At 45.4% G+C, this 63,255-nt stretch overlaps 2 protein-coding genes across 4 annotated transcripts; both read left to right on the top strand.

The window, feature by feature from the left end:
• Positions 1-13,275: 13,275 nt before the first annotated feature.
• LOC135366759 (mucin-2-like) lies at positions 13,276-28,385 on the top strand. 3 transcript variants are annotated; one of them, XM_064599658.1, is made up of 3 exons: positions 13,276-13,704; positions 24,241-24,360; positions 26,932-28,385. In XM_064599658.1, exons 2-3 carry the CDS (start codon positions 24,285-24,287, stop codon positions 28,233-28,235), a joined length of 1,380 nt encoding a protein of 459 aa, XP_064455728.1. In that variant the 5' UTR covers positions 13,276-13,704; positions 24,241-24,284; the 3' UTR covers positions 28,236-28,385. The 3 variants fall into 3 exon arrangements, with proteins under 3 accessions (XP_064455728.1, XP_064455720.1, XP_064455736.1); XM_064599650.1 differs by lacking the exon at positions 13,276-13,704 and adding an exon at positions 24,136-24,185; XM_064599666.1 differs by lacking the exons at positions 13,276-13,704; positions 24,241-24,360 and adding an exon at positions 24,419-24,507.
• A 17,087-nt stretch (positions 28,386-45,472) lies between these two features.
• Positions 45,473-48,552, top strand: LOC135379200 (uncharacterized protein K02A2.6-like). The gene is made up of 3 exons (XM_064612447.1): positions 45,473-47,447; positions 47,554-48,335; positions 48,448-48,552. Exons 1-3 carry the CDS (start codon positions 45,473-45,475, stop codon positions 48,550-48,552), a joined length of 2,862 nt encoding a protein of 953 aa, XP_064468517.1.
• Positions 48,553-63,255: the final 14,703 nt, after the last annotated feature.

Here is a 63,255-nt window from a genome sequence, read left to right as displayed (position 1 = left end):
GTCTGCTCGGCGTGTACCAGACTATCATTCACCACGCATCAGCCTGTGTCAGGGGCGGATCCAGACGCTCGGTTTGGGGGGGGTTTCTTTGTTGGAGCGCGTAGTGGAGGAGGGGGAGAGGGAAATTCAATGTATAAACTGACGTTTTTTTTTGGGGGGGGCGATTGGGGGGAGCAATTTGACGAGTTGCTTCTACTTACAGCCGTCTGCTCGCTCTACCACAGGAGGTATATAAATGATATCTATACCATTTGATAGAGAATGAGTTAGCGGTTCTAATGAATCTACCTTCAAGGGAATGCGTGTACCCGCTCAATAAAAGTTCGAAATCGTACATTTTTTGCCGGAAGCGCTGTGTTCGGGAATTTTTTCGTAGCGCCCCTTTAAAGTAGGAGTCACGGACTTTTTCCGCGTGCTGTCTTGAACCCGTAGTTTTTATCAGCCAAATTTGAAGGATGTGGTAAAACAAGAAGCGCGTTGCTATGAGGTCAAAGTTGGGAAAAAATTCGAACCAACATTCGCCGCCGCAACCTTCCGCCTGTCCATATCGAAAACTGTTCATCGGATGGAGCCCGAAATTGTTGCATTTGTCATCAATCGAGATGCTATCTAACATATATTTTTTTTTTCATGGAAATTAAAAATGTCAATTTCCCACCCTTGTCGATTTAAAATGGAACTACCCAAGAGTGGACAGAAGGCGACCTCACTGTGTCACCTCTAGCGTACGCACGCCCCGTGCGGGCAACGGGCATGCCGAGCGTGCTCCCTCTTAGAGGTTGAGGACGCGCAGCCATTTCGGATCGTTGGGATCGTTGAATGTGGATGTTGTATTTCACGCGCGACCAGCCGCCGTACGATTAGCTGGAAGCTAACACCGGTCGCGTCTTGGAGGGCATGAGTACTTCCCACAGAGCTATAGACAGTCTCGAGCATTGCCCGAGCCCAGAGCTGCGTCGGCCTGCAGTGTGATAGCATTAGATTCCTCCTCACGAAAAAAACTTGTCCTCCGTCATTTAATTCCCCGTTGGCTCAGACGGCTCTCCTCGCCGGCGCGTAGCCGACAGCTGGCCACTCCGCCGCGCGGAATTGCGCAATACCAGTGGAAGAGGAGCGCAAAGGGAAGCCCAACGAAAATACATGTAATGGATGAATGATGGGAGTTGAGTTGAAGGCATCCAGAAAGAAAATAGTAAAATTTTATCGAAAATCAGCCGCACTTTCTGTTGCATTGCCAACACGTAATTCGTTAAGTGCCCTTAAATTTTTGTGTTACACCAAAATAGAAAAAGTGATACTGATAAAAATGTATTGAATCGTAGATGATTGGCTCACTCTGGGAGGGGCGGTGCACAACCCCCATCTCCATCATCACGTATCGTGTTGGTGTTGACTCGGGCTTCACGGGGCATGAACAGTGTGGAGTTGGTAGGTATGGTACACCTTCCCAAAAGTGGATTTTGTGTCAGGAACCTCCTCGTCATTTAGCACCGTGCGAACACGCCTGAGTGAAGGAATTCCTATCGTGGGCCTAGGCTCAGCTACGCCCAAAAACACATGCCTGCATCGATTTCTACCATCAGTACTCAAAAGACCACAGGTCGTTGGTTACTATACCCTGAGGGTCACAATTAAATGGATCGTTAATAAATCGTGGGACATGTTACGAATACTTATACTAAACATGTAGCCCATGGGTCTATTTTAATGCTGACGTTTCGAGGCTTTGTAAAAATTTTCCTCGCGCAGTACAGGCCATTGTAATCAAGGAAGAAAAAAAAAAAGGGTATGCGAGGAAGAGTGGCACATCTTGCCATGATTGTCCGTGGGAGTAGGAAAGGCTTGCCTTCCCGAAATCATGAAACGATAGGATGTGATATATTCATTGTTCGTTTTCACTTTGTTTTTTTCGTGAATGGGTGTACCCATATGCGTTCAATATGATGGCGAAGACCAATAATTCGCGACATGATTTGGCAAGCTTGAAACGGGTCGTGCTGGAAGACTCACCTAGAGGTCTACGGGAAAGGTGCCCTCCAATCGACAGAATAACGTTAACTGTGTTCAAAGAACTGCACCTGGTGTTCCCTCGGTGCAGTGAGGGGAAGTGATTGGAACAAAATGGCTACTCCTGTCGCTCTGGGGAGAGGACGTCGCTAGTGCGTGTGCAAATTTCAGACAAGGTCACATCAATTCGCGTAGAATGCGAAACGGCGCTTCGCTCAATTTCAAATCCATGCATCTTGTGAGGGAGCTTGGCGAAATCCACGCGCAAATCCGCTGAAAAAGGGGCGATTCAATCCAAATCCAAAGCATTCGTGGAAAATGCGATTGAATCCAAATCCAAATCATACCTGGAATATGCGATTGAATCCAAATCCAAATCCTGCCCATATTTTTTGCGCAAATCAAATCGCAAATCAAATCCGCCAGCCCTCCGGTGGATTTAAATCCGGATTTAAATCAAATCCGTGGATTCAAATCCGCAACACTGGTCAGTAGCATGAATAATAAGAAGTGCATAATTAGCCATGGCGTGTGTGCATTCGCGTACTTCGTTTGTGTTTTATTCCATTCCCCTTTTCCTGACAGAACCGCAGTAATAACCAAGGGCAGTAATACCAGGCGAGAACAGAGAAAAATAAATAATCTCAGGTTTAATGACACATATCAGTTAGACATACATACAGTTGTACTAACAGGTTTTGACGAAGGGTCCGTGATACCCAACCAATAAACAGTAAGTTTTGCTTAATGTCCATTCCTCGCCTAGACCTAAACGTACACGTAGTGATTAGCCGTTTGTATTTCCTCAATGGGTGGTCATGATGGGTCCGGTGCAAAACAAAAAACAAAAACAAAAAAACATTGCATTGTTGGTGCACAGCTGATTCGCTAACACTCACGCTATCATGGCCGGTCTTGCCATGGCGAAACCTTTTTTTCGCGGGGCCAGCTACACGGGATGCATAGCACTCATTTGCCCACACGTGTTTATCTTGGTCTACAGCTTCGAGATGTGAACGTCGCTTCCTGTTTAATCGAAAGAGTGTATGAACTCTGCATTACAATACACGGGCACACGGCACGGATACAAGAATGCACCGGCAAACGAGCCTACTGCTACACATGCGCAGTGGAGCAGGATACGGAAATGTACTCAGTTGGTAGATTTCGTATATGTGTACCGGTGGGGCAGCAGATAGCTTTTCCTATACTTAAATTACGAATAAAGTGTTAGTATATACGAGACCTATGCGCGCGTCGTAAATATTTTTTGTTTACGACCGTACCTGTGCTGCCAACACCCATGATCGCTCGAGTCACGCAGATGACAGTGTTGCCGGGGCAAATTTGTTTTTTTCCCTGCCTCTACTACCTGCCTAAATCTACCTTGCGGCAAGTCCTGGCAGAAGCTGGCCAACTCCCGGTGGAGGTTCTCCGTGAGCGTGAAACGGCTCGACACTTTATACGTTTGCATACGCACATTCTCCGTCACCCACTCCTCAGGGAAATTCGATACCGTCGTGAAAGTGATTTCCCTCACGCAGCGCAGAGGCCACGCCAGGATCCCACTGGCTTCATAGCTAAGGAGGTCACACCGTCGGACGCCCACTGGTCGCTGCTTGTGCACCCAACTTCGTACGTCTTCCGTACCGCCAGGAACGAAGAGATCAGGTCCCCCCCCCCCCCCCCCCCGATGTCCTTCGAGCCCATTTTTGTGCTGTGGTAGTGTGCTCTGGTAAGTTTTCTACCTCTGCCGCAGCATACACCGATGACGCATCTCGAAATGGCAAGTCCGCCTTGGCATCCCTGATCCCATCCGAAGGCGTAGTGGAAGAACGTCGCCTTTCGCATCAAACCTCATCCGCAGCTGCGGAACTCTATGCCATACTTTTCTTTCTGCAGCACATCATTGATTTTACCCGACAGGCATGGGTCGCGTTCACTGAGTCAGCATCTGCGCTGCAAGCAATTGAAAATTCTGGCATCCGAGGCTCATCCGCACCTTTAATGATGAATGTGTGAACGGCTTACAACGTTGTCTACGAAGCAGGGCACAGGCTAGTTCTCCAAAGGGTTCCAGCCCATTGCGGTGTCGAATGGAATAAACAGGCTGACAGCGCCGCAGAAGCGGCTCTCTCGTCTCGGAGACGGACGCGTATTGCGCTGCTGGGAGGAGATCGTCGTTCCGTACTTCGACGCCTCGTGACTCCCCTGGCCACTCGCCAATGGACCGCTGGCATTCACCCCCCAGTCATGCTGTGCAGGATTGATCCAGTGCTCGCTTTTCGCATGCCTCGACATACCTCGCAATAAAGTTGTTGTTGAAGCACGACACACACAAACAGTATACATGAAAGGAAAAGCAAGCAAAAAGACCACGACAGTGGCCGCGGTGCGTACAGCAGACGATCAGCCTGCTCCTGCACTCGCTTTGGAAGCGACCGCGTAGCGCTAGTGCTGAACCTACACTTGCACTGTCTAAGTCGGCGGCACGCGCGCTTGCACCACATCGGCACTCCTCAGAGCTAGTGCTGAAGGTTCAGGCCAAATCGGGGAGACCTACTGATATGATAGACTGCGGGTTCGCCAATTGTGGAGCCGCCCTCTCCCGGGAACGGGGCTACTTTGCGAGTGATGACGCCCGTTATCTCACATAAGCTAATGCGCTGCCATCAATCACTCGATGAAAGATGAAAGTCACTGAAAAGGTTAGCCAGCTGTAGGGATCGAACCCACATCTTCTGGATTACCGGTCCAGGGCTCTACCAATTGAGCTAAGCTAACACGCCTTTCCAGCGACTTTCGGGGTGCGTCATCTGAAGGGACGGCAAACCCGCCACTCACTGTCACTCACCCTCCTTTCACTCTTACATTTTTTGCTCACTCATACACACATTCATACGACGGAAATCGACGCAAGCGGCACCTGTTGAACAAGAGAGAAACTGATGTTCTGAGGCTGGAACAACATAGAAGGGACAGATACAAACAAAGCCTCAAATTGCCTAAGAAATCAACGATGAAAGATGAAAGTCACTGAAAAGGTTAGCCAGCTGTAGGGATCGAACCCACATCTTCTAGATTACCGTCTTCTGGAGGTCGTATGAATGTGTGTATGAGTGAGCAAAAAATGTAAGAGTGAAAGGAGGGTGAGTGAGAGTGAGTCGCTGGTTTGTCGTCCCTTCAGATGACGCACCCCGAAAGTCGCTGGAGGGGCGCGTTAGCTTAGCTCAATTGGTAGAGCCCTCGAGCGGTAATCCAGAAGATGTGGGTTCGATCCCTACAGCTGGCTAACCTTTTCAGTGACTTTCATCTTTCATCGTTGATTTCTTAGGCAATTTGAGGCTTTGTTTGTATCTGTCCCTTCTATGTTGTTCCAGCCTCAGAACATCAGTTTCTCTCCTGATCAATCACTCACCATGTTGATTAAGATGCTACTGTATTAACGTCTGTGTTTATTCATTAAATCACTAATTAACTTGGATGATACCATCCTTACAAGAATAACAATAATAATAATAATGTGGAGCAACACGTTGCGCAAGTACAGGTATACAAAATGGTGAAGGAATGGTGAAAACATAACGAGAGCAATGCAGTCATGTCCTATTTATCCGGACTGCATTACGGGAACGAACATGCTACCATTCGTTTGTCTCTCGGTTATCCGGAATTCGTTATTCGTATCCAAACAGCAAGTACGGGGACCAATGTTCCAGAATCTACGACGTCATTCTGATTCGTTTATCCGGAAAACGGTCACATATCACCGGGACCTTCTGTACTGTTTTCCTCCCATTTCCCCAAATTTTTCGGGCACTCAAGGCGTACTATATACCGAAGAGGGCTTGTGCATAAATATATCCAATGTGTCCAACAGGGTGTCGAACCGCAAACAATACGGGTTCGGTTTGGGTACGGGTTCGCGTTACTTTGATTTCGTTCCGGTTCAGTTCCGGTTCGGCCATGCCAAAAATCGAACTGGTTCGCAAACTGGTTCTCAACCTCGAACCGGTTCACGAACCGGTTCAACGCTTCTATTTTATATGTTCCATAAAACTGCTTTTATGAGGAAATGCGTGGCTAATAGCGTACCGCTGTTGTCTGCATTGACGTTTTTAGCGGTCAGGTACTCCCTTTAGCGAGAGAAAGGAGAAAATGATGAAGCGTCGCAGACCTGCTACTTTCTGTTCCTAAAATCTCTTTTTTCACACGCACAGTGCCAGCAAGATACACTTAAAGGAAGCCTAATCAGATGGACAGCGTTACATAGACGACGGTACTTGCGCGCTGACTGCATCTGACTGAATCGATCTGAAACCGTACTGAAGCATGTCGAAAATAAGCCTGCCAGCCTTATTCTGTCCGAGCTCATAGCAGTGCACTAGTTAATCCACAACACAAAGGCAAAGGCAACAGGCGACACAACTGCACTACCAATAAGCAGAACTGCATTTACTTTTCAAACCACGACCACTCAAACAGGCACTGTTCTGCGTACGCTACTTCTCCACTTCTCATGTTTCTAACTTGTGTAATTTTTGCTGCTCACGTGTAAAGGGAAATGGTGGGAGCTTACTTAATCACATATTCGTCCTATAGAGCTACATAACTGGCCTACTCCATTCCTGTTTCATTCGTCCGCTTGGCGCCTCGTCTCTGAAGAGTAGACGCCGCAGCGCGTGCGTGGGGCGCTAGACACGGCGCTCACAAGGACAACTGCGCTTCAGCGTGCTAAAAAGACGCTGAGACTCACTATATGTCCTCATTCGTCTGCTAGGTGATAATTTCCGAAATTCATGATGTGGATGATGTGGACGTGTGATGATGATACCAATATGTCTTCGTTCTGGGATTGAGAGGAACTCTTATGCTGACTTCTTTTATGTCCGAACCGTTTTGTTGCGAACCGGTTACCGCTATTATTTTTTACGGTTCCGCTCCGGTTCGGGTTCAACAGTGTCATGAAAATTTCGGTTCGGGTTCGGGTACGGTTCCGGCAAAATTAACGGTTCGGGTTCGGGTTCGGTTCGACACCCTGGTGTCCAAGAAGGAAAACCACAAAACGTTTGCTTGAGGTGGAATTTTAGAGCAATAGGGCGACGCAGCTGGTACCGCGGCGGTGAGCAAACTTCTGTCACACGCGAAAGTAATGCCTACTAATTTCAAACAGCCCACTTTGCATGACTTCGGCAGGCAACGTATTCCAGGGGCGATCTTGTCCTTGTTTGCTTTCTTCTGGTGCAAATGTCTCTGAAATTTTTGGTGTTACCCTGGAAGTTTGCTTGATTCGCTTATCCAGAATTTCGTTATCCGAACGAAGGGGCACAAGTCCTAGGGCGTTCGGAAAAGCGAAACATGACTGTACATCCTCATCTACCGTGAGGAGTATGGCCTGGATGATCTCGGTGATAGCTGGTGTGGTGAGGTATAAATATGTTAGTTGAACCATGATTTATAGCCCCTTTTATACCCCTGTGCGAGGTTAGAGGCTATAAGTAGACACTTTGTACCTTTTCTGTGCCCTGCAAAGCTATAGATTTGGCGCAGAAATTATACAAAAGGTACAAAAGAGAGCCGATAATTGCACCTTATTTATACTTTTTTTTTCTTTCTAACAATGAACCGTATACGATACCATTACCACGTGCTCGAGTCGAGTAAGGGCACACAAATAAAAGAAGAAAAACGGGAGAAGTTCACACAAGTAAGGTGTCAAACTCTATTAGAAGCAGGCTTGCTATTTGTGTGCATGCATTCGCTTTTTCTAGCATTCTGCGGAACACACGACTAAAGAACACAGGTTTAAGAACATAAAGCTATTGCAGTGTAAACAACTGATTAGTTCATTAGTTGAATGCAACTTGGAAATATAGAGCAGGCGTGAATGTTCCCAAATAATCGAAATAATCTCGGAAATAATTGTATTGTCCGTGAATCACAGCCAAATCAACAGATGGTTTTGCTCTGTGGGTTAGTGCAGTATCGAAATGCTCCAACATTTTTGGACAATATCTGAACAAGAGACCTGTTGATAACAGAAGGGCGTAACAAAGGCCAAATAAAGTTGCGCGTATACGAGATACGGTTTTATACACAGCGTACACGCACTGCTCGGTCCAGAGTAGACTTACAGGCAGCTTCGCCTTGCTGAGCCAGTGCTGAGCAGGTGGAGAGACACCTAGCGGCGCTTAGCGGAAATAAAGGGAAAGAAGGTTTGGCCTAGCTTACTTGTGCCACAGGGGTGTCCGCTTTTACCCGGCAACGATCTTGCCATCAGCGGTGGTCAAGAGCGCGGCGCTTGTAGTGATTCTTGCGATTATGCAAGCTGCATGGTAACTGATATCACTGAGAGGCTACGTTGTTGCCCCCTTCGCACCAATCCTGGGACAATCTTATGCGCCTGAATTAATCATACTGAGCGCTGTATAAAGGACTTCAGGAAACACCACTGTATAGAGCATTTATTCAATTCAGAATAAACGAGGAAGCAAGCGAGGACTGTTGATTATTATAAACAATGATAGCCAATCTGACGTATTGGGTTTCAAAACAATAATTTAATCGTAACTTCTTGTGCCGTGGAACATCTACCGTTCCGTTCCGTTCCCTAGAGTTTTCCGATGCTCAAGAGAACCCCGGTCCCTCAATAGGCGTTGAGTATTGAAATAATTGGAAGAATATTATGGGACCATGGTAGAACCTTGTGAGCGAAAAGCTATTTGAATATGTACTGACATACTTTTAAGATAGTACCAGCATGGGACATTAACTAGCACAACAATCCATTCAGAAAAGAAACAGAAGCGGCTTGTAGATGGGTTCTGATCGGTGACAGCTCCTGATCGCAGTCCCGTGACAGTCGAGGCACGGCGTCATCTACTGGTGTGTCGCTACATCACTCTACTCGCAGACGTGGGGCGATGATTGGCGTCGACTGCGTCGTCACTGTAAGGAGGAGAATGAGAAGGGGCCGTGGATGAGGGATAGCTGGGTATCCACTCCTACTCGTCGTGATGGATGCAGAAGCAGGGCAGCATGGACGAGTTCGAGTCTAGCAGATGGATTTCAGGGACGCTGAAGCGGAGTGCGGTACAAGCCGAATGGGCGATAATTCCACTATCCGCATGCTAGTGGAGGGCTCGAAGCGTTGTCTCCAGCAAAGCGCCGCAGAGAACCATGGCCAATCAGCTGTATATTAGGATTGGAGCTGACTGTGGACTCGCTACGATTCCTCAGTGAAACTGTAGTCCTGGTGCCCCTCCTCCGCCACCCGGTGATCCCATTGCACTTTGCCGAAGATAAGCGACGAGGAAGATCGCATTGGAGGCTAGCACACCAGCTGCATGGCTGTGTGGGTAAAAGCATACTCTCGTTGGTTGGTAGGCAATGTCGTGCTGAAGACTGGAAGGTGGATTGTTACCATCGGCTGTGGTGTCTAAGGTTTTATCTGAGAAGGCTTCCGATGATCAATTCAGGCGCACAAGGTTGTCCCTAGATCAGTACCAACGAGGTAACAACGTAGGCAACAACGTCGGGGCAACTGCGTAGCCCATAGCACATGAGCTTGCATAATCGGTAGAATCACAAGAAGCGCCGCGTTGATAACCTCAGCTGAAAGTAACTTCATTCCCCGCTAACGACGGATTCGACCTCTGTAGTGCGATTGAGACGCGATTGAGATTGTCCAAACCTTCTCTCCTTTTATTTCCACTAAACGCCGCTATGGTGTCTCTCCTCCTGCTCCGCGAATCGAAGCTGAGTTTAAATAAGCTCAGGAGCGAGTAATACCTTACATAAACAAAGAAGAAAACGATGAGCCTTGTAAATTTCCTTGTACTTCACGTATACGAAGCGGTCGACTTTGTTGAAACTGGTGCCTTACAATGCACTAAGGAAAATTAACCGGTGTACCTATACTTACCGCACATGTAAGGTACGCTATAAGGCACAGACTTTAGAGTCTGTGTTCTTTATGTAATGGACAACATCTATCGAACTACCACAGCCGTATTCATGCTTCTGAAGGGGGCTTCTGTCACGCTTATTTTGGAAGCAATGGTCAATGCAAGTCTCATCATTGAACCATGAATCGGTTTTGTAGTGTGATTTGTACGTAAATGTACAACAATGTCTGACCTGTGTTGACACCAATGCCGAGACCGCCATCAGCGCTGCCGCCAGGTATGCCGCCGCCGACCACGACTGTGTCGTCCACAACAGGGTAGACAGGTACGTAGATGTACTGGACGCCTCCAAAACCTCCGTTCCCCATACCAGCAAGGGCTTGATTGTAGAGCATGCTTGTCAGCCCAGACATAAGGCCGCCATACATTGAACTTGAACCTCCACCGAACCCGCCTCCAATGCCCCCGTAGCCTCCGTAGCCTCCTCTGTAACCGCCATAGCCTCTCCTGTAGCCACGTCTATACCCGTAGCCGAAGGTTCGCTTCGATATGTGGTGCTCGTTTGTCAGAACTACCAGAAAAAAAAAAACAAGTTACATTCGTGTCGTTTCTGCAATACAATTACGTATTGAAAAGTGAGTCATTTGAAATATTATACAGCGGAGGGCTGCTCGTGCTTTCCCGATAGGTTTATCGTGATGTCACTGGTAAGCTTCCATGTTGGGACATATACAGGCACATTACGTGCATACTCACAATATGTCATAACATTAGTAACTGCGTTGTGGCCATTATTTATCAAAGCGATAACTTTATAGGGCTCACCAACATCGAGAGCCGTGCAGGTTCGTCCGCAACACTTGTCGAGGGATAAGAAGGATAGTGGAATGACATCGAAAACGAGTGCGGACGCGTGGAGATCAAGCTTCAAACTTGACTTTGTAAAGCTAACACATTTTAAGCGCATTTGACTGAATGCACAGGGTGACAATTATTAATGCGATAGCGTTACTGGGCCAGCTCCTCGGAAATTCCTGTGGTCTGAAACGAAAACTCGGACGATATAGATGGCGCCACGGGAACCGTGAGTGCAGAAGCGTTTATTCAACGTGACTTATCCCCTCCAAACGCGGGCATTGGAATGCTACGTTCCATAACATCTTGCAAGCGAGACTGCCAAAGCGGGAGAGCGATGTCTTGCCTCGTCATGGCATCGGAGTGCCTACAAGAACTGACGGTCGTTTTTGGTCTTCCCATGTTGGTGGCCGTTGTCTACGCGTTGCAGAAAGTCCTGCGAGGCCTGCCGCCATCCCCACAGCATTCATGCGATTAATCCATGTCATGAAAATCAATGCCTCTCGAAATACACGGCAAACAATTACAGTAATAAATGCATCATTCAGTCGTGGGGCCTGCCACCGGCAATGCCACGAAAAATGTTATCCTCTAACTGGGGCCAGTGGATCTTACTTCGTCACGCCAAACCCCACAACGCGTTATCCTCCCCATATCTGCAAACCATTACGCGCAATTTCAAATTATCCCACGTGTTCTTAGCAGTTAAACGATTGCAGTCACTTTACTCCTCAGCAGGGAGACAGCTGATTTTTATTTGGAATGTAGTTCCATATGAGGACTGGTGGGTTTTATAACAAAAAATAAATAAATAGCGGAGAAAGAGATGTTTTTACCTGGAACAGGTAATGAAGGAAATGAAACAAAAATGAGCGTCGTATATTAGCAAAACATGTACTAGTTAACTAGTATAGCGAATTGGTTCTAGACTGTCTGCCTAGTCTACTGAGGAGGCGACGGCGCGTTCTGCGCGAACAGTCTGGTGCCTGCACTACTGAGAGCGTGGGGGGGGGGGAAGGAGGTCGGGTTCGCTCCCCCAACTTCCAAATTATGTACGAACCTAACCTGGACTAAACGCAGAGGTAAGCTAACCTAATCTAATGTGCCTAAAAAAAAAAACAATTCTATACCTTTTCCAGGATGGCGACCTCCGAATCAGTTGTGCTTGTCAAGGCCGTTTTCTGCTGCTGCAGAAATGCTTGATATGGTGTATTACAAACGCGCACAAAAAGTCTCTTTTTATTCGGTGTGTGACTTCCTTTGACTTGTTTGCAATATTTACCCTTTAAACGCTGTCACTTTTCTTTTTCTTCTTTTTTTACAACTAGAGGTCCCGAAACTGTTTACTTTACTTAATTACTTTACTTTGCTTGTTTACTTTACTTGTTTCTTTGTCCCGTGACCACCAACCGATATTTCGCGATTGATTGTCTCTCTCCTATATTTAGCTGCTTGTCACGATCTCACAACAGCTAGATGGCGCTGTCTGATATGTTGTGTGCTTATATATGTGTGGGAGCCAGAGTTCAAGGTAACTTGTTACTGTAACTAAGTTCCTTTCTTTTTTGGTAACTTGTAACTTAATTCGACACTTGTGCGCTGTGGTAACTTTCATAGGAACTTGTTTCTTTTTCAGGTAACTTTGCCAAAGTAACTTAAGCTAAGTTACAAGTTACTTTTAATTCGCTTTTCACTCAAGTCCACATATTTTCTTCCCTTCTCTCCGGTTCTTTCATGACATTTTACACCATAAAACGTGATATTCAATCAATGACAGTATCCTATTCATGAAGTAACAACCGCAGCCATTGAAATGAAGCTGAACCATCGTGCGCCCACAGGGAGTAAGATCTAAAAGCGTTCCAATTGCTGGACATAATGAAAACGATCTAAGCGTGTTGCACTCCTCCGCAGGCGACTCAAGGTCCAACTTAACTGCTGGCGCTCGCTGCACCTGTGTAGTGCTATTTTGCGTTCGAAGTAACTTGGAAGTAAATCGTTTTTTTTTTTTTTTTCAAGTAACTCCGTAACTGGGTGTTACATTTCAGGCTGAAAACTTCGTTATTAACTTAGTTACATTTTTCACACGGTAACTTAACTCGTAACGAGTTCTTTTTGACGGGTAACTTCTCGATCTATGGTGGGAGCTATATGCTCGACAAGATCTAAAGGGTGCTGACTAGCTGGAGCATAACTGCGAAGAGGACGATACCCGAGACACCTGTCTCGCGTATCGTCCTCTTCGCACCTATATGCTCATTTGACTGGCCAGACCGAAGCTTTTCGTAAAACTGCTTAATGAGAGAAAAAAAGAAATTGTATTTGCGCTTCGTCGTGGTGATGCGTCCACTACATGTCCTCCCGTCTCAAATTCGGGAGCGGTTCTTGTAGGGCCGTGGGTGGTTCTGTGCACGCGTTTGTGGTGCTGGTGAGGTGCTGTGGGTGCGTGTTGTCATCAAATAGTGTTATCGTTGATACATGTCCTAGGGTACGGTCCTGTTTGTTTGTTTGTAAGGGCAAAAAAGAGGAGAAACTGAACACGAGAGGGGGCACGAGCTGCAGCGCGAACGCAAATCGCAAAGTTCATTTGAAATCGGTGGTGCTGGTGGCGTGCTGTTTCCGAGCGATCTGCCTGCCTGCCTGCCTGGCGGCATGTTGCTCGGAGGGGAGGGGGACGTGCGTCCTGGGCTGCCTTCACAGGGAACAGTGCCGACATTCATCTCACAGTGTCTGAGGAAAACCCAGGGCGGCCTACCAAAACGGTTTTCACACGTCCCGTCTCGTGACGTGTGGAGCGCGAGAGCTTTACAAATAACGACAACGTTTGCTATTTGAGAGTTCCAATATCGGGGCCCTGAACTTTCTGCGTGCGGGGACAAGTTCACAGGAGGTATAAGCGACGAAGTTCGACGAGCAGGGGTCGGCAAGTTTTGACGTAAGTGGGCTTTAGTTTGTCGATGATTGTGTCTTGATGGTGGTGTCTTCCTTGAGGTGTTTCATTGCGGTGAAGTGTTTGGCGAATTTCTTAGGGCTGGGACGGGCTCCGCTGTAGGGTGACTGCAGGGACTTGCGAATTTCGTCGGATCGCACCAGTGGCGCCACTAGGGGGACGCGAGGGGTGCCGCCAGCTCCGGTTGCCGTCACAGAAGGGTGACTTGCCGCACCAGGACGGCGACTTCTTCGCATTCCCTTCCGCGCAGTGACGTCACAAAATAACGTGAGGATCGCTTTGCGAGCACGTAATTTTATTTCTGCGCTTTGTATATTATTGTTATTTATCATGTATTGCCTAGCCTAGAACGGGACCCATAAATGGGAGGGATGCAAAGTGCTCTTTCACCAGTTCACGTGCACCATAGTGTAGAGCACTGAACGAGCCTGCATTTACCGCGCAGAACGGCCCGTACTCGACACGGAGGCTCTCCCTACCCGAGCCCGACCCCGCTGCCGAAAACTCGGCCCGGCCTGTATCCGACGCCACGTAGGCTTACCCGACCCGACCCGAGCACGACCCGGCCGAAAGCCCAGCCGAGGCCGCATTCGCACCTGCATAGGCGGACGTGTAAGGCGGTACGTCCAACAGGTTCTATCTACACAGTACACAGCACACAACAACAACAGGTAAATTGATGGTGATGAATGGGGAAATTCGCCATATGAGGCGAAGCCCACAGCAAACAGCGCAACCTGGAACTCGGAAGCGCAGCCTTTAATGCGGTTTGTTCTTTTAGCAACAAGCGGGCATCGAATCTAGCGCGCCTGTCTACGGTGCACACCGCAGCGAGGGCGAGATCCTCAACATGGCGAAGTCGAGAATAACTCGACGCCTATATTATAGCGTTTTAGCAGAAAGACGGAGGGAGCACATCAGGTGCATGGTTGCTTTGTTTCCAAAAGGAATGTTGAGGATTAAATAATGCGAAGGAATATGGTTCACAAAAGCTGGGCCCGACTGAGGCCCGAGAACTCTCGGAATGAACCCGAGCGCCCAGTCAAAACCACTTTGAGGCCAGGACTGGGCTCGGGTTTTTGGGCTGCCCGACCCTTTGCAGTGCTGTATCCTAGTCACGCCACTGGTGCGGACGAAAACCAGAGATGCACTTGACAAGTACCTGGGGATAATGAATTGTGGTGATGATTGTTGTCGCAGGGAATCAGACGTCAAGGAAAACTTGGCCATTGCCAGACAACATAGTAGTACTGGGGTATTGGAGGTGGTAGACCTGGTGGTGAAGTAAGAAGCCCACCGTGTAGATGGAGCGGTGTGCCATACTCTACATCTGCAGAATAGCACCTCAAGTTGGTCTGGAGGGCTGAGCGGATGCGAATGATTTGGGACGCGCCATGAGGGACGTGGGGGTATCTGCTCGTGGATGGATGAGGCAGACACAATAGATTTAGCTTTCCCGATCATTTGACTTTGTTTATAATGCCAGTAATAGGACCAGTCAGACAAGCGAGGACGGTGCCGTAGGGGTTAGTGTGGACTTCCTCTGATGAGCTGGCCACTGATGTGACGTCAACGTAAGCAAAGGCGAATAAATTCGACAAAGCACAGAGCCAAAGAACATCTGCAATGTCTGCGCTGCCATGCGCAATACAAATGGCACCGGAGTGAATTCGAATTTCCATAGGGTGGCGTGAGTCGGCTTCTGGAGCCACATGAATCTATGATACGCTTTTGTAAGATAAATTTTGCTGAAGAAGGTAGCGTGTTGTGCATAGGCTGCCTGTAGGCTACATACTGCTTTACTCGCACGTTGACTGCCGTGCGTTGTGCACAGGATGCCTGTTGACAACATATATTAAACGCACGGTTTCTAAACTTATTTAATTATAGTGAAGGATTAAAGAGATGCTAACAATAGCTCTTTCATATAGCTAACAATAGCTTTCATGGCATTATTTCACATAAATATTTCACACAGGCACTATATGACACATATTTGTTCCATACTCTGAAGAAAATGAAAATAAAATTTTGAAGTACATGTTGATCTCAATCATTGTAAGATGTTCAACTGTTTGTATTTTCTGTGTGTAAGCGCCCTGGGGTAGCCAGTTCGGCTTCGTCGTAACCCACATACCCTTTTTTTTGTTCTTTATCACATGACCATTGCCCATAAAGAAATCAGGAGATGCCCCAAAATTTTCACAAAAATGTAGTGTCTAGACACTTAATTTTTTGTGTGTTTGCAAATGATCAATTAACAAGTGAAACGTATATAAAACCAATGAGTTCTGTACGAAGCAATGAGAATGCTGGTTAATTCGCGGAATGCCGTGAAAGTGCAGCTGATCACGATGGTGATGAGGTGGGACGCTAGGGATGCCCCCCGCAGGGTGCATGTGCGAAGCAACAAGAAAGTAGTTGCTCAAGGAGAGATGGTTTGTAGAGATGGTTGTGTATTTTTTCCTTTTTTTTTTTGCGGATGGCTGTAGAGACATTCTAATGTTGGTCGTCCAGACCGATAACAAACCCCTTATCCGTCCGGAAAATTCCATGGTACGACTCTGCGTATCATGGTTGAAGAGATTTACGAGGACCCGGTAGCTGCTTCAAAACGTGTGGACAACTATAAATATGAGTAATGGTACATGATGGAAGATGGAACCTGGTTTCATCCAGACGCGAGCGTGCGTGGGGCGCAAGGTTTGGAGCGCATGTGGAGCAGCATCAGTGGGAGCATGTGCGACCATCGATTGGGATTAGGAAGGGGTCAGCAATTTGTAGGGCAGTTATATGAGCGACCAACACAACGAAAGAAACGATAAGAATGATGGTTTATTCGCCGCACGCAGCTAAGGTGCTGCGGATGACGATGGTGATGAGATGGGACGCTACACGAACGATAATGCGCGATCGCCAACAAGGGCTTCTGCCAAAAGATTTCGAGCGCGGAAGAAATTAAAGTGGTTTCGTGAACTGATTGATGGATTAAAATATAAAATTCCTCGTTGACCGCCTAACCACACGACTACAATACCTCGAACTCTGTTGTTATATTTATATTTCATTTTTTGGGGGTGGTGGGGGGATACAGACCTTGAATATATTGAGCGAGATAAAAGACGACGCCTACTTACCGTCCGCGCACAAAAGTCCGAAAAGCAGCGACCATTCCAGCGTTTTGCCCATTACCGTTGCCTGTCGGGCGATGAGTGCTTCAACGCCCACAAAACAATGCCTCTGTTGCGTGACTGCACGCGACTGCACGACGCGTGACCAGCACTGTATACTCACGGACACCTGCATGCTTCGGCCTCGATGCCAATGCATACTAAATGGTCTTCATAGACAGGTTCCTTACTTGATTACAATACACACCAAATAGTAGACATGTGTCCCCGACCTGTGTGTGTGTGACAGAGGAAGATCTATTTTAATTCGAAGCAATAGGGAGACACCTGTTTTAGACCAAGGTACGTCTATAAAGGAAACTGCCAGGTTGTGAAATATTTTGCAATAACTCTGCCGTCATTTGGTTAATTCCTGGGTACAAAGACGATCCAACTCGGTGGTTTAGAATGCCAAATTACGTTAATTTTGTTGCATTCCCTCAATTTTCCACGGGTAAGGTCTAGGAACGACCGAATCTGCAGTTCCACTAAAACGAGAGAAGAGCGATATTTCGTACGTTCTCGTCCAGTTTCTTGATGCTATTTCATAATTGCTGGACAACGAAAGCACAAATAAATAAATAAATAAATAAATAAATAAATGGATGGACGGACGGACGGACGGACTTATTGGAAGGATTGGATTTATTCTTCCGACCCTTCAATATTCATTGATTTATTATCCCTCATTTCCCATTTTTTCATGAGAAGAGTCAAGTGGTTCAACAGTGATGCCAGAGGATCTGATCGGTGGACCTAGAATGCGCTAAGAAAGTCTTATTCCGTATAAATATTCGGTATTAAAGTATTATTACTCGGTCAATATATAGGGTTCCGGGTCGCTAAGATTTTTGCGTAATACCGCACCTTCTGCTGCACATCTGAAATTGAATTTTCCCATGTAATAATGTAAACCAATAATTTGAGCACCTCGTTTTCTGCGTTGGTGTTACTGGCTCGTTGTCCCAGCTGCATGCCATTACACGTATCTTCCTACGAAGCAATGACTCGACCCCACATCTTCTGGATTAGCGGTCCAGGGCTCTACCAATTGAGCTAAGCTAACAAACTTCCACAGCGACTTCCAAGGGCACGGAGAACGGTCCTTCAAGAACGTACAGCTGCAGGGTGCCCTATAGATCACTTCATTGTACAGAGCCGAAATGAGTCGTTCATCGAGGCGCACTTGTGGCCGGAGCCCCTGGTAACAACAGCCCCATATCATCGAAGTTCCAACGGACTAGCTGAGCGGCTCGTCTAGTTATTCAAAAGTACTCTACGCGAAACATTGTTAGAACCGCTTCGTGGTGCATTAGCGGTTTATTTGTTATAACACACCTTACGCCATGACCGGAGAATTACCATCTGTTTCTGTTATCATGTTCGGAACGCGTCTTTGAAGTAGACCTGACCTGATGAACCCTTCTCTACAAAACTGGGTTGCAAATGAACGATTTAAGAAGGCTTGGAAACTCTGTGCTCAAACAGCGTCACTTGAAAACGAAGACAGAATATTTGTTCGTAATTTTCGTGCGGGATCGTCGTGGCTCCCTGCAGGCTTGTACAAGATACTCACAAAAGTATTTAAGGTACTGTGTACCGGGCAAAAAGGTAACTGTGTAGAGTATCAAGTATAAAGTAAAGTAAAGTACGAACTTATTAGAGGTTTTTAGAGAGGTTTTATAGAGCTTTATTAAATCGCGGGAAGAATTGCTTATCAAAATTCCTATCCGATAGCCCTGCGCGTTTTTCATAGTTTTTTAATGCGTGAGCATTAGGAGTGTCAAAATGTAAAAAGTTATATGTATGTGTAGTGTGTCCGTGTGTGAGATGGTGAAGCCTCACAGAGACAGAGGTATAAGTGGACATGCAAAGGGGATATAAGAGGGTAAATCTAAATGGAGGTAAATGATTTGAAACTGAAGTAGACGAAGGTAATTAAGAGTACGAGGTAAGAGCAATTGAAGGTAATTAGAGGTAATTAAAGGCAAACAAAACAAGAAATTTGGGTTTAAAGATAATGAATGTAAGATATATGTAATTAAGAGAAATATTAAATGAAATTAAAGAATACTGAAGGTAACCGCAGGTTATACCGGAATTAAATGTCATTAAAGGTAATTAACGTCAATTAAAGGGAATTGAGAGTAATTAGGACAAGTAAACATAACGGTAATTAAGGAAATTCAAGATTACCTCATTTCATTTTCATTTCATTTATTTCCATTTAGTTTTCCATGTAACCTGCGGTTACCTAAGGTAATTAAGGGGTAATTACAGGGTAATTGAAAGTAATTGAGACTAATTAAAGGTTAAATGGACTTACATATAGTAATTGAAAGTGTCAAACCGGAAAGCATTGACTGAAGGTGGACAACCGGAAGTCGGGTTTAGTCTGGAAGTGGACAACCGGTAGTTAGGTTTAAACCGGAAGTGGATACCCGGAAGTCAAGTATGGACCAGAAAAGGCGGTTGATGCTAGCGCATTTCTCTCGCAATTCCCACTAATCTCCAGTGAATTATTTTAAAAAAATACATTACCCCTAGAAAAGAGGCGCTTTACATTTGTTGTACGGAACCGGCAGAATTTGCTGTCGTTTTTCTCCACACCGTTGCTTTAACATTAGAAAGAGTTACACAGCGCCGATTTTCATAAAAACGCACGTTTTTTTTTCTCGATATGGCTCCGTATCTGGACGACGAAAAAAAAAATGTTTGGCCGGTTAGAATGTTTCTATGGTGCATATACGAGGGATGTTCAAGTCAAACCGAGACTTTCTGTCTCCTGAGTGTGCATATGGCTCGGGCTACTTCTTTTTCGTCATTTTCACACGCGACAGGCCTCCGCGTTCTCCACGTGGTGGTCCAAAGTTTGTGCAAAACAGAAGACACGTGCTGGACAAGATGACCGACAACGAGGTGAGCGCGCACATCGAACAGCGAATTGTCATGAAGTTTCTCGTGAATGAAGGCGTAAAGTCATCTGAAATTCACAGAAGACTTCAGGCTCAGTATGGCCACGATACACTTAGCCGCAGCAAAGCATTTGAGTGGCATAGCATTTCACTCCTGAGTCTAAACGCGCATCAAAACAGTGGAAGCATCCGGGCTCGCCAGCTCCCAAGAAGTTTCGAAGCACCCCGTCTGCGGGTAAGGTCATGGCCACGGTTTTCTGGGACAATGCTGGCATTGTTCATGTTGATTTTCTGCCCTGTGGTACCACCATCAGTAGTGCATATTACTGCCAGGTTCTCAGGGATGTGCATAAGGCGCTGAAGCAAAAGCTGCCGGGCCTCATCACCAAAGGAGTCCTCCTCCTACAGGACAATGCACGCCCGCATACCGCGCATTTCACGACACGCACTTTACGAGAACTTGGCTGGGAGTTGCAGCCACATCCCCCTTTCACTCCGCTGCGTGGCCGCCACTTCAGCTGCGACCACGAGGTCAAGAATGCGGTCCGATCATGGCTGCTGCGCACCGGTAATGATTTCTACGCTGCTGGCAAACAATCCCTCGTGAAACGCTGGGATAAGTGCATTAGTGCAGCTGGGGATTACGTTGAAAAATAAAACTAATTTCTCGCCTGTAATTTCATTTTACTTTTGCGAAAAATGAAAAGTCCCGGTTTGACTTGAACGCCTCTCGTAAATGCATGTTTTGCACGCTATAACATATTCCGCGTGAAAATGCACACATGGTGCATATTTTGCCACATTTCCAGGTGAGGAGGTGCGAGAGCTTTCTTCGTTTTCTTTTCCATTAAAGTTTTGCTGACTTCGGCAAGGGTTTGGTAAGTCTTTCATGACAATCTCGGTCAGAATAGAATGACTTTCGATGTTGCGATGGGGTGTGGTGTTTAGCCCCCACCCTGGCTGCCCCACTGCGTGGAATACTACCCGCGAATGTTGGAGATCTTTTCTTAGAGTGGTGCTCAAGGCTTACTCATTGGCATATGACATCGGAGTGCATTCGCTGCGTACGTATGATATATGGGTCGTTCTTCGCCTTCCCCGCCACCGTTACCACCACCACTACCACCACTTACGTTCTTTACCGTTACGAAGACGGGCGGCGTTCGGATTTCAAACTGCACTGCGGTGTAGTGCCGAAAGCAAAGCCTTCAGCTGCATGATTTATACATGTGGCGCAAGCCTTCTTTGTTGTATGCTGCAGAGCGAAGTCGGCTTCATTTTACCGTGTGATTCCTAATATAATGCCCAAATTTTGCCAAATATGAATTAGCATACCAAAAATGGTGAAAAACAGCACATATATTTGCAGTTTTACTGCATATTTCGGGAGTTTTTAGCGCATATTAATTTTATCCGCGCTCTAATATTTTACGTGTCATCCCTCGCTAAGGCTTTCGTCAGGGGTATTCTATTCTATCTGACAGGAGTCACAATAATTTTCCCGCATACCCTTCATGACAACACACAGTCTCTTGCATGCTACCAAACCGAAGGCGCTGCCCGCTACCCTTTCCCAGGAGTGACGTGTATGTAATGAAAATATCAGACACGAAACGTGTACAACACAAAGCGCATTGCAAAGACAAAATGAAAAGCCTTCGTTCGACCTCCGTGTCGCACACTACTCTGCTCAAGTTAAGGCCAGTTCCCACATATAGCGATTTGCTACACAGTGCTAGAAACTAGCGCTACATTTTCCTCCTCGCAGTGCTACGAACCGCTATCAAGCAGCGCTTGTCGAAGCAGAGCCCCCGTCAACTTTTCTAGCGCTATTTTGAGTGCTGAGTCTACGTTAACCAATCGGGAGCTTCTTCTAGCGGTGACGTCGCGGAAGTTGGGGGTTTGTTTTGCTTCCGGCCGCTCGAAGCAGCAAGGTGCGAAGGCGACGACGACGACGACGTGGAAATGGCCACGAGTTCCATCTACCAATGCATGGCAATCATAGCATCAAAATTGTCACCCGCCATGGAGCTGGGGGATATCCGACCCGGACAGTAAGCAATCACGGTAGTACCGGTGCATCACGTCGCAACGGGATTTCCCGTGACCCGAGCAGGATAGCGTTATGTGCTCGGTTGTATGCGAGAATGGAAGCAGAAAAACATCGGTAGGTTTCGAGCGCTATTTTCTAGCGCTATAGAGCGCAGCGCCGTATGTGGGAACTGGCCTTTACTGTACAAGCCTGGTTCTCTGGGACTATCCTGTCACTCACTGGCCCAGTGTCTGACAGGAATTTAAGTACAACCAGTGGCGGCCCAAAACGTCAGTTTATACGTTGTATGTCCGTCTGTCCCCTCCCCACTACGCGCTTCAACAAAGGAACCCCCCCCCCCCGTCAAACCGAGGGTTTGGATCCGCTCATGAGTACAACTTCCCGATTTGGCGTCGCCACAAGAATCATCTGTGTTTTAAGCAGGAACAAAGAGGGCTGTTAGCAAACTCTGTAGGCAGTGAGGAACAAGGCATGCCGGCTTCATCATTACTCAACGAGGCACACGACGCGGTTTCCTCGACGCAGAGCTCTACAGGACGACGATATCATTCAAGAGAACGTCGCCCCTTTGATCGTATGGACAAAGTGTGTAACAATTGACAAATGTGAATTCGGGAATTTTTCGTATCATATGTTGTCAGAGGTATAACGCTTTGGTTAGGGGGAGCGCGATTGTGATAGCGCTGTGGCGCTACGCCACCTCGATAAACGTGATTAGAGATGACGCCTGAGAATGAACTACAAAATGGGATGCCCCATGCGTGATGCTTCTCACTGTTCTGTCGACTACGATACGCATCACACTGTGGAGTGGACTTCCTTCATGTACTTAGTCGGCGCTAATAAACATACTGATAAAGACCCCTCTACTCCAGACTATTTCCTTCAACGGACCGACGTACACTACAGCTGTAGTGTACGCTGCAAGCTTTTGACATCTAGATGTCAAAAGCTTGCAGCTGTTCCTTGAGTAGCAGTTAGGGTCAAGACGGGTAAGGGACGAATCCCAGTGGGATTAGGGTCGAAATTGGAACATCATGTTTGTATTATATTTGAGAATACTGGAAAGCGCCATGCCATCGCAATATTTCTCCAATCGTGGCTGCATGAGATGACAATACATTTTCTCCTTTCCAAATATTCAATGAACGTTAGCATGCTCCTACCTCTCGTTGTGGTAGCAGCTGATGGCAGTTAGTATGCTTCCAGCTTTCCGGTTATACTGCACGCATACTGTACGGCAGTCAATACTGGTAAGCTATATGCAGTTCCAATATTCCCTTTAGGTAGCCCATAATGAGAGAGTATTGAGGTAGTGGTGGTGGTGGCGGCGGTGGTGCTCCTGAAAGAGCTCGCCGTTGTCGGCCTCACAGAGGTCTGTGGGCAACGTGACGACTAACCTTCTGGGGGAATTTGTGTCCTGGGCCGACTTCTAAGGGAACTGCCGACATATTGAGAATGATGGGGTAACGTGCCCAGTAATTAGCCAATCGGAAAATGTTCTTAATAATTAGTCCCAATATTAGTCTCCAATATGCCCAATATTTAGTCTCAGAACGTGAATGTTGGGCTCGTATACCCAACAAATAGCCAACGCAGGAATAATTTTGGCAATGCTGGTCCAATATTGGACCAATTGTTGGTCCAATTTTTGCCAATATTGAGCTAATATTGAGCCAAGATGGTGTGCCACTTGAGTGAGATCAGGCGAATATTTTCAAGGCAGCGCTCAATTAGCGGTAGAATGAATCTACGATGAGAAATAATGCGTCGTTGGAGTTCATTCTTTTTCAAAGTTACACCAGCTGCTATATATACATAGAAGTTTAGAATGTTGTGACACGCCCATTGCACGAGGCGCGACCTCTCATACACACAATGCTTATGTGCGTCGTGTGTCTTGATGACGAATAGCAGCAAGAAGACAAGTGCATCGGTAGAAGTAGACATGACAACTGCAGACTCTCAACTGCGGTTCACAATAAACAGTTGCTGTGACAGAGAAAATTTCCTTTGTTGTTCCGTGTCTCCGGTTCAAGCCCTCAGTATGCACCAGCTTGCCTGCGCTATTTCACTTCTGTCCCTAATTACCGTTGTAGTAGGTTATGTATTTTGTAAGTAAATGGGGTAAATCTGAATCGCTCTTTCGCTTTCTCGCACAGAGTGGTTCTATTCAAATTTGATGCGGTTACTTGTACTCGTAGTACGTGACGTATAGTTCGCAGATAAATGTCGTCGATTGTATAGTTTTCTCTTTTCAGTGAATTTCATGACGTGGTGAACAGCGAATATGCATAGTGGTGCTCTGCGGTCACCTTCATCATGACTGTAAGCATAGCAGTTGGCCTAACCTCTGCATTCATACCGAAACACGTTTGAACAGATGCTATTTCCAAACAACCACGTGCCTACGTTCAAAATGGATAGATGCCAGCTGTTCCTGCACAAGCAGACGCCATCTACGTAGCGTCGACCCACTCGGCTGAACCAACGGAACGAGAAGGTAAACAGTCTCCTGCATCCTCCCAACTATAGCCTTCGCCTGCCGTTGACACAGGTTCCTTCACACGAGTGCCCTGAATCCACAAAGTGCTCAGCCGCGTCGCACACCGGTGTAACCTGCGCGCTTCTTCCTATGCAGCTAGGCCAGGTTTGTTTGCTTAGTGTTTGGATGAATTTTTTTTCGCATCCAGTAATGGCAGGAAGAAACGCCATAAATACGCTATAACGCATTAATATGGCATCTGCTAAGGATACCCTCGTGATTGCATTTTTGATTGTGATTCCCGGTGCAGTTTATTGCTGGCCTCACAGTAAGGTTTGCTCTTACGGATTCATGATGAAACTTCCTCTGATACCCTTCATGTGGATATATCAGATGGGGTAGATTTTGAATAATATGTAACAGTGCATAGTCTCGCTGCATAGATATCAGATATCAAATGGCTGGCGAATTTCCGTGCAGGGCGGTGTAGTGTGTGATGTAGGTTCAGTGTAACAACGAACGAAGAGCGAACGGATCAACCAATGAAACGCGACGTACATTGCACTGAAGCGACCAGTGGAACATGCACAGTATAGCGTACCCAGGAAAGTATTTCAAAAGGTTTCGGTATAGGGGTTTTACGGAAACTTTGCATCGAGAAGAGCGCCGTTTTCCGTTTCCCAAATGCACTTCCAACGGTACGATGTCGGGGATGATGGTTTGAACACCCGTACCACCTGCATACATTTTAATGTCTTTCCGAACTTAAACAAATCACTGGTTACATAATCAATGAATTTCTTCATCAATGACTGGGCGCTATGTGACCTAAGTAGCCCTTGTGAAAAAAAAAAAAAAAAAAACTTGAACTACATACACATGCATACCCGTACTACTCTTCCTCTTGGTACGCCAATGAACATGCCCGCTCAAGCCAGTGTAAGCTTTTGTGCACCACAGATATCAACTGAATTCCGCAATAGCTTCCCAGCTTCTTCATTATTCGCTAGTGATGTGATAGTCGTGTATGTAACTGCAAATAGTCCTTTATGAACGGCCAGCAGCGGGATCAACACCGCAATAAAGTTTACAACTGCGACATGTTAACCAGTTTGAAAGTGGTCAAACGCCGCCGTGCCAGTACTGGCACGGCGACGTTTGAGCACTTTCAAACATACGCTACACATTGCCAAAGAGCTCCGGCTGACTTTTTTCCTTGCGTGTTAACCAGGTTTTCTTTATTGTCCATATGATGTAATCGGCCAGTTTAAAATGGTTCTTTACAAGAATATTTTGACCGAAATTAAATATAATGAAAATAGAATCAAGAATCTAGTGTGCACGTTCCACGAAGTATTTAGCAAAATTTGTGGCATAATTTTTGGTGTCTGACTTTCCTTCTCGGGGTAGCTCCCGTTCCATCAAAGGCAATCCGAGAGAGACAAAGGTAAACATTCTCTGTAATAGGGAAATGTGAGGGTTGTACCAGAAGGCACCCATTGGATGACAAAGCGATAGAGAAGTGCATTCGACTGTGTGAGCGGTGTCGTCTTAACGAATATTTACATTTGCCATAAATCAAGATATCAGTACTATGGAGAATCACAGTTTGATCATAGAACGTTTTGAAACTTCATGATAGGCAAGCCTGAGCGATGGGCAAGACACGTAAACAACACATCCTATCATGGAGTTTATCCACCACCTAGCATGTATCTACGCAATTCTATCTATTACGTTCTGCTCTATCGTTTTGCGCTGTTCTGACGCCTGTGCCTCGTTTTTCATTTCTCCATTTGTTCGGCTTTTCGCATGTATGCCGAAACGGCGGCTTGGTTTCGTTTGGGGTCCACTTCACATGTGTTGAAAGGCCCTTTGCGAAATGCGTTTACTGCTCCAAGGACGTGAAAACAAGTGATAATACAAATGATAGCGGTATTCGTCTTCATAAGCGTCGGCCTATTCTTTTCGCCCAGTGTGCAATCTCTCGGCAGTCCGGACACGGCGTTGAAATGTGGCTGTCTCTTAGCCGAGCAGATTGTCTGAGCTGTGCTGAAACGAGAAGACAAGGACCTTGAAGTGAATAGCTATCACCAGTGTTCCCAGCTATACCAGCATTTCCTGTTTCTACCAAAACATTCGCCACTTATCGGTGCATGGCAGGGTTGCCCTGCCATGGGGCCGCGCAGGGTTCCCCTGCTCGCCAAAGCCTACGTTTCCGAAATTCGCTCTGTGTGTGTGTAGGGGGATTTAATTTGACCCCACTTGCAACGTTCATGCCTTCGTAGTCCCCTGATTTATTTATTTATTTTTTTTGGAAAGAGGTCCCCTGTACTTGTCTTCTGCTCAGCTTATTTCATACATGATCATGGTAAACATATGGTGACATGGCCAGGACATAACAATGTTTTTGACAGCCAACTCACAGCACGGAAACGAGCAGAATCTGCATTACAAAGTTCATAAAATAAGCTTAGCTTAAAGCAAACGCCACGTTTCCTTTTTCCTGGTGTTATTTTGCTTTTGTTTGCAACAGGACGTTCTACCCACTGAGCTCATATATAGAATGACAACGGAACTTTCTTACAGAGTCACTCCGTCACAGTGGATTTCCTCTCGAAGAACTTGAATCATATAGCCACAGAGCAAGTTCACGCGATCCGCCTCATCGACAAATTCAATCAATATCTCGCTCTGCTAGACATCATATCATTTCGGCTCAGCAAAGAATGAGACGCTCCTTATTGGTCAACTATACCAGTAAACCGCAGCAACTGAGAAGCCGCCGTGTCCTGCCCCAGGTCCAGATCGAGGTAAAACCACAATACCGGATTCCGCCTATCGTCCAGACTACAATCACAACCTATGTTGCTTCAAATTATTCCAACGACGTACGCAAACAAGTCCTGCTCCCATGGCGCAATATCATGGGATCTGGTTCACATGATGCCGACATCGGTCCCGTGGAGTTACCAGGTGTCCGGGTGGTCGAGATACGCTTTAACGTCACACCTGCTTGGAAAGGCGTTCGATACTCGTATACATTAGCCATACGAAATTCATCGGCATACAAGAGAGTCATGAAGTTACTACCCAGACAGTGGCAGAAAAATACTGAGACCGTAACACCGCGCGTACAGAAAGAATTTGAAGTAGCGAGCCCTTTGCCTAGCAGTCGACCTCTGGGGCCTACTCCGAACCTTGTTCATCGCATTAGCCGATCCTCGAGTGATACTTCAAAACTACCACAAAGCACTACACCATTTACAGTTCAAAGTGGACAAGACAAGCCTGAAGGCACGGTTCAGCAACATGGAACTACGCCAATGCTTTCAACTAATGATCAACGTAAGACTACTTCGTCAGAGCAGGGGCCGACCACGGAAACCACTAAAGTCTCGGCGGAAACAACTAGTGCAACAAAATCGGAGTCATATCTACCTTTCACTACCCAGACTTCTTCGGACATTACAATGGGTAACCAGCCTGACGAAAAGGCTACACTTCCAGAGACAACGGGTACAGCTACAAACGAAGCCACGGGTGGTTCCCCAGTAACGTATGCACCACCAGAACAAGGCGGCGTTCACGAAACTCCGATAACAACGGTACGGTCAGTCACAGAGGGATCAGCAACTACAAATGAAGTTACACAACAAACTGTCTTGGGAATAGGGCAAACGGAGGTGGTCAGCACCACGGAGCTAGCTGTACTGGAGCACACATCTAGGGGTCAAGACGGTGCCAGTGTTACGACTTCAATTGATCGGCATGCCGAGGATGGAAGTACGGGGGCCACCTCCTCTGCTGCTCCCACGAAGAAACAAGATTCTATTACGACGTCTACAGCACGCCCCGCTTATGACGAATATACGGTGTCCTCTGACAAATAGCGCGTGCTTACCTTGAAGTTCCACATGTCACTTGCGAGTTGCAACACCGTAAAGACGACTGCATGAGTCCTCATCCAACAGTCTTTCGGAACCCCTTCCACTACCCTTCATAATACACAACGTGCAGGTAAATAAATGATGTAAAACATATTTGGTCGTTAGTGGAATTTTTTCGCATGTGTCATCAAGTACAGGATTGGGTGGCAATGAGTTGGATGCTTCATTGCGGTAGGAGGATATTGCCTACATTGCATTGTGTGAATGATATAATGAAGTACCGCAAAGTGAGGAGTGAAGTGCCACATTGTAAGGAAAGGTAAGCAGGTGTTTTAGGAAAGTACTTTGGTGAGTTTAAAGGAGGTAAGAACTCCAATATGCATGTATTTAGTTACGGGTTTAATAGATCTAATGTTGTTCTTCTATGCTTCGTAATTCTCTTTACAATTCTTCTCCTTCATAACGTGTGCAGCGTTAATAAAAGCGCACTGTTTTTCGGATACGGGCGAGTAGACACACCGCCATCCACATACCTCTATCTATTGTTACGTCATCTGAAGTATTGTAGCACCCAATCAGACGCCAACGCGGAGGTACACATGACGTTCTGCTTTGCCCTCTTAAAAATGGACTTCACCACATGGCACGCTCCTAGCCAACCATCATCCTGAATGACAACGTTCTTGTCCCGGATTTGTTGGAAACGGGAAGCGGAGCCTATTTTGTAGCCATAATGCGGTACATAATCGCTCCACATAATAGGCTCCGCCTCCCGTTATCAACAAAGCAGGAGCGAGAACGTTGTCATTGAGGATGATGGTTGGCCAGCAGCGTGCTATGAAGTGAAGATACGGACCTATCAGATTCATCTATACAAAAGGTGTCACAGCCAGCAAGTTAAAATCGCCGTTTGGAGCCGACACAGTCGGCGGGCTAGCTTGGTGGAGTTCATAGCCCCTTTAATGAGTCTGGTAAGTTTGTAGCAGCATGCCCCATAGCCACAAGCACGGAGCTGAGTGTTTGATGCTCGCATGCGGGAATGTTAGAGCGAGCGGGCCTGCTTGATAACAAAGGCAACCCGTGTTTTTCGTGTTTTCTTCTGATCCTACCGAAAGCACAGGTTCGTTGGCATGCCAAGCAGGTTTCTCTACTTAAGCAAAGTACGAGAGGCGGCCTCTAAGTTATCGTCATGACGTAGAAGGAGGTTGTCGATGTGAATGAATTAATGCTATTTTTCAACGCAGTCCCCGTTAGCGTCCACACACTTCGCCGAATGTGAGCCGGTCTAGCGCAATGGATCCCCGCGAAGAATAAATCGAACGTTTGGACCTTCCAAAAACGGGTCACGGTATGAATGACGTCGTCATCAGTGGGAAGATGAATACCAGAGAGTTTCTTTCCCAACTTGGAAACAGATCGAAGGCCTACGTGGCGTGATCTGCCGAATGTGGCGGATGGCAGCCGTCACGGTGAGTTGCTCGCGCCCTGAATATCTGAAAACCGTGACCTCCCTTGCTCTTGAATATACTGAGATTTCTTCGGCGGTGAGGAGGGGTGGGTCACAGCAGGTGCTTCAGTGAGGTGTTTGGACTGCGCTTTGCTCTCGAATTGGTAGTGGTCAACCAACGCTCCTTACACATCCACAGATCTAGCACGGAAGAATTTGGGATGTACTCTCAACAACTGGTGATTGTCCTCGACGTGGTGGTCTATTGTGTGCGTTTATGAACAGGTGCGAGTAATCTTGGACCTTCGGTAGAGAGATACCTTGTGCATGTCACGGTATCCGATCAAGATGCATTGTGCTGTGCCGTTAACCACGTATTTTACTTAAAAACCACATCTATGCTAAATCCTCCTACCAACTTCTTCAACCTATATATGCTTGGGGAACATACGGAATTACTACTAACTTCTTACTTTTCGCTTCATGTGTCCGTTCCATTTTTCCTTGTTTAAGATCTTTTATCAGCCTTTTTCCTATATCGTTGATTAGGACCCTTGGATACCCTGCGATTTCCAGTGTTTTTCGTGGTTTTTCACAACTGGAACTCATTTTATCCTGGCACGACCTATTTATTGCATGACTGAGCAGATCCCAAACTAAATCACTTAGTTTTTTTACCGTTTTTGAAATACTCGAATGGTATAGTGTTTTCTCATTCCTTTGCATAAATTCCGAGCACGTTTCACCATCATTTTTCGTGATACAGATATCAAGTATGACGATGGAAAGAAGATGTAGGGTAGAGAGAAAAGCAAATATAGGCAGCTAAAATTGAGTAATAAGGTCTTGGTTTTTACGGTTCAGTGTTGAGTCTTGTGTTGTCCTTTCAGGTGTTGCTCTGCACTGGGATTTTTTATAGCGATTTTAATGCTTTCTTGTTCGGTTGCTTTCGCAGGACCACCAGGACGGGGGTCGTCTTGAGGCTGTTCCCTCCTCGCTTCAATTTTGCAGCCCACTTATTCACCGTGCTGTTAAACGGGACATCCTTCCACATTGTCGCCACCATGCCCTAGTGGACGCCTGCTATAGCTAAGGCCTTCCGCGACAATTACTCAATGACAGCAGATAGCTTCTCTTTCTCCATTTTAGCTCGATTGCGATGATCGCCACCTACCGGTGGTCGCCACAGGAAAACGGCCTAGCGCACATTTCTGGTGGTGTCAGTCTTGAAGAATGCATGCGCCCTATGATAAGGAGTACTGTGTGCGTCTTCCACTCCTTCAGTGTTTTTTGTGTCGTAACTCCAGAAGAACCAAACAAGAACCAGCACCAACAAACCTATATCGCTGCATTAGTAAGCTATGATAAGGATTTGCATTTCTGCGTGCACTCCTGTGTCGCGCCAAGAACATACTTGACTCCCACTTATGAGGGCACAACTGCTATGAGCCTTCGTGGTTGTTGTTCTTGCTCTACATGCTTATCCACAAAGCCGATGTTGATTGGATTGGACAGTTGGCAGCAGGGTAAGAGACTGTGGAGTAGCAGAGAGTGAGAAAGACGTACTCCTCGATGTAACTTCCAAAGAGTCTGGGCTTTCAGAACTAGAGCCTTTGGGGTGATACAAGCCTCGATATTGGGTGGTCGCTCGGTGGGTGGCAGCAGGCAGCTGAGGTATTGGCTTTTCTCGACCTTAGGAGACGGGTATCCATTAGCATTCCCACAAGAGGTGCTCTGGTATTACCCAGTGCGCCTATGTTATATCGGCGTTTCACTGTATATTGGGTGCATAACTCAGTATAAGCATGAACAACGTACAATATAAATCATAGAGCCGTGCTCGTCCCACAGATAGTGGCATCAATTTCCCGCTCAAGTAGACGTCACGAGGGGAAGAAATACCCTAGGGCTTTACCTAAGAATGGAAGTGAAATAAGGGTGTTAGGATTCAGCACCTGGGTCGATACCTCGAAGAATATCTTCTCCTGGAGACGCTTGGACATCTTGCTCTCATGCGGCTCCACTGCAGCGAGCAAGGCTCACCAATGTCATCCGCCCTCTATGCCCGCCCTTCATTTGTTCGTTGGTTTCTCTTGAAATTATCCTGCCCATGGACGGTGCCGGCTGTACTATCTGGGGTTTTTCCTGGGTTTTCCTCAGACGCTTTCAGACATATGTCGGCACAGTTCCCCTAGAAGTCGGCCCAGGACGCACATTCCCCAGGGCGTCAGTCGTGACGTTGCCCACCTATGTGAGGCCGAGAACGGCGAGCCCTTTCACCATCACCACCTCCTCCCACCCTGCCCATGGACAACGAAGAGGAAGACAAAGGTTGAGTAGATTACACACGCCCAATGGGTCTGATCTCAGACTATTCGATGCCACAGATCGTGTTCGTTATTGTTTCGGAGGGTTTTGTTATCGTGCATGCCAGAGCGTTCCTGATGGAAGCTGATCTGAGGCTGGAACGCAGAAAAAAAGGACAACACAACACACAAGCCTCAAGTGGCTGAGACAATGAAAGACGGAAGTCGTTCAAAAGGTTAGCCAACTGTAGGACTCGAATCTACCAGAGGCAGTCCAGAAGATGTGGGTTCGAGTCCTACAGCTGGCTAGTCTTTTGAGTGACTACATGTCAGACAGTTGTTCTGCTTTTCTCCACGCAGAGAGGGCTCCGTAGGTTGTCCCTGTCATGTTGTGATATAGATCATTTACTCTTAGTGTCGGGAAACCATGTGTACTGGTATAAAAGTAGGCACACCAGCCAATAAACGTATTCACCATGGCAGCTCTTAGTCTGCATCATCTTCTCCAACACAAAAGTCCCCTAGTTTATTTATTTATTTATTTCAAAATAACTCCAAGTGTCCCTTGGGGACATTACATTGGGGAGTGGATTTCCCGCCACTCGTTAGCTTGTAACGACCGTAACGACGATGAAGCGATTAAGCCCCCAGGGCCCTTACCAATTGAACAAAGCTATCACGCCTCTCTAGTGACTTCAAAGGGTGCAGATGTACCCTAGGAATAGGTTTATGGGCAGGAGAACATTAGTCACTGTTATTATACAGGCATAGCTCTCTGTCCAGTAATACAGAAGATGGGGGTTCAAGTCCTACTACTGGCTAACCTTTCCAGTGACTGCCTTCTTTCATCATTCATTCCTTAGGCACTTGATGCTTTGTATGTATTTGTCTTTTCTATGTGTTCCAGTCTCGGAACACCAACTGCCATGTTCAAAAGAACTGGAATATGCCTCTGCAATCTGGGACCCATCCCAACATCTCTTAATCGCCAATGTAGAATTTGTACAGAACCGCACGGTTTGTGGCTCGTGATTTTCATCCTTTTTCCAGCGTCTCAGCCATTAAAGCCAAACTCTTTCTTACTCCTTTGATTACTAGATGAAAGGTATCAGGCCTGGCATTCTTTCATAAGTTATATTACGGTCACACTCCTCCCCACCCCACTTACTGTCAATCCCCTCACAAGTTACTTCCAAGACTTGATGACCCGCACAAAGTACTTGCTCCACCTACACAATCAAAAAAATTCCTCTACTCTCCGCACCAGCTGATGGTGTCAAACTGGAATGGCCTTCCTGCCCACATAGCATCAGGACAAAATTATCGTCATTTATTTCCAAGTGCTATGATCGTTTTCAGATCGAATGAATTTCTTTGTGGTGAGTGAACGAATTTTGTGTACATCATATTGGTATTTGTCTTTTTTGGATAAAAAAACCTCCCCCTTTATGTAAATCCCTTCACAAGGGTCTTTAAAGTAAACAAATGAAATGAAGAACTTCGTGATACTTTCATAGTTGGAGCATTTTTAATGCATGTTTTGAAACAGTGGCTGCTAAAAAGGTGTCAGACACCATTACAAAGGCTGCCGTCTGTATCAGGTAAATCATGATTTTTCCCAGAAGCCCAATAATGTATGACGCTGCATCACATATGCTATTTTGGAGCAATCTCTGCAGACATATTATGAAGATATTATCTGAATGCCACAATAAACTATATGAACCACATTTCATGTTACATCATCTTTGACTACAACATGCCTATTTGAGCAGCCCCAGATACAAAGCTTGGTTCCTCAAGGTCTACATCCTACTCGAACTGGATGTGCACTTTGCACACAAAAGGAAGATTGAGAATGAAAAAAAAAATGGCTAGGAAGCAAGCGAACTGGGGTTTTACATCATGAATGGAAGATTGGGGTTTTCGATAGTCAACTTGTGTAGTGAGCACTTCTGGAGGACTGAGAGCTGGAACCGGAGGTCACACACAGGGTAACCTGCATAACAGTCTGATTTACTTCCACATAACGGTCATTAAAATACTTGAGGTGCTTAAACAATACTATTTGGGTCCTATCAGACAGTACGAGTTCGAACAACACTTACGACATATTGACTGAATGGGTGGACAAAAGGATGCGTCAGAACAGGATTGGATTTGTGTGTGTGGTGGAATTGAGAGCCCAATGTAATTCTTACCAGGCGGAGCAGGCTGATGAGATGGTGCTTTGTGTCAGGGGTCAGCACAGCGGTTTATCCAGAATCCCAAGCATGGAGGAGTGTTGAAAAAAAGTTCGGGGGGAGGGGGGTCATTATTATGGTTACATCATTACCGACATGTGTCTACAGCTGAAATTGCAAGGGCACCCCCTGTAGGGGTTACTTTCACCTAGTATCTTGGGTATTTAAAGCATGTAGTAGTTACTATGGGAAAGGCTTTGCGTATCCGGTTCACCGTGCAGACTGGTATAACGATTCTTTTTCTTTTTTCAAGTTTGTGCAGCACCCACTTCACGAACTGTTGGTATGTAGTGTATCTATTTCCTGTATGAGACACGCAAGCTTTGAACAAAGCTAAAGCTAGTAGGACGCAGAGTATTAATTCAGCTGCATTCTTTCTGAATAAGTGACGAACAATAACGAAAAGTTCAGAAAAACTATTTTTGTATTGGAACCAACCAGCATGATTGTGCATGAGACACGTACGCTTCTTACTTGTGAATATGAGCGCTAGGTTCGTGCTGCCCTCGAAGTTCTAAATATGCTACTTTAAGAGCAGCTCCTTGCAACATAAGCACTCGACTTCTTTCGGCATTATTATGCATGAACCACTCCGGCCCCTTTACACGGCGCCGTCAAACATGAAATTTACACAAACTGTTCATGCGCTTCATCGTGATGGATGCTGAAAGCTCATCTAACAGTCTGTCGTTGGAACTTCCTCTTCATGTTGAAGTCGATTCCCGGCTCAACATTTCAAAAGCAAGGCCTTCAAACTCTGCTGCACGTAGCTGGTGCCTCTCAGCTGCTGAAAGGTAGCTGAAAAGCTGACTTATCGACTGCGCTGTGCTTCCGCGTCCATATTGAAAAAGCACCCAGCAATACGGAAGTTGTGGAAACCACCCGAACTTCCGGTGTGGACTTTCCACCAATAAACGTTGCGGGCGTTTGACGTCATACACATGGGAAAACCACTGCATAATAGCTAGAGTTTTGCGCTGATCGCACGAGTTGAGGGCAGAAATCGAAACCGCTTTTCGGCTCCTTGTTTGGAATAGTTGGCGGCTCCGCAGAGACGAAACGTTTCAGTTGTAACTTGGAGGCACCATGTAGGTTCGTTATCCATACAAACAAAGACACTGACCCGGTTCTGGTCAGAGTCCCTTTAAGAGGTGCTGTACCGAAGGAAAACAAATAGAAAGGTAACCAAATAATAATTTACGAAATTCTTGAGCTTGTGTTACTGTAGCGATATTGCTCGGAAGGTCATTCCATTCTACCATTCCATTCTAATGATTTTGAGAAAAAAAAACAACAACATTAGAATCACATAAAAAGCGGTCGACTTTATTTGGGTGATCAAGGCGGGGAAAGATGGCAGTGGATCGGCGAATCGGACACTGTTGTGAGGGAATGTTATGCAATAATTTATGAAAGAGATGACTATGCAGTGACTGATGTATAAAGGGGGAAAATCATTACAGATGAACCGTGCTGCTCTGTTTTGAATGGATTCTATGTTACTTATTAGGTACCTGTGGTGAGGATCCCATATTGATGATGGATATTCTAGTTCAGGACGAACTAATGTTAAGTACGTGAGACGTTTTAAGTTAGGTGGGGCCGATTTAAGATTACTTCGGATGAAGGCTAGGCTGTGATTACCATCTGAGATTATTTTATCAATGTGGTTATTCCATGTTAAATCCGCCGAAAGATGTACGCCGAAGTACTTGTAAGTACTAGAGGGCGTTATGAGGGTGTTGTTAAGGGTATACTGGAAGTGATGCGAGGTTTTACGGCGTTGGAAACGTACAAGTGAGCATTTGCTTAGGTTCAGTGGTATCTGCCAAGTGTCGCACCAGGGTTGGATTGAGGATAAGTCGTTCGGTAATGTTATTTCATCATCAGAGGAACACATTTTACGGTATAGCACGCAGTCATCGGCGAAGAGGCGGATTTGCGAACATAAGTTATCGGGAAGATCATTGATGTATACGGAAAACGGAAGACGGCCTAGTACAGATCCTTGGGGTATGCCGCAGCTAACGGGAGTGGATGATGAATCGTGACCATTGCAACTGACGAAGAGAAGACGTTGCGAGAGAAAATTACGTAGCCAGTGAATTATATTGCTGTCGAGATTCAGATCAGAAAGCTTAAGAAGGAGTGTGTCGAGTGGTACCCTATCGAAAGCTTTGTAAAAGTCAAGAAAAAGCGCATCGGTACGACATCCACTGTCTGAGTTAGATGTTATGTTATGTATGAAGCCTGCTAGTTGGGTTTCGCAAGACAGGTGCTTGCGAAAGCCGTGCTGATAGGGGAAGAAGTTGCTGCTCTCAAGGAAGTTAATTATGCGTCAGTAAAGTATGTGCTCGGGAATCTTACATGGAATGCTAGTTAAGGATATAGGACGATAGTTACTTGGGGATGACCGGTCACCGGACTTGTGGATAGGAATGACCTTTGCTAGCTTCCAGTCCGGAGGCAGGGTCCCTCCGTTTAATGATTGAGTATATATGCAGGACAAAATGATGCTCGAGATGTTCTTGGTACCAGAGAGGATTTTAGCATTAATGGAGTCTGCCCCACCGCTCGTGGAGAGTTTTAAAGAGTCAATGACCTTAGTGATTCCGCTGGGCGTGATGGTTATGCTGGTCATAGGAGCATAGTTCTTTGGCGACATGCTGGGATGGATAGCTGAGCAACGTGTGGAGAAAACTGACGAGAAAAAGTTAGCAAAAGCGGAGGCACAATGCTCGGGTGGAATGAAAGTACCTGATTCGTTTTTAAGGCTAATTGAGCTTTCCTTGGGAGGTTTCAAACAATTCCAAAATTTCCTGGGGTTGTTTACTAGTAAAGAAGGTAAATCAGTGTTAAAGTATTTATGCTTTGCGAACTTTAATTCTGATGTATATTCACGGTTGGCTTCAGAGTACTTAGACCAAGCTTGAGTAGTTTTACTTAGTCTAGCCGATCTAAACAGGCGGTTTTTCTTGTTTAGCAGTTTGCCGAGACGTTTTGTGAACCAAGGTGCATGAGAGAAACACTTAATGCGGACTTTGAGCACGTATAACTCCTCGAGGTGACGAAGTGCATCCCTGAACAAAGCCCAGTTTTCCCCAACTGAGCGAGATGTGTACTGATTAAGAAAACAGGTGTTATATAGAGAAGTCAGGCCATTGTTTATAGCGGAAAAGTTGGCTCTGTTATAGGCACTAATTAGTTTAGTGCTGTGTTTACGTGACAGGGGGCAATAAGAAGACGTACTAAATAAAATTGCCTTGTGGTCGCTAAGGCCATCGAATGCTGATAACTGAGATGTATCATCAGGGTGTGATCCCAAGGTCCAAAAGGTATTCAGTGTTTGATGCAACTCCGCGACCGGTCCGACCGGGTCGGCTCCCGACCATGGTCCGGCATACGGTTTGCAACACGGGGATGTCAATGGTCCGTTATCGGCAGCCTGTATCGTACCCCAAAGATTTCCCGAGGTGCAGCCAATGCACACTTCCGGGTACCTCCTACCCCACAAACAAGAGTTAATTTGCGCGATTTTTAAAAACAAAATCAATATGTCATTGTAGAAAACTCTTTATTGCATCATAGTCACAATATACATGGGTTCTTTAATGCATCACTTCACCAGCAATAAAAAAAAAGAGTGTTACATTGAAAGTATCTAACCACCAGTCCCGCATATGTACTATTTACTTCACAAATATTCACTTAACACAGGTTCTATGGAACAGAGGTAGAAGTTGGAACTCGTTGCCAGTGAAGTTAGACTGTTGAAAGATGGAAGTCACTGAGAAGGTTAGGCAGAACATAATTGTAGGCCGGTTCTACGTTAGCTCAGACAGGGAGGTCCCATGGACCTTCTGAATTTTCATGATTTTTTTATATATATTTAGACGGTCATCGCAGATGATGATCAACATTGGTAAAATTAATCATTCGAATACTTTCCGTGCAAAAAATCGAGAAATCCAGCCCTGAATTCGATTGTTGCAATTTTGCCGTCTTTGCACGTGTATACATCCTGAGTTTTAAAAGATATCGTAGTGCAATTTTTTTGTGCTTTAGTATACCTACCTGCCAGCACTCCGAGCGCAAATTTAGGCGCACAGGTGCAACACTGTATCGTATAAAAAGCGGCGAACATGCTCTGTCGCGCAGTTTTGTTCAAACTTCGACGCTTCTTGCTCTGACTGTAGATATCTCCGACACGTTCGTACGCAGTGGGGCCGCGTTTTAACGCGCTAATCAGCAGTATACGCCTTTGGAGAAGAAGTTTTTTGCGTTAGATGAAAGCCCTAACATCGGGCCATATCCTGGCAAAATATATACGAAATCAAGTGGGACCTTTTTGAGAAATACACGCGCAAAATCCATGTTTATTTCGAAATATGCCCAAACATTTGCCTATTTCAGCAAATGCCGCTAGGAAGTATATGCAGGATAGATATATCAGATGAAAGAGCATTAAAAGGTGAGTGAGCTGATACCAAGTATTGCGATCAGGGATAGCTAGAGATATCAGGCGTCGAAATTAGGACAAAAGTGCGCGAGAGGGCATGTTCGCCATTTTTTATAGCACACAGCGTTGCACCTGCGCGCTAAAATTGGCTCTCTGACATCGGGCCTGTAGCATAAAGCAGCAATAGCATAAAGCATAAATAAATAAAGCAGCATCAAAAAATTGCACAACAATATCTCTTAACACTCGGGAGGTATACGCGTGCAAACGCGGCAAAACTGAAACATCCGAATTCAGGGCCGGATTTTCTCGATTTTTTTGCACGGAAGCTATTCGGCATTCATAATATACGATGAGCTTATAAATATAAAAAATACTGAAGACCCAGGAGGTCGAAGGGACCTCCCTGCCTGAACTGACGTGAAACCGGCCCGTAACTAAATTTCAAACGCAGTTACACATGTAATAAAACGTAATGAAAATTGACGTGATGTTCCTAAGCTACTTTAGAAATGTAACAGGTTACCTTCAAGTTATTTTCTACTTAATGTATATACTTTTCAGCTCCTGACCTGTCTATATGGTTAATTCAGACCTTGCTGTCACAATGGGCGATTCAAGACAAAAATGCACAGTACAAAAATGATATCAATATCTGCTACGACAAAACAAGCCTACATTTATAGGCTTCTTTAGGGAGGGATTTGATGATTTTGATCTCGTAATAAGGCACATGAAAAAGGAGCACAAAGCAAGTTTATATGCTCTACGAGTTGTCCCCTACATACATATCCCAGAACCGTGCCAAGTTTTAATCCTGCTACTCAATGTCCTCTATCATTATCAATACACTGCTTATCGTTAAGATGCGCGATACCTGAGCTTCCTAATGCTCGGCTAAAAAATAATTTGTAACATTGACCGTGTAACAACAGGAGTTACTCGCGCCGTGCACGTGCCATCTTTCATCTCAAGTCATGGGGGGAGGACTCAGCCTGCGATGTTTGTAGACCAGATTCGAACAAAAGGAACTTGGAACTTTCTTCAAGTTACTTTGACGAACTTAACCCCCCACCCCCGAAACAAAAGAAAAAGGGAAAGGAACAAGCTCCTCAAGAAGTTACTGGAGCTCAAAAGCAAAGAGCTATGCAAAAAGTTTCTAGAAAATAGCTAAGCCGAGTAGCCTAGTTACAATATCGAGTTACTGGTAACGAGTTACGCCCAACAACATAGAACACATGAACAACTTGAGAATTCGTACTACATGTGTCATGATCGTTCTATACCTTCTTTAAGAAAATAGAAGAAATATTTGCGCACCTTTGCTAATACGAGGGCAACATACACACAATTTGGGAACCACAATCTAAGAAAAAAGGTGTGAGGAGGTGGTAACTTCCTTAGTTACCTTCTATGCCAACATAGCGTCTGATAAGGGGTGTAAAAAGGTGGTAAAAGAAATTACCATCCATCCAAATTACAACAAAAGGGTGTACGCCCCCCTCGCTCACCAAATCAGAAGCGGCAACCCTATTATTCGTGTCAGAGAGTGAGGTAGCAGGTAAAACTTTGCAACCTTTTAGACACAACATATGCGACAACTATTACCTCCTAAAAGGTCTAATTGCTCCACCCTTTTTTCTGAGAGTGCAGTATGGCACATGTAGGGTGACTCGTACCCTTGTCTTTAGGAGAAATATTAATGTATCAAGAAGATGCCTTTTCTTATGGCTTTCTTGCTAAGAAGGCCTCTTATTATGGATATCTGAAGTCCTTTTAAAAGAAAAACAACACAGCATACCAGATTGTATTCCTTTCAAGCAAGCATCACAGCGCGGTAGGTTCATAGTGTTGTAACCGAAGTGCGGGGTGGATTCTGAAAGTGGAATCGCTTGAGGTCAGGGTTTTACTGAGAAAAGTACACCACACCACACACACAAGTGTGCACCACAAGATGCACACGTTATTGAATACAGACCAAATAGCTAAACTTACAGTTTTCAGCATGACATGACAAGATCCGCTAGAAAAATCTTGACCATCATCACTGGCTCTGAGGCAGAGATCTGGTGTTGGGCACTTCGGTGATACCTTCATCAAGGCATTGATTTTTTTTAAGCACGCTCTGGTAGTGGTCCAGCATGACGTTCTGAATGAAAGATCAGGATAGCTTTCATTCACTCACAGTTTCAAACAAATTGACATAGCATGCGTCGATCACATTACGCAAACGGATTAAAGCGGAATAATTTATTCACTTCGGAGGTTCTTTTTTTTCTTTTCTTTTTATTTAGAATGGTTACAAAAAACGAACCTTAAGCAGAAGTCCTCCAGCATTCCAGTTTTGTACGCACGCAGGAGATGGAAAGCACTGCTGCAGCACGCAGTCGTCCTGAGAAATGGTTATATTTCATTTAATGTCAAATACACAATACATACGATTCCACACTTTACTGAACCATATTTTCACCAAAACGGAGTCCATTATCCTAAAAGCAACGCATAAACCACAATGGATCACTGAACTCGAAACTATGCGATGCTGCGCTGCTAAGTTTCGAGAGAAGCCTTCTAGAACGGTGTGACTCATGTTGAAATGCATCTATGAGTAACGTTTATCAATGCGAGGAATACCACAAAAAGAAATAGCACTTACCACTCGATGAATTGCTTAAAAATGTTGGAATTCTTCGAAAGTTTTGGGAGCACGGCCGGATACATTCGTTTCTCGCAGCGAGAGCGACGGGGACTCCGAGAGTGCAAACACGGCTGGATGATCGAGGAACATCATTGGCCAGATTCGAAACTGTCGGTTACGTGATTGCATCACTCGGCGCCTGACAGTCTGCGAAGAGAAATCCGTTGCTGCACCCCGGTCATGTAACTGATTATCGTGAAGTGATCAGATCAGCATCGGGGAGCGATCCTATATTTTGGTCACATGAACAAGGTCAGTCCAGACCTGGAAATGGTCAGAGCAGTATCGGGGAGCGATCCTATATTATTGTTTACATGACCAAAAGGAGACCAGAGCGGGAAATGATCAGGGCACCGTCGGGGGACCACCTTATCTTCTCTAATGTTCTACCTCCTCAGTTCCCACATTGCTGGAAACCAGTCGGGCACTATCGCCCGTTCAGGAGCCGAAGCCCACATTGCGTTCCCATTCTTTTCCCGAGGGTTTGTGCTGCCTGGGTAATATATGTATGTATACATGTGTAAAATGAGTAACTAAAATGTCAAGAAAAGGATGACTATGGTTATTCTGCTTCTCTATCGTAAAATCGTTATTTCGCTTTTTACACATGTACCAGTCGATCTTGCTATTGACGTGGCAAAATGTCGCCTATCTTCTGACGATGCGCTACCCGATCGTACCACTCTGTCTGTGACTGAGATCACCTCTTTACTTTCGTTTTGTTTGACAGAAACATACTTCAAGGTTGACAACCAGGTGTACAAACGGGATCACTCTGCTTTACACTTTGCAAAATAAACTTCGAGAATAAACTCCTCGAAATAAATCGCGAAAAAATCCACCGTGTAAAGATAAAGCCGTAAAAATCAACTTTTGCGATGCAAACGCTTCAGATTCAAACTTTCAAAATAAATCGTCTCTGATTCGTCGACAGGCACGACAGCCTCAGAGCAGCGAAGGCTTTTGGCTCCCGCGTCTCAAAATAGTTCCCCGCAGGGTGAGGCTCTTTGCGGTGGGCTGGGAACGAGAGTGCCGAGTCTGGACGAATCGTTTACTGTATTCTCCGCCGGCTATCAGGATTCTGTTGCAACTGCAGTTTATGCTTTGTTCTGCTACTCGCCTGTCAAATTTGAGTATGTCGAACTCTGAATTCGTGTCGTGTCACCAAATGAGTTCCCGGTGTTGGTTCCAGCTATGGTGGTCACCTGCTACATTATGAACATTGTCGCGCACATCGCCACTCTCCTGCAGGGCTCCGTTGGTTGTGAAATCGTAGAGTTGAAAAGTGACGATCGACGAAAAAGCCTGATTCCGATACCGTGTGGATGTGTTGTGTTTGTCCGTCTGTATGTGTTTGTGTGTGTTCCAGCCTCAGAACCGTAGAATCGTGAAATCGGAACCTGCTTGTGGTTTTCCTTGTGAGCCTACGTTCTAATAAATGCAGGGAACGGGTATTGGACAGACTCTCGAAATGCATTTCTGGAAATAAGCTGGATATAAATGTGAAGAAATTGTGTGTTTGTTTGCAAGAAAAAACTATTTTCTCTCGGATGAATAACTTGAGTCAGCAGAGGTGCCTTAATTTTTTTTCTAACCCGCATACGGTAATTTCAAAGTGTAACGAAATAAGATTCTAATTTCAGGAACATCCCCATTGATTCGCGCACCTTCCTAGACAACGATTTGCCATGCAAACGCTGCAAGAGATGTATCTAGACATAATACTTCAAGCACTTTGTTTTGACTGGTCTTTGAATGCCCTGGAACCTAAGAATGACATTTTCAAGGTATTAAAAACCATGAAATTTTCTCACCGAAATTTTTGCGTCTTTTTTATTTGCGTGGATATACGGTGCAAATTCTGGTTATCAGATGTCGGAACTGAAGAAAACCAAGCGCAATAAGTAACTGAAACCAGAAGTGTGAGAAATGAATGGCACCCTCTGTTGTATTTCTTTGCCTTCCTTTCTCTCCTATGATCTTCACATTCAGAAATCCACAAGTACGTTTATTAGCAGGTCACTCTTTATGCTAAGCACCCACGGCAAGAAGAGGTCTAAAATTTACGGTACCAGCTACTTCATTGTATGGTACCCTTGCATCTATTTTTACAGCGTATAAATATTGTGCTGAAATATGAAATCGCTATAAAACTTGCATCCTGCTGCTTGCAGCTCTGCAGCGTTGTTTCTTCCTCACGTTCAAGTGAAAAGGCAAAAAGAATGCTCCGAGACTTACTCTCACACAACCATTATTTCGGGGCCATGTCCTCGCACTAAATGGTCACGAGCATGCTTTTGAAAACTATAGCGGCACATAGGGAAACCGATGTTGCATTTGCACTGACCTTCTATTTCCAATAATTAGACGAGACGTAATTAGTAGATCCACTTCGGATGTGGAACATGTTGTCATCCCTTATAACTGCAAAAATATGATTTCTCCAAGAATAAAAAAATCAGTCCATGGACACGCTATATGCACCGCACCTAATAGAAATTACCAGTGGTTGCTGAAAATGTACTGGTATTTGTATTTTACATGATATATAGCCCACATTTTCTTTTTGACCAGCTATGCCAGTGTGAGAGCTCCTACGCAGGACTAGCTAATTCCTCTTCTTTGTCCTCCATGCAGTCACATATATGTTACACTACAAGGAAGCTAGCTGGTACCACAGTACCAAACAGGTGAATTAACATGAACACAATCACATAGCAGAGTGAATAACAACCACCATTATTGACTTAGTCTGCTTGGTCGATGGCAACTGGAGGTGGCATATTTCTTTCCTCAGATTTTTTTTTATTGGTTTGTTCCAGCTAAAAACAGAAGCCATACACTGAGCAGCAGGGCATAATAAAACCCTCCATAAGCATCACTTTGCCTCTTTGGCTTTGGCAAGCATGGCTTTGCCTCCACAAGCATGACTTTGACATAATTGCTTTGTGCCGTGATAAAGGGTACTATGACTGTGTTCGCAGTACCATTTAAAACGTTGGCACCTATAGGGCTAGATTGCAGCCCCCTATTGCGTGCAGATATTCTGATGCCTGCAGAGCTGTAAGCTCTTTCCTTCCGGGTGAAATAAAGCTTGAAGACTGCATACGTTGTGGCTCACTGCCAAAGAGATACGGTTGGAAGAAATTACTGGACATACAGCACAGTGGGGCATGTTCCACCCCGGCCACAAGGAGGTGCTATTACTTTAAGCCACCTTCTGTTAATGCAGCAAAAACACCTATTTCCACTGAAAGAAAGACTTTGGGCTTTTTTTCTGTTGTGGTTGAATGGCACACGAGGTCATAATAAATTGTTTCCAAAAGCTGTTACGTCGCATTCTGACATGATCTGAGCCAATATGGTCAGCTGATGCTATAAGATCTACAGAAAACACATGCCAGCAGATTCTGAACATGCTATAGGAGAAGGTATACCCTTGTAATGATGACATTTGTTCACTTTCCGGATGACTTCAGGTATGTGAAAACAATCATAAATGCTGACAAGGCTGTTATGAAGCAGCGACTGCAACTAATCTGTAGAACTGGGCAGAACAGTTGAATGCAAAATTTGTTCAAAGTGTGCCATAGCGTCATACAGATGGGATATGAATGAGCTGACGAAACATTTTTCTTGCGTAAGAACAAATACACCTGTAGGTTCTCAAAATGAAAAAGCAGAGTGTCGATTTTTTTAGACTAAAATGGTTTTATTGCCAAAATCCACGAGAATCACCGTCATCACATTAAGAGGTTTCAACTGTACACCAAGTAATAAGAAACATGTGCTTACTTTTTCTGCAATCAAGATGTGAATTACATCGTTCAGTTGCAGGCTTCAATGAAAAATCACTGCTTGTGATGCCACTGCTGAGTGAGTATGTCACTGCTAGTTGTGGTGGCGCGGCTACCAAGAAGAAGATGCGCGAGAGCACGATATTCTACTCTGGCGTGTGCCAGTTATTCTTTGAGTTCTTGGGCTGTTGAAGCCATGTCCGTTTCCTGTTCAGTCTTCTATTAAAGAGGTTTGTTGAACCCACCCTACGGTTATCTCAACTGGCGACGAGCGAAGGACTTCTCAGAAGATGCAGGGGGATGAGTCTCGAGTTATTTCAACCGGAGCAGGTTCGGACGATGGTGTTCGGCGGTTTCGCAGCCCTGGAACGTTTGATCCTGACAAGGAAGATTGGAACCTCTATGAGATCAGGTTTCTAGCGGCTATACGTGTGGCAAGAGTCACGGACGATGCGGACAAGAGTGGACTTCTAATTTCGTCGCTGAGTCCGGCAGTCTTCAAGCGGCTCTATAACCTGCTGCAACCGAGGAACATCATGGAGGTACCTTTCAAGGATCTTACTGCAACGTTATCTGACCATTTCACTCCGAAACGGTTCAAGGAGTTTGAGAGATACAAGCTTTTCTCAAATCGTCAAGAGGACGGTGAGTCAGTGAAGGATTTCGTTGAGCGGTTGTCGGCAATCATTTCCCGCTGTGAATATGAAGGAGAGTCTGACGTCCGAGCATGTTCCCTGATGACAGCGTTCATCGTAGGCCTCCGGGATCAGCGCATCCGCGCGCGACTTGTTCTGGAAAAGACCTTGACAATGGACACAGCGATCCGGCTCGCTGAAAGTTTTCTGGCCGCGGAGGAAGAGTCGAAGCAGTTGCATGCAGAACCCTCTGTGCACAAGGTGACAGTCAAGCCGGAGAGCAAGGAACGATGTTTCCGGTGTGGAAATTCAAACCACTCGCAAGAAACGTGCAGATTCCGCAACGAGGACTGTCACGCCTGTGGCAAAACCGGACACATCTCGAAAATGTGTCGTTCATCCGCTTCACAGGGAACGCGGAAGAAAGGTAAACATTTTCGGAAGGTGAAGCTTGTGACCGACGTGTTTCTTGCGGACGACCAAGACGGGAAGTTCATTGCTTGTAGTATCAAAGACAAGGACGTCATCCTGCAGGTCGATACGGGATCGCGGGCAACACTTCTGGATGAAAGGACGTTCAAGAGGTTGGGTGAGCCAGAGCTATACCAATCTCCGTACCGTCTTCGTGCTTTCAACAAGGACGAGATACCACTTCGTGGAGCAGCAGATCTCGATGTTTCCATAGGTGGAAGGGTAGAAAAGCTTCAGGCACTCTTTACCCGGATGGAACATACCAATCTGCTTGGAAGGGATTGGATACGTGAGCTTGGCATCGACCTCAACACATTATTCGTGGGCAAGATATTGACAGCTCCGAAGTTGGAAGGCGTCTTAGGAACGTACCCGGATCTTTTTCGAAGCCAACTAGGAAGGTGCACCAAGGCTTTAGTCCACCTTCATCTCAAGAAAGACGCTGAGCCGAAATTCTTCAAGCCCCGGCCGATCCCTTTTGCGTCTCGGGAAGCGGTTGAAGCTGACCTGCAACGGCAAGTACAGAATGGGGTGCTGGAACCTATCGAGGTGTCGGAATGGGCCACTCCCATTGTAGTGGTGCCCAAGCCAAATGGAGCCGTACGAGTCTGCGGAGACTTCAGCGTCACTGTGAATCCGCAGATCGAAATCGCACAGTACCCGTTACCTAGACCTGAAGAACTTCTGGCGACATTAAATGGCGGTGAAAAGTTCACGAAATTAGACTTGTCCGAAGCATACCTACAGATGGAGCTGGACGAAGAAGCTAAGAAAATCTTGGTGATCAATACTCACAAGGGCCTTTTTCAATTCAATCGAATGCCCTTCGGCATCGCATCTGCCCCAGCCGTTTTCCAGCGTACCATGGAACAGGTGATCGCAGGGATTCCTTCTGTAGCCTGTTATCTCGACGACATCATCGTGACTGGCCGAAACGACAAAGAGCATCTGGAAACCTTAGAGCAAGTTTTGTCACGTCTCCGCGAGTTCGGCTTCACTCTCAAGAGGGAGAAATGTGCCTTCCTGCAGCGGCAGGTTGAGTATTTGGGACACGTGGTTACTGCGGAAGGTTTCCGACCATCACCCAAAAAAAGTATCAGCGATTCTGAACATGCCACCGCCAACACAAGTTTCAGAACTGCGCTCATTTTTGGGGCTGGTACAGCACTACGGAAAGTATCTGCCGTCCTTGTCCGATATTTGTGCTCCACTCAACAGCCTACTCAAGAAGTCGACATCTTGGCAATGGTCTGCGTCTTGCGTAGATGCGTTTGAAACAATCAAGAGGAAGCTCGCCTCCGCTGAAGTACTCACCCATTATGACCCACGGAAGGACATATTTCTGGCGGTGGATGCTTCTTCGAAAGGTATTGGGGCCGTCATCTATCATCGCATCAACGGCGAAGACCGACCGATTGCGCACGCTTCGAAGACACTGACACCAGCCCAGACAAAATATGCTCAAATAGAACGGGAAGCCCTTGCTATTATTTTTGGCGTCCGAAAATTTCATCAGTATTTGTGGGGACGGAAGTTTACACTCTTCACCGACCACAAGCCGTTAACTGTAATTTTTGGACCCTCAAAGGGCATTCCCGCGACAACGGCGAGTCGTCTGCAACGGTGGGCCATCATTCTAATGAGCTACGCGTTCGACATACAGTTTAAATCGACGACGAACATCGCAAATGCAGATGGCCTGTCTAGGTTGCCCGAAGGCGCCGATCTGGAGTTCGATCAGCAAATGGAAGAAGGTATTTTCAACGTTGTGGACGAGGAGATTAATGCGGTGCAGGATTTTCGCATGCACACTCTTCCAGTCAGAGCTAAGCAGATTGCTGAGGCGACTCTTCAGGATCGATACTTGAAGCAAGTAAAAGAGTACATTGCAAGTGGCTGGCCCGAACGCGTAGAACAGGAGTTGGTTCCGTACTGGCAACGACGAGCTGAACTTACAACACACCGTGAGTGCGTTCTTTGGGGCCTACGCACCGTTATACCTCAAAAGTATCGCGCAGCCCTTCTGGATACGCTCCACGAGTGTCATGTAGGACAAAATAAAATGAAGATGTTGGCTCGCTCATATCTGTGGTGGCCAGGGCTGGACAAAGACATTGAATCCAGAGTGAGAGGTTGCGATCAATGTGCGTCCGTTGCAGAGCAAGAGGTTCCTGTGCCACTTCACCAATGGGAGCCGCCGGATAAGCCGTGGTATCGTCTGCACGCAGATTTTGCAGAGCTTCATGGGAAGCATTATCTCATAGTCATCGACAGCTTTAGCAAGTGGCCAGACGTGAGGACTATGACAACAACGACTGCAGACAAAACGATAGACACGCTCAGAGACATCTTCACTCAAAATGGGCTCCCTGAGGTTTTCGTGACGGACAACGGACCTCCGTTCACAAGTCAACAGTTTCGGAAATTTCTCGAAGACCAGGGAATTCACCATGTGCTAACGCCCCCTTACCATCCCAAATCAAACGGATTGGCAGAGAATTTTGTGCGGACATTTAAGACTGCTCTGCGCCGTTCAAGCGGAGGGGGAAGGGAAAGCATAGGGGAATTCCTCTTCAAGTACCGAGTCACTCCCCATGTGACCACAGGGCGTCCACCCTGTGAGCTTCTCAATGGCAGACACTACCGCTCTGTTTTGGATCTTGTGCGACCACCTGGACCAATCCCTTTGGTGATGTTTTCAGGTGCCAGGGAACGTCAAAAGAGATGTCATGACAGGCGAGCGCGCGACAGGTCGTTTGGAAGCAACGCGAAGGTGTGGATGCTGGACCCTCATCAGAAAGGTCATTGGAAATGTGGCACCGTTGTGGACAAAGAAGGATCAGTCATTTTCAAGGTTCGGGATCTTTCTGGGAAGGTACAACGGGTACACAAAGACCATCTCAAGGCAAGAGAGTCTTCCGATACCTGGGATACTGAATCACTTCCCAAACCCCCGACAGAACATGAGCCACCGGAAGAACCAACATTTCCTCTACCCTTCCCGGAAGTTGAGGACACTTGCAGTGAGGACGGCCACCACCGTACGACGCAAGATGCCCAGCCGTCTCAAGTGGCAGGAGCTGCTCCTTCAGGAGAAAAGTCTCCTCCTTTGAGTACAACCACACGTAGGTATCCGGTCAGGAGGCGTCGGCCGGTAGATCGTTTCCAACCGACTTAAAGGGGGAGGTATTGTGGTGGCGCGGCTACCAAGAAGAAGATGCGCGAGAGCACGATATTCTACTCTGGCGTGTGCCAGTTATTCTTTGAGTTCTTGGGCTGTTGAAGCCATGTCCGTTTCCTGTTCAGTCTTCTATTAAAGAGGTTTGTTGAACCCACCCTACGGTTATCTCACTAGTGACGCAACATGTGATTCCAGTGTCTTTCACCCCACCCCATGCTATTTCATGAGGAGTTAGCATCAGAATCAATGAGCTTGCATGATGCACTTATGAAGGGTAACTTCATGTGTGCCGGTAAACCTACTGCAGTGCTAATTTAACATGTAGTTTGTGGCTGTGGAGCACACTCATATGAGTATGCCATGTGAACTAGGGGAGCATTTTCTGCCATAAACATTAGATGAGCGAGGACCCCAAAAAATGTAAGCACTGTTTACGTGCATTTGACAACCTACATTTTTATTACTGAGAGGCTCTCTTCGTAGCAGGAAAGGGTGCTGGCAATGTGGCACATGTTCATAAGATGTAGAATCAGAGACACAGAAAAAAATTGACAGCATATCATGATCTGAATCATGTCGTGTTTCTGTCACCTGTTCTGCATTTGTTAATATTTTTGTGTAGTTGCTGGATTTTAGCCCAACAGCAGGGGTCAGCAATTAGAGAACATCCAGAACATGCAAGGCATACATTTCCTCATTCTCCGCATTCCTCATTCAAATAACGTTGAAGAAGTAACCATGTGAAGAAACAATACAACAGTGGAGCTGGCTCCAGTACGCTACAATATGTCACACGTAACAATATACAGTATGCCTCAGTGTTCCCCAAACGATGTGTCAGGACCCCCATTGAAGCCGCAATAGCCCAAACGGGGCCCAAGAGAAAGCAGATGAAGTGAGCGCAACATGCCACAAAACCAAGGAAACTATCTCGCTACGACTGCATTATATTGAAGTTGTTTTACAAAAATGCAAGTTCAGTTCAGAACACAATCAGTCGGGAAACAAGCTAACTCGCAGTGATGCTTTCAACCAAGTGTGTCGCAGTATTCCTCACTGTATCATGGCGAGACCCTGGACCTACATCAGACGCTGCTTGCGCGCACTAGTATAACATTCATACTACTGTATATGTATCAGGGCAGAGTTTAAGCTTCATGAGCGCGAGAGAGTGCCTGAGACAGTGATCTCAGTTGTCTCGCGACGTAAACTCCCAATTATTAACACACATGCACAGACGGGGAAAGACACCGGCTGTCACACAGACAGCTATCCCGAAAGCTATGCCAATCTTTGTCGATGCACCCATGAATCCACAGGAAGACTGCCGACGCTCTCCCACTCGTATTAAGTACGTGTAGCTTGAACTACAAACAGTTTGGTGCACACTCCACAAAACGAGAACAGCTGATTGCTGATTTCAAGGACGGTTCAACAGAGGAGCAATTTTAGGGGAGTTCGAACGTGGCGCCAGTCGTCGGTGCAACAATTTCCAGAGCGAACCGACCTCGATCAGCTCAGATAACGCTTTTTTATTCTTTTTCGTTTTAGTATTATTTATTATTATTTTTGTTTCATTTCCAATTCTAATTCCAATTCCAGCTCAACCCCTCAGCGCGCTGACACTAGTGCAACGTAGAGTCAATAAATCTCGCTTCCCTAAGGAGAAGAGTATTTGAAGTATATTCATGTTTTGTGATTCCTTTTTCCTCTCCCTACGTTCCAGAAACATACGGTTTCCGAGCCAAGACAATATTGTTGCGAGCGCAGTTGACATAGAGAAGTATATCCAGATCCCGTGCCGTGAAGACCATCACCCCAAACGTGGTTGCCACGGTTTCGGTTTTGGCCCATGTGCATGTTAAAATTCAGGGATGGATATTTTAATACACGTGTTTCAAAATATTTTAACGTGGTGTGGATTTTAACTAGGACAGTCTCCCATATCGGTATCTGGCTTTTGTTCAAGACGTCCTTATTAGAGTTAATTAATGAATTTAATTGATTAGTCATCCTTAGTAATTATAGCCATTCTTGGAAAAGATACGCGCCCGTAGAACTCCCTGTGAAAATGACGTGCTCTCGTGGCTTTTTGATAAAAATTTGTCCAAGCTGAAACACGCACACACACACGCACACACAAAAAAAAAACGAGAACGTGCCACAAAGGCATACTTCGTGGTCGTAGCCATTTCTAATAGATTTCCTGAGATCGCGGGTTCGAACCCGGCCGAGGACGCCAGCAATTTGGTGGCAGGGTACAAGTTGCTTAGACACGCCGTCTTCCGCGAGGGACGTTAAATATGGGGTGCCGTGTGATGAGCTTTCATCGCACGTTAAAGAACCCTCAGGTGGGCAAAAGCGATCCACAGACCGACCGCTGTGGCGTCGCTCATGATCTCAGTTGTCTCGCGACGTAAACCCCCAATTATAAAAATAATATAATATATAAATGTATAATCTAATAGATTTTTTAAAATAAAACAACTAGAACTACGTGTACATTAGTTTCGCACTTACGCATATACGAGTGGAGGAAAACCTTATCTGCAAGGTATTTTGGCGTTCTAATTTCCATAATTCACTAAGATGTAATTTTTTTTATGAAGCTGTTTTTCTTTCTTTCGAGACACAGAAAGAGCAGAATTGCTGGCAATCTCCCGTCATGTTCGTTTTAGATAATGAGATATGAATCCTTCATATCTGCATGCTTCAAATTATTATCCACAGAGGTGACATTTGTTTGTAGTGCGCCCGGACGTTTCAGGTCTTCCATTACGGAGATACCTCGCTCGCACTATTCTACTTCCCTTATCCGTTAGGGCGTCGGAAGTCCTTCACGGCAAGGAGGAGCGAGCCCTAACCTAACCTGAAGGAGAGCACTGCGGGACATGGAGTTAGGGATTGAGAAGTGTGGCATATACAAAGAGGTCCTCAGGGGGGAAATTTGGGGGGGGGGAGGAGAGCCACCGTGAAAACTCGAGGAGCGGTGGACTGTTGGACTGTTCCCCCCCCCCCCCCCCAAACTGTTCAAGGTACAGGTGAGTGATTCCATCTCAACTCAGGCAGGGTGGTCCGGACACCATCACCGATTTCCCTTGAAAAAAATAGATGTTGTACCGCAACACGCATACACACAGGAGCAACAAATATTTTGGTACTATGTGTTGTGGTCCGCCAGAAAAAAAAAAAAAAATCCCAAAGAAATTGACTCGCCGACGGAGCTTTCTGATGGAACGACTTTGACATTTTATTCCTCGCCATCGGACGGTCCCAAACTATAGATTTTTTGCACAATATGTCAGGTACGTCGACGACTTTCCGCGTGCGCAAACAGCACTGGTCAAGTCTATTTTGATCTTTAATTTAAAATCGCCGAAGTTGCAACAAAATTGACATTTTGCTCATATTCGTCTTTAGGCTGTACTCCTGCCATACATACCATCGAGATATACGAGGTACCGCTGTGTAGGTCGAAGCATAGTCTTTAAATTGACGTCAAATTTACATGTCTGTACCTCGCCCACTTTCGTCAAGGCGGTGTAGAGTACAGCTATGTTTTCAAAAATTTGTTGTTTTTTTTTTACTCTCGTTCCTGAAAAACCCCAGCTGCGATTTTCTTCATATTTTGTATTAATATAGCCCAGGGTATGACCTATATGTGTTCGCAAAATGGAAGGTTCCATCTCAGCACAACTCGGGATAGCCCGCAACAAACGTAAAGTGCGGAGCAAAAGATGTACACCGCGACCGGGAGAACTACGCCAGAGAGTTAACAGGATTATTGGCATCTGATACTTTGAATGACGGAGCTCAGGAAGCAGACCTACCGCAAATCCCATCCTACCCAGGCAGCACACGACATCGGGCCGATGTCTGTAGCAAGTTGGTCATGTCGGCCCGATATATTTCTGACACTGCCAACTTGTGACCGATATACAACAGAAGTTGGCAATGTCGGCTCAATGTTGACAAAAAGAAAACGACATGGTGCCGACAATGCCAACTTCCAGCAGATATCCTGCTGAAGTTGGCAATGTCGGCTCGATGTTGATCGAAATCAGCGACATGTAGCCGACAATGCCAACTTGCAAGAGATATCATGCTGAAGTTGGCAATGTCGGCTACATGTCGCTGATTTCGATCAACATCCAGCCGACATTGCCAACTTCAGCGAGATATCTGCTGGAAGTTGGCAATGTCGGCTCGATGTTGATCGAAATCAGCGACATGTAGCCGACAATGCCAACTTGCAAGAGATATCATGCTGAAGTTGGCAATGTCGGCTACATGTCGCTGATTTCGATCAACATCGAGCCGACATTGCCAACTTCAGCGAGATATCTGCTGGAAGTTGGCAATGTCGGCTCGATGTTGATTGAAACCAGCGACATGTAGCCAACAACGCCAACTTGCAACAGATATCACGCTGAAGTTGGCAATGTCAGCTCGATGTTGATTGAAACCAGCGACATGCAGCCGACAATGCCAACTTTCAACAAATATCATGCTGAAGTTGGCAATGTCGGTGTTCTGTTGTGTCAGTTCGTTATCTGTTTGCGGGCAAAACTTGCAACGAAATATGTTTTCACAAATGCCTGGTGCTCTTCACAGAAGTGGCAATTAAATATAAAATAAATAGCACATTATACTGACTGAAAATGAAAAAAACATGCCCTTAATTTTGCATGGCACGCCCTTAATTTTGCATGGCACACCACGTAAACGTAGGAGGACATTCGCAAATTAGTGTCCTGCATCCTTCGCAGCTTGGCAAAAATCCCTGGTGAATTAGCAGAGACGTAAGGAGTAGCATTGATGAGCATGACCACGTCACTCGGGGTTCCAAAGAGAGTAATTTATCTATTTGCAGGGAAAAGTTGCAACGAAATATGTTTTCACAAATGTCTGGTGCTCTTCACAGAAGTGGCAATTAAATATAAAATAAATAGCACATTATACTGACTGAAAATGAGAAAACATGCCCTTAATTTTGCATGGCACACCACGTAAACGTAGGAGGACATTCGCAAATTAGTGTCCTGCATCCTTCGCAGCTTGGCAAAAATCCCTGGTGAATTTGCAGAGACGTAAGGAGTAGCATTGATAAGCATGACCACGTCACTCGGGGTTCCAAAGAGAGTAATTTATCTATTTGCGGGCAAAAGTTGCAACGAAATATGTTTTCACAAATGCCTGGTGCTCTTCACAGAAGTGGCAATTAAATATAAAATAAATAGCACATTATACTGACTGAAAATGAGAAAACATGCCCTTAATTTTGCATGGCACACCACGTAAACGTAGGAGGACATTCGCAAATTAGTGTCCTGCATCCTTCGCAGCTTGGCAAAAATCCCTGGTGAATTTGCAGAGACGTAAGGAGTAGCATTGATAAGCATGACCACGTCACTCGGGGTTCCAAAGAGAGTAATTTATCTATTTGCGGGCAAAAGTTGCAACGAAATATGTTTTCACAAATGCCTGGTGCTCTTCACAGAAGTGGCAATTAAATATAAAATAAATAGCACATTATACTGACTGAAAATGAAAAAAACATGCCCTTAATTTTGCATGGCACACCACGTAAACGTAGGAGGACATTCGCAAATTAGTGTCCTGCATCCTTCGCAGCTTGGCAAAAATCCCTGGTGAATTAGCAGAGACGTAAGGAGTAGCATTGATGAGCATGACCACGTCACTCGGGGTTCCAAAGAGAGTAATTTATCTATTTGCAGGGAAAAGTTGCAACGAAATATGTTTTCACAAATGTCTGGTGCTCTTCACAGAAGTGGCAATTAAATATAAAATAAATAGCACATTATACTGACTGAAAATGAGAAAACATGCCCTTAATTTTGCATGGCACACCACGTAAACGTAGGAGGACATTCGCAAATTAGTGTCCTGCATCCTTCGCAGCTTGGCAAAAATCCCTGGTGAATTTGCAGAGACGTAAGGAGTAGCATTGATAAGCATGACCACGTCACTCGGGGTTCCAAAGAGAGTAATTTATCTATTTGCGGGCAAAAGTTGCAACGAAATATGTTTTCACAAATGTCTCGTGCCGTAGGACGTAGGCCAGGCATGGTAAACATCTTTGTTGTCATGAGTAACGTCTGAACTTTATGTATGATGTCACAGTTGTCATTGGCACAACTGGTATTGCTATCTGGCGTCGCATATCACTGCATCCAGCTTTACACTCATGTGTGCCCCCTTGAACTGGATACCCTCGGTCATGAGACGCTGCACTTCCTCCAGAAACGGCGACAGAAATGTGTCAAGATTCGGTGGCTTCCCTTTACCACAATACAGGCTCACTAAAAATGGCTCTTGATTGCTATGATTTGCTACCCTGCATAAAATGGGCCAAAGCACGTTGAAGAACTTTTATACAGGGGGAGGCCGTCAATATTTGCTTGCAAACGGATTTCGCTGGGGAAAATCCCCACTCCAATGCACTCCAAAATACCAGCGTCCAATCCGAAGTGGGCAAATGTGCCATCATGTTGCAAAGGAGCTCTTCTTTGCGTCCCCAGTATGGTTCTGGCGTCTGTTGGAATGTCGTGACCGCAGAACCTCAAGAGGGCGGCGATATCCTTTACGCAGGCATGCGTCAGATTATGCTTGAGGGAAATCCTTGGTAGTCTCGAGACTACGCTGTCCTCAAAATTTTCTTCATGGCTTTCACAATGCTCCGCTGCTACATCGTCACTTAACTCGTTCGGCGAGAGCTCAGAGTCCGTCTCATTCGTAACTGGATGGTGAACGCTTGTTTTATAATCTGCATCAAAATGTTCAGCTTCTGATTGCGGGTGAGTGCCTCGTTCACACGTATGAAGCGAGTTACTGTTCACTATTTCACTCACAGTGCCTTCTAACTCCCTTCGCAATGCACGGTATCGACTCCACCTCGACATGATGCATGCATTTCACACGGAACATGTAATAACTAAAAACCGCTAATGACTTGGAAAGAGGCACAACCAGACGAAAATGAGCGGCAACACAAACGTCGTAACGCCTGCGGAAGCAACATGGGATGATGATGATGCTTCCACACATTTCATAGAGATGTTGGACACAAAAGAGAGACACTTTGTTGTTGTTTTCGCTCAAATTTTGCATTTCTTGCTAGATTTTATCTTCTTTGCGAAAAAATCGTCAAATCACAACATCACAATCTGTAGCAGCATTTCCGCTTCCTGTTCCGGGAATCCCGCCTTCCTGTATAGCCCGAATCCCATAACAAGCGACACGCGGCAGATACATGCGAGAAGCGACAAAATCGACGTCACTGCCGCCACACGAGCGTCAAAAAAGCTTTGTCGCGGCTGAATATTTCTGCATCTACTCCCAGTAGATATTTGTAGCATGTCGCTGAGTTCGTCGCCTGTTGTTTGACAAAACCAGCTAGATTTGGCGGCGTGAAACAAGAACTGAACGCGTGGGCAAGGAAAAGGGTTGAGAGGGCAACCAACAAAAGTAACAGACGAAGAAGTGGGCGGGGCGTTGGGAACTTCAACCGCAGCGCCACTGCGTTACGGCGAATATTACATATCACCTTTATTACAAGTTCTCCTCGTTTTGACAAATGAAAAGTAGTAAAAGAATAATACGACTTAGCGAGCAATTTGACACCTCCCTCCTCTCTCACCCCCCCTGTTACCCCCAATTTTGCAATTTGCACCCCCACCCAATTTTTTTTAAATTTTTTTTTTGATTTTTCACTTAAAATCGCTCATACACGCATAAGAATGCGATAATAGAGCGTAGAATATAATTTTCAATTAATAAATTCAATTACTATTCATTCCAACGAGAGAGAGAGAGGAGGAAAATATCAAATTATCGTTAAGTCGTGTTATTCTATAACGAGACACACGAAAAGAAGCGCACATACGCATAAATGCACTTTCTAAACTCATTTAATAATTCAAGTCATTACTATACACATTCAATTCATTAATGTGTCAGTCCAGGTTCGGTAACAGCATCAGCCCATGGGCGCCGCCATTTGCAAAGCGTCACACCAGGCAGGTCGGAAAGCATCACGTCAGGTGGCAGCACCGCTGTCATCATGGGGACTTCCGTGGAATGCAGAAAGAAACAAAACAAAAAAAAGTGCTAACGAGGGGAAAACACGCGCGAAAACAGGCACACACACAAAATTTTCACCATCGCGAATATGTGCGGGCATGCACCGACGAGAATAGCAACAAGGGTCATTGACAGAATGGCGTACAAGGGAATTGCGAACATGTTTGGGCATGCACGGACAAGAATAACAACAACAACAAGGGGAAGACTTTCTACTAATCGCAACAAGGTAAATCGCCAAACATACACTACTCCAATACACGCTGTCAAGTAATCGCAGTTAGGGGGTAGGTAAACGCGACAACAGAAGAAGTATTGAAACGACAACTCACCGGCACCGAAGTATTTCCACACACATCACTCAGTCAAAAACAGTCGCTCGTCACGAAATTCGTGGCGAGGAGAGCACCAACAGCATGACCGCCACTCAGAGATCCACCCGAAGCAATGAAGCGTCCGTTGATTTCTCCGCCAGGGCATCAGGAGCTCTGCACTGTCATTGGTCGTGACGTCATCCGTTCCAAAGGTCGTCCAGAGAGGAGAGCTTCGCAAATCCCCCTCTGTTATTCATTAAATATAGTAACCAATTATGACGTCACTGTTTATGGAAATCTTGCATTAAAGCGAAATCCAGACGGGTGCGCACCTACACCACAACCGTTGCCCTAGCTTCCCCTGCGAGAATGAAGCACTGGTCTACCAGACACCGCGCTGTTTGACGTCATCATTTCCTCCCATTGTCTTAGGCTGCTCCTGTGAGCACCCAACCACCGCCCAAACGGTCAACGTTTCAAAGTTCGCTCTTGCTATCAGGAGTGAAGAATGCGCGCCAGACAAGAGTGCTTCATGCTCCCTGGTATTAATTGAATTTACATCGCCATATTATTTTCTTTACTGCGCTATTACTGATTTTTCATTCTTACATTAAAGATTACAAAAACTACTACTACTACAAAAAAAAATGCTCTTGCTCCTGTTATTGAAGGTCATATGAAATTACTCTAATTTTTAACAGTCATAAATTATATTCACTCATTAAAGGAAACACCATCCATGCGCAAAGGCTGAGAAAAAAAACAACTGAGCCTTGCAATTAAGCGCTATTTCCTCGAAGACTTACTAAATGACTAAATAAACATATCAAAAAGCGCTTTTTCTACTTTCAATCATTGTGAACCATATCAACATTTTTTGTACAACAATTCAAGAAACTAATCATCGCTCTCTTCATGGACGCTGTTGCTTCTGTCTAAAATAACTGCCCCTATTGAAGATGAGAAAATAATAAGCGAGCCTGGACCACTCAAAGTGATCAATAGGCTTACTCAATGCGCGAAAATCATATTTTCTTTCTGATTTTGCTCTTTAAAAGTAGCGCACTATCCACAAAGCGCGATCTCAGTTGTCTCGCGACGTAAACCCCCAATTATTATTATTATTATTATTATTATTATTATTATTATTAACCATAGAGCGCGCCAAGTTTTCCTCAACCCCCATTTCTGCTTGCTACATGATGTGTCATGCAGTGACGCAGGGCAAGAATGAATAAATTTAGCATATGAAACGCATTTTCACCATTCCGTTTTGCAGCTTGCTTCCATGCATGAGCAGACACACAACCCTACCTTTTTTGTTCACGTTCGCTATGAAATTTAATTATTATTACTTGAAATGGAACAAACTGCAGCAGATTCGTCTCACAGAGACGGAAATTTGCATTGAACGCTCAGATACCCGATTTTCTGCGCTACGACTGCAAAATTAAGCACCATCATCAACACATAAGTCATAATACGTGTCATGCCTTATCGAGCAATGTGCATACCGACAGGCATGACAAAACACAGAACAAACACACACTCCCGTTTCTACGGTCCGAAAATTATGGAACCGCGTAATTGTACGCACCCTGAATTTTACCAGGAAATCTAAACTTGAACAGAGCTAAAAGCCCGACAAAAGCTAACACGGACAAACAACAACTGAAAAACAACAATTAACAAACACACCCATTCGTTTCTGCTGTCTGAATTCGCGCTAAATGCGTGAGCGATTCCAAGAGCAAGCACACCGTTTGAAGAAAGCCTAACAAATGTAGCTCAACACAGCCCTCGCCACAATAGCCGGGTGGGAGGCGGCACGATTCACAAAAAAACGACTTCTCTTGCTGATTTTGCTTTTAAAACACGGTTAACTAGCAATTAAGCGCTCCAAGTTTTCTTACTTCTCATTCCTTCCTGCGTCTTCCGCGTCCTGTCATGCAATGAAGCATGGCAAGAATTAGTAACTTTAGCATATGAAAGTCATTTTCACCATTCCATTTCGAAATTTGCTTCCATGAGCAGGCACACAGCCGCCCGTTTTTTGTTCACATTGGCTATGAAAATCCAATAATCATACTTACTTCCAACAAATTGCAGTGAAATCCAGATTCGATTCACGGAGACGATAATTTCTACCCTCTGCGTTAAGCGCCCAGATACCCGTATTGATGCTGGAATTGTAATAGCTATGACTGCAAAACTTAAGCACCTTCATCAACATAACAGTTATAATGCATGTCATGCTTTATCGAGCAAAGGGCATGCACAAGAATCGTGAAGCATCACAAGATACACGCTAACAAACAACAACTCACAGACACACACACACACACATTTCTCCTCTCAGAAAATTATTAAGCAGCATAATACGACATACTCTGAATTTTACCGATAAAACTAAGTTTGGACACAGCTACAAGCACGACAAACGCGCAATCTATCAACCTACAACAATAACTGACGGTTAACTAGCAAACACACCATTTAATTCTACGCTAAAGGCATGAGCGATTCGATAAGAACAAAGCACACCGCTTTATGAAAGCCTAACAGCTATGTAGTTTTAATACGGCCCTCGCTGCGATAACAGCGTGCAAGGCTCATAAAATCGGTGCGAATCCTTGTAAATTAGCGTGCCCAAAACAAGCACTTCACCTTGCCCGCAAGTCATTCCACAAAGGACTCTATTAAAAAACGCGCGCGATAAACCTCATTTTTTAAACTAATATTTCGCGCAATCGTACATAACTTCTTCACTCGACCGACAGGAATAGGCATACACAAAGAACTCACTTGCCAAGTGGGGTCCCCGCATAAAATACGCCCGCACACAACAACAACAATAAATGATGACGATTAGATTGGGTGTGGTGGGGTGCTGTGGTGGGTTGAGGCACGCACACAGACACACATACAGACTCACATTTTTCATTACACACAACGAGCGTCGCGAGTCTTCACAGTCACAGAAATCCATATTATTTCTCTAAGTCAATAATTATTCATCGCAAAACACTGCCCATATATACTATGTATGCAGCCATGAAACAATAGAGCTTCGGTTCGGATGTAATAGGATTCACCGTCTGCCGACCGACGCGTACGAGAGAGAGAGAGAGAAAAAAGAAAGAAAAACACGAGTGAAAGCAGGCCAGGAATGCGCGTTGGCTATGGCTATGCGTACAGAAAAAAAGAAAGAAACGGTGCCATCATGCTCATATGCAGCATCTCTAATACATCTCCCTATTATTATTACTATTTTCAACAACATCAACACCATAATACAGATGGGCTACACGAAATTCTGATTCTTTCCTTTTACTTGTATTCGCTTCCACTAAAATAATTTGAAGGAATAATATACAGTGGAACAGGAAAATGAGAACAGAATTTCAGCATACGCTACACGCTGGTTCACCTAACAAGCTCGAAACCTTTCTGAATATATCCTGCAGGTACTGGAATAAAGATTTATCGCAAAGATAATCATCTGCTGCACGTCGTATTTTTTAAAATAAGAAATGGTAAAAACACTCGCTCTCAGCGTGTTAAACGCTATATGTAGCAAATAATAACAACAATATCAGGGCATTTTTGTTCTTTATTTCGTTATTTCCAAGAGCTCATTACTTTGTGCGAGCCATAGAAAAATTAAAAATTTCTGCTTTGCTGCCGTTAAAGTAGCACGAAAACGCACTCGAATAGCAAAGTGCATATTGTCAAGCATAACAAATGCACACGCTAACGACAACAATAACTACTAACAAACACAACCCTTCATTTCTACTGTCTGAATTCGCGGTAGAAGCGTATAAGTGCTTTCACAAGAACAAGCACAGTGCTTGAAGAAAGTCTATAACAAATGTAGCTCAACGCAGCCCTTCCCACAATCACCGTGTTGAAGGCTGTCTTTTCTTTCTGATTTTGCTTTAAAAACGTAGCTTAAACAGTTTTTCGCACATAACATTTCTGCTTGCTACGTGACGCGTCCTATCATGTAATAAAGCAGGGAAAGAATTACTAAATTTAGCACACAAAAAAATGTTTTGCGATACCGATTCGCAATTCGCTTTCATGAGCAGGCACATCCCTTCCCTTGTTTGTTCACAACTTTACAGCGCGCATGAAATTTAAACACGATTTCTTAAAATGCAACAAATTACTGCAGAATCGTCTCACGGGGGCTGGAATTTCTACCATCTGCGTTAAGCGCTCAGATACCCGCATTTTTGCACAAATAGCAAAATAGCTATGTCTGCAAAAAGTAAGCACCTTCAACAAGTTCATAGTTCCTGTCATGCCTTATCGAGCAATGTGCATGCCGACAGGCATGACAAAACACAGAACAAACACACCCATTTCTGCTGACAGAACTGAGCCGTACAATGAGGCACGGAGCAACCCGGGCAAAACAAGGGCTCACACATTCAGTGAGCAGTGACTACTCCTTGATCAGCATAATACCACATACTGTGAATTTTACCCCGAAAACTCAGCTTGAACACAGCTACGGGCATGACAAATGCACGTGCTAAACAAAAAACTGACAAACACACGCTTGCACTGATACTGTCTGAACTCGCGTCAAGTGAGTGCCAGCATAAGAACAAGCACTCCGGTTCTTGCTGTTGTTGTTGCTCTTAACTAACAAATGTAGCTTGATGCAGCCCTCGCTGTGATGACCGCGTGGAAGGCTCATAAAATCGATTCGAATCCTGGTAAAATAGCGCGTCCACAACAAGCACTTCACCTTGTTTGCAGGGCACCCTGTACCCATCTCTTTTCAGAAAACGCGATAAACTTTATTTTTAATCAATATTTCGCGCTACAGTACTTTTCTTTCACACGAAAAGGCGTACACAATGCGGAGATTACTTACTTACTTTTCAAGTGACTTCCTAGCTTCACAAATACACACGCCCACACATATTTTTCATACACACAACGAGCGTCGCCTATTCAAACTCCCAAAAGTGTCTTCCCAGCCACATTATTCCTCAGGTTATATCCAATAATTATCACACGACAAAATACGCAACACACATATGCGCCAGTGGTACAAAGGACAGCGCGTCTTCGCACCGGATGTAATAGGAACTTCCACGCAGACGACACCAGCTAAAAACAAATAAAGCAGCTCAGAAATGAACATTGCCATTGCGTACAGAAAGACATCGAGCTCCATGCAGTAATAAAAAAAGATGAATAACACAGAATTGGAATTCGTTGCCTCTTGCTTTATTCACTTACACCAAAATATTTTGAAACAATACTACAGAAGTGAGTCAAGCAATTGAGCAAAGAATACATCTGGATTCGCTATACACACAGCACCTCTAAGCCATTTTTAAACCAAA

Source organism: Ornithodoros turicata, chromosome 1, assembly GCF_037126465.1.
Source record: "Ornithodoros turicata isolate Travis chromosome 1, ASM3712646v1, whole genome shotgun sequence".
NCBI lineage: Eukaryota > Metazoa > Arthropoda > Arachnida > Ixodida > Argasidae > Ornithodoros > Ornithodoros turicata.
This window is presented reverse-complemented; position numbering and strand designations above follow the sequence as displayed.

Coding starts and splice junctions, on each gene's coding strand:
- LOC135366759 (XM_064599658.1), top strand. CDS start 24,285: ATGCCAGCTGTTCCTGCACAAGCAGACGCCATCTACGTAGCGTCGACC. Junction 24,361..26,931: donor TGAACCAACGGAACGAGAAG/GTAAACAGTCTC, acceptor ACTTTCTTACAG/AGTCACTCCGTCACAGTGGA.
- LOC135379200 (XM_064612447.1), top strand. CDS start 45,473: ATGCAGGGGGATGAGTCTCGAGTTATTTCAACCGGAGCAGGTTCGGAC. Junction 47,448..47,553: donor TGCGCTCATTTTTGGGGCTG/GTACAGCACTAC, acceptor CGTCTTGCGTAG/ATGCGTTTGAAACAATCAAG. Junction 48,336..48,447: donor ATACGCTCCACGAGTGTCAT/GTAGGACAAAAT, acceptor CGTCCGTTGCAG/AGCAAGAGGTTCCTGTGCCA.